Source organism: Nomascus leucogenys, chromosome 20 (genome assembly GCF_006542625.1).
Source record: "Nomascus leucogenys isolate Asia chromosome 20, Asia_NLE_v1, whole genome shotgun sequence".
Lineage (NCBI taxonomy): Eukaryota > Metazoa > Chordata > Mammalia > Primates > Hylobatidae > Nomascus > Nomascus leucogenys.
The window spans coordinates 73326759-73398847 of NC_044400.1; the positions used below are offsets into that span (position 1 = coordinate 73326759).

At 37.2% G+C, this 72089-nt stretch overlaps 1 long non-coding RNA gene across 1 annotated transcript; it reads left to right on the forward strand.

Annotated features, from left to right (window-relative positions):
* Positions 1-21848: 21848 nt before the first annotated feature.
* LOC115831916 lies at positions 21849-50498 on the forward strand. Its single transcript, XR_004027409.1, has 4 exons — positions 21849-22014; positions 44333-44399; positions 48210-48345; positions 50216-50498. It is a non-coding gene; the product is annotated as an uncharacterized LOC115831916 (long non-coding RNA).
* The last annotated feature ends 21591 nt before the right edge of the window (positions 50499-72089 follow it).

Genomic DNA, 72089 nt, shown 5'->3' on the forward strand with positions numbered 1-72089 from the left:
ATAATCTAACAAAGTTACCTATTCCTTCTCTTGCCCTGTGAAATACTAACCAAGAGTAAATCTTTGAATTGGCCATTGGGGGCTTTTAAAAAAATCTGTCGTGCAAGACTAATAAAACACGGGCCAATTCTTGTAACTAAATTTTCTGAAAAGTTTTCTTTAATATATGCAGGAGAAAATTATAGTTGCTTCAAAGCAACCAAATGCAAATCTGGAGCCCAGATATTGCTAGCAGCTAGAATTACAAAACATGTTTTGGAAAACAAAACATTACATATATACATACATACACATAAAAATAATAGATAATACTGTGAGGTTTGGGGAAATATATCTTAGAATTCCCTGTTGGATTATATTATCTACCTGCACTGTATGACATAATAGCTACTAGGCATATGTGGCTATTTAACACTGGAAGTGTTACTTATACTAATTGATATTTTCTGTAACACTTATACCCTTACCTTTTGCAGATATAAGTGTTGTATATTTTGCTGTAAGTATGAAGTACATTTGATTTTAAAAACTGTTACTAAAGCAGAATTCAAAGCATCTAACAGTGTTTATTTTGATTACATGGCGAAATAATATTTTTAATAAATTAAATTAAATACATTAATCAGTAAAATTCATTTTAGCTTTTTCCTGTTTTTTCATGTGACTACAAGAAAACTGAATAATATGCAGGTAGCTTGCATTTGTAGTACACATTATATTTCTGTTGGACAGTACTATTACAGATGATAAGATGTTTTCCCACTTTGAGTTTTTATTTCATTTATTTTTACATTTCCTCTTATCTTTAAGAGGACTTGCTAAAAATTGGGGAGAAAGTTTTAACTCAAGTTGGTATCAGTTGGTAGTAAATGAAGCCTTCTATCTCTTGGCAAACTAACAAAGAAAAAATTTACTGGAATTAAAGCACTGCAATATTTTTTTTGATTCCAGTTGTTCAGCAAATGTTTGCCAAATTTCTAATATATATTGAGCACAGTGCTCCATCCTGGGGATACAGTGAGTAAGCATGCAGGTGTGTTTTTCTCCCCTATTTGCAGAGTAAGTGCATGACAGTAAGTGCATGACACTTATGAACATCAGCATGGAGCAATATCATACAAAGGGGTCCTGGGTGATGCTATTGGTAAATATCCAGTAATCATTGGTGAATATCCCAGAGAAATAACTAGATTGGGGAGTTTTGAAATGGACTCTCTGATATAGTAGTTTTTATCCTGATACCTGGGGGTTAATTTATATATAAGCCAAGGAAAGAGGAATTCCAGGTAAGAATTCTCTTTAGTTAAGGGTCATTCCTAGAGAGAAATTCAGCCAAAAGTCATCAGTAGCCAAACTTTGCAAGTATGAGTCAGAGAAGAAGCAAACTTTGACTCACTGCCCACTGAGAACATTTGAGCTTGAATCAGATCCTGGGCTTTAATTTGACTAAGAGTCTTGAATATTCATATGGCCTTAACTTGAATTGGAGTTATTTGGTTATTACCTGGATTTTTAATGTCCAAAACAGATGAGGAGATGGAATCTTTTTTTTAATTTTATTTTATTATTATTATACTTTAAGCTTTAGGGTACATGTGCACAATGTGCAGGTTTGTTACATATGTATACATGTGCCATGTTGGTGTGCTGCACCCATGAACTCGTCATTTAACATTAGGCATATCTCCTAATGCTATCCCTCCCCTCTCCCCCAACCCCACAACAGTCCCCGGAGTGTGATGTTCCCCTTCCTGTGTCCAAGTGTGCTCATTGTTCAGTTCCCACCTATGAGTGAGAACATGCGGTGTTTGGTTTTTTGTCGTTGCGATAGTTTACTGAGAATGATGATTTCCAGTTTCATCCATGTCCCTACAAAGGGCATGAACTCATCATTTTTTATGGCTGCATAGTATTCCATGGTGTATATGTGCCACATTTTCTTAATCCAGTCTATTGTTGTTGGACATTTGGGTTGGTTCCAAGTCTTTGCTATTGTGAATAGTGCCGCAATAAACATACATGTGCATGTGTCTTATGTGTCTTTATAGCAGCATGATTTATAGTCCTTTGGGTATATACCCAGTAATGGGATGGCTGGGTTAAATGGTATTTCTAGTTCTAGATCCCTGAGGAATCGCCACACTGACTTCCACAATGGTTGAACTAGTTGACAGTCCCACCAACAGTGTAAAAGTGTTCCTATTTCTCCACATCCTCTCCAGCACCTGTTGTTTCCTGACTTTTTAATGATGGCCATTCTAACTGGTGTGAGATGGTATCTCATTGTGGTTTTGATTTGCATTTCTCTGATGGCCAGTGATGATGAACATGTTTTCATGTGTTTTTTGGCTGCATAAGTGTCTTCTTTTGAGAAGTGTCTCTTCATGTCCTTCACCCACTTTTTGATGGGGTTGTTTGTTTTGTTCTTGTAAATTTGTTTGAGTTCATTTTAGATTCTGGATATTGGCCCTTTGTCAGATGAGTAGGTTGCAAAAATTTTCTCCCATTCTGTAGGTTGCCTGTTCACTCTGATGGTAGTTTCTTTTGCTGTGCAGAAGCTCTTTAGTTTAATTGGATCCCATTTGTCAATTTTGGCTTTTGTTGCCATTGCTTTTGGTGTTTTACACATGAAGTCCTTGCCCACGCCTATGTCCTGAATGGTAATACCTAGGTTTTCTTCTAGGGTTTTTATGGTTTTAGGTCTAACATGTAAGTCTTTAATCCATCTTGAATTAATTTTTGTATAAGGTGTAAGGAAGGGATCCAGTTTCAGCTTTCTACATATGGCAAGCCAGTTTTCCCAGCACCATTTATTAAATAGGGAATCCTTTCCCCATTGCTTGTTTTTGTCAGGTTTGTCAAAGATCAGATAGTTGTAGATATGTGGCGTTATTTCTAAGGGCTCTGTTCTGTTCCATTGATCTATATCTCTGTTGTGGTACCAGTACCATGCTGTTTTGGTTACTGTAGCCTTGTAGTATAGTTTGAAGTCAGGTAGCATGATGCCTCCAGCTTTGTTCTTTTGGCTTAGGATTGACTTGGCGATGCGGGCTCTTTTTTGGTTCCATATGAACTTTAAAGTAGTTTTTTCCAATTCTGTGAAGAAAGTCATTGGTAGCTTGATGGGGATGGCATTGAATCTATAAATTACCTTGGGCAGTATGGCCATTTTCACAATATTGATTCTTCCAACCCATGAGCATGGAATGTTCTTCCATTTGTTTGTATCCTCTTTTATTGAGCAGTGGTTTGTAGTTCTCCTTGAAGAGGTCCTTCACATCCCTTGTAAGTTGGATTCCTAGGTATTTTATTCTCTTTGAAGCAATTGTGAATGGGAGTTCACTCATGATTTGGCTCTCTGTTTGTCTGTTATTGGTGTATAAGAATGCTTGTGATTTCTGTACATTGATTTTGTATCCTGAGACATTGCTGAAGTTGCTTATCAGCTTAAGGAGATTTTGGGCTGAGACAATGGGGATTTCTAGATATACAATCATGTCATCTGCAAACAGGGACAATTTGACTTCCTCTTTTCCTAATTGAATACCCTTTATTTCCTTCTCCTGCATAATTGCCCTGGATAGAACTTCCAACACTATGTTGAATAGGAGTGGTGAGAGAGGGCATCCCTGTCTTGTGCCAGTTTTCAAAGGGAATGCTTCCAGTTTTTGCCCATTCAGTATGATATTGGCTGTGGGTTTGTCAATTAGCTCTTATTATTTTGAGATACGTGTCATCAATACCTAATTTGTTGAGAGTTTTTAGCATGAAGCATTGTTGAATTTTGTCAAAGGCCTTTTCTGCATCTATTGAGATAATCATGTGGTTTTTGTCTTTGGTTCTGTTTATATGCTGGATTACATTTATTGATTTGCATATATTGAACCAGCCTTGCATCCCAGGGATGAAGCCCACTTGATCATGGTGGATAAGCTTTTTGATGTGCTGCTGGATTCAGTTTGCCAGTGTTTTATTGAGGATTCTTGCATCAATGTTCATCAAGGATATTGGTCTAAAATTCTCTTTTTTGGTTGTGTCTCTGCCCGGCTTTGGTATCAGGATGATGCTGGCCTCATAAAATGAGTTAGAGAGGATTCTCTCTTTTTCTATTGATTAGAATAGTTTCAGAAGGAATGGTACCAGTTCGTCCTTGTACCTCTAGTAGAATTCGACTGTGAATCCTTCTGGTCCTGGACTCTTTTTGGTTGGTAAGCTATTGATTATTGCCACAATTTCAGAGCCTGTTATTGGTCTATTCAGATATTCAAGTTCTTCTTGGTTTAGTCTTGGGAGGGTGTATGTGTCGAGGAATTTATCTATTTCTTCTAGATTTTCTAGTTTATTTGCATAGAGGTGCTTGTAGTATTCTCTGATGGTAGTTTGTATTTCTGTGGGATTGGTGATGATATCCCCTTTATCATTTTTTATTGCATCTATTTGATTCTTCTCTTTTCTTCTTTATTAGTCTTGCTAGTGGTCTATAGATTTTGTTGTTCTTTTCGGAAAACCAGCTCCTGGATTCATTAAATTTTTGAAGGGTTTTTTTGTGTCTCTATTTCCTTCAGTTCTGCTCTGATTTTAGTTATTTCTTGCCTTCTACTAGCGTTTGAATGTGTTTGCTTTTGCTTTTCTAGTTCTTTTAATTGTAATGTTAGGGTGTCAATTTTGGATCTTTCCTGCTTTCTCTTGTGGGCATTTAGTGCTATAAATTTCCCTCTACACACTGCTTTGAATGTGTCCCAGAGATTCTGGTATGTTGTGTCTTTGTTCTCGTTGGTTTCAAAGAACATCTTTATTTCTGCCTTCATTTCATTATGTACCCAATAGTCATTCAGGAGCAGGTTGTTCAGTTTCCATGTAGTTGAGTGGTTTTGAGTGAGTTTCTTAATCCTGAGTTCTAGTTTGATTGCACTGTGGTCTGAGAGACAGTTTGTTATAATTTCTGTTCTTTTACATTTGCTGAGGAGAGCTTTACTTCCAACTATGTGGTCAATTTTGGAATAGGTGTGGTGTGGTGCTGAAAAAAATGTGTATTCTGTTGAATTGGGGTGGAGAGTTCTGTAGATGTCTATTAGGTCTACTTGGTTCAGAGCTGAGTTCAATTCCTGGGTATCCTTGTTAACTTTCTGTCTCGTTGATCTGTCTAATGTTGACAGTGGGGTGTTAAAGTCTCCGATTATTATTGTGTGGGAGTCTAAGTCTCTTTGTAGGTCACTCAGGACTTGCTTTATAAACCTGGATGCTCCTGTATTGGGTGCATATATATTTAGGATAGTTAGCTCTTCTTGTTGAATTGATCCCTTTACCATTATATAATGGCCTTCTTTGTCTCTTTTGATCTTTGTTGGTTTAAAGTCTGTTTTATCAGAGACTAGGATTGCAACCCCTGCCTTTTTTTGTTTTCCGTTTGCTTGGTAGATCTTCCTCCATCCTTTTATTTTAAGCCAAGTGTGTCTCTGCACGTGAGATGGGTTTCCTGAATACAGCACACTGATGATTCTTGACTCTTTATCCAATTTGCCAGTGTGTGTCTTTTAATGGGAGCATTTAGTCCATTTACACTTAAAGTTAATATTGTTATGTGTGAATTTGATCCTGTCATTATGATGTTACCTGGTTATTTTGCTTGTTAGTTGATGCAGTTTCTTCCTAGCCTCAATGGTCTTTACAATTTGGCATGATTTTGCAGTGGCTGGTACCGGCTGTTCCTTTCCATGTTTAGTGCTTCCTTCAGGAGCTCTTTTAGGGCAGGCCTGGTGGTGACAAAATCTCTCAGCATTTGCTTGTCTGTAAAGTATTTTATTTCTCCTTCACTTATGAAGCTTAGTTTGGCTGGGTATGAAATTCTGGGTTGAAAATTCTTTAAGAATATTGAATATTGGCCCCCACTCTCTTCTGGCTTGTAGAGTTTCTGCTGAGAGATCAGTTGTTAGTCTGATGGGCTTCCCTTTGTGGGTAACCTGACCTTTCTCTCTGGCTGCTCTTAAGATTTTTTCCTTCATTTCAACTTTGGTGAATCTGACAATTATGTGTCTTGGAGTTGCTCTTCTCGAGGAGTATCTTTGTGGTGTTCTCTGTATTTCCTGAATCTGAATGTTGGCCTGCCTTGCTAGATTGGGGAAGTTCTCCTAGATAATATCCTGCAGAGTGTTTTTCAACTTGGTTCCATTCTGCCCGTCACTTTCAGGTACACCAGTCAGACGTAGATTTGGTCTTTTCACATAGTCCCATATTTCTTGGAGGCTTTGTTCATTTCTTTATATTCTTTTTTCTCTGAACTTCCCTTCTCACTTCATTTCATTCATTTCATCTTCCATCACTGATACCCTTTCTTCCAGTTGATTGCATCGGCTCCTGACGCTTCTGCATTTTTCACATAGTTCTCCAGCCTTGGCTTTCAGCTCCATCAGTTCCTTTAAGCACTTCTCTGTATTGGTTATTCTAGTTATACATTCATCTAATTTTTTTTCAAAGTTTTTAACTTCTTTGCCTTTGGTTTGAATTTCCTCCTGTAGCTCGGAGTAGTTTGAATGTCTGAAGCCTTCTTCTCTCAGCTCGTCAAAGTCATTCTCCGTCCAGCTTTGTTCCGTTGCTGGTGAGGAACTGCATTCCTTTGGAGGAGGAGAGGCGCTCTGCTTTTTAGAGTTTCCAGTTTTTCTGCTCTGTTTTTTCCCCATCTTTGTGGTTTTATCTACTTTTGGTCTTCGATGATGGTGATGTACAGATGGTTTTTTGGTGTGGATGTCCTTTCTGCTTGTTAGTTTTCCTTCTACCAGACAGGACCCTCAGCTGCAGGTCTGTTGGAGTTTACTAGAGGTCCACTCCAGACCCTGTTTGCCTGGCTATCAGCAGCAGAGGCTGCAGAACAGCGGATTTTCATTAACTGCGAATGCTGCTGCCTGATTGTTCCTCTGGAAGTTTTGTCTCAGAGCAGTACCTGGCTGTGTGAGGTGTCAGTCTGCCCCTACTTGGGGGTGCCTCCCAGTTAGGCTGCTCGGGGGTCAGGGGTCGGGGATCCACTTGAGGAGGCAGTCTGCCCATTCTCAGATCTCTAGCTGCGTGCTGGGAGAACGACTACTCTCTTCAAATCTGTCAGACAGGGACATTTAAGTCTGCAGAGGTTACTGCTGTCTGTTTGTTTGTCTGTGCCCTGCCCCCAGAGGTGGAGCCTACAGAGGCAGGCAGGCCTCTTTGAGCTCTGGTGGGATCCACCCAGTTCGAGCTTCCTGGCTGCTTTGTTTACCTAAGCAAGCCTGGGCAATAGTGGGCGCCCCTCCCCCAGCCTCACTGCTGCCTTGCAGTTTGATCTCAGACTGCTGTGCTAGCAATCAGTGAGACTCTGTGGGCATAGGACCCTCCGATCCAGGTGTGGGATATAATCTCCTGGTGTGCTGTTTTCCAGGCCCGTTGGAAAAGCGCAGTATTAGGGTGGGAGTGACCTGATTTTCCAGGTGCCATCTGTCACCCCTTTCTTTGACTAGGAAAGGGAACTCCCTGACCCCTTGCGCTTCCCGAGTGAGGCAATGCCTCGCCCTGCTTCGGCTCATGCATGGTGCAGTGCACCCACTGTCCTGTGCCCAGTGTCTGGCACTCCCTAGTGAGATGGACCTGGTACCTCAGATGGAATTGCAGAAATCACCCGTCTTCTGCGTTGCTCACGCTGGGAGCTGTCGACCGGAGCTCTTCCTATTCGGCCATCTTGGCTCCCTCGAGATGGGATCTTATCTAACACTAGTCAGGAAAGTCGTGGAATTGTTCTGTAGTTTTAAACAAGAAAAAGTACCATTCTAGAGAGTAAATTTGAAGTAGCAATGGAAGAAAGAATCAAGCTAGCTTTTGTATTTACCTTTGAAAGCCTGGTTTGGTCAATGAAAGCAGTTTCACATTTGGTATTATACTAAAATTACTTGGTCACAGGCATGGTTCTCTGCTCACATTTTAAATTCATTCAGACCTTAATGTTTCCAGGTTTGTGTACTGAAAAATGATTCAATGTTGGGTATGTACTAGCCATGCAATACATATATTTAATAAATGAATAAATACTTTTAAAGTGTGTTTGTGTGTGTAATGTTTGTGGAAAAGATACCATTTAATAAAAATTTTAGACCTCTGAACTCTCTGTGGGATTAGCAGCAATGAACTGCTAATCCCACAGAGAGTTCAGAGGTCTAAGGGAATGAAGTTTCTTATGTCCTTATCAACGGTTATGAGTGGATATTTAGCAACTAAGCTAATTAGAAAGAGCTTACATCATCAGAATTAATGAGGATTTAAGACACTTGATTGAGTCAAGGGAAATTTTTCAAAGTTCTCTGCCATGTGCTATTGATCTCTCAGCAGTTCATTAAACACCTGAAGCAAACACAGCTGTGAGCCAGCAGGGCAGTGGATGGAAGTGCTAAAGATTTACAGCTCCAGTGGATCTCATCCATCAGGTACCTTCTTTGTCTCTTGTTGTCCAGCCCCAGCTTCGTCCCATAACTTTTTTATTTTAACTTCTATTTTAGGTTCATGGATACATGTGCAGGTTAGTTATATAGGCAAACTTATGCCATGGGGGTTTAGTGTGTGTATTGTTTAGTCACCCACGTACTAAGCCTACTACCCAACAGTTATTTTATCTGATACTTACCCTTCTCCCACCTTTCTTCCTCAAGTAGGCCCCTGTGTCTGTTCCCTTCTTTGTGTCCATGTGTTCTCATCATATAGCTCCCACTTATAGGTGAGAATATGCCATATTTGGTTTTCTGTTCTGGCATTAGTTAGCTAAGTATGATAGCCTCCAGCTACATCCATGTTCCTGCAGGGGACATGATCTCATTCTTTTGTATGGCTGCATAATATTCCATAGTGTATATGTACCACATATTCTTTATCCAGTCTACTGTTGATGAGCATTTAGCTTGATTTCCTGCAAGGGATAGGATATCATTCTTTTATATGGTTGCATAGTATTCCATGGTGTATGTGTACCACATTTTCTTTATCCAGCCTACTGTTTATGGACATTTAGATTGATTCTATGTCTTTGCTATTGCGACTAATGCTGCAATGAACATACACGTGCATGTCTCCTTATGAAAGAATAATTTATATTTTGGGGAGTATATACCCAGTAATGGAATTTCTGGGTTGAATAGTAACTTTGCTTTTAGTTCTTTGAGAAATTGCCACACTGCTTTCCACAATGGCTGAACTAATTTACACTCCCTCCAACAGTGTCTCAGCATTCCCTTTTCTCTACAACCTCACCAACATCTGTTATTTTTTGACTTTTTTTTTTTTTCAGTCTCGCTCTGTCACCCAGGCTGGAGTGCAGTGGTGCAATCTCAGCTCACTGCAGCCTCCACCTCCTAGGTTCAAGTGATTCTCCTGCTTCAAACTCCCGAGTATCTGAGGCTACAGGTGCCTGTCCCCACACCCAGCTAATTTTTGTATTTGTAGTAGAGATGGGGTTTCACCCTGTTGGCCAGGATGGTCTCAATCCCCTGGCCTCATGATACACCCTCCTCAGCCTCCCAAAGTGCTGAGATTACAGGCGTGAGCCACTGGGCCCAGCCTTGACTTTTTAGTACTAGCCATCCTATTGCAGACCTCTTGTCCCACTGTTTGTTGCTATTTCCTAGTCCTTTCTGTATCCTCAGAAGGTCTCTTAGTGACTAATGAAAAGTCAGGTAAATAGAAGGATGTCCAGTACAAAGGTTGAGAAACTCATGCAACATGATGGCCTTTTTTCATAAAGCATATTTGACCAGAAGAGAATTCTGGATGGGAGGTCAAACAGTGTTTTCCATATTCTTTTCATATTCTTTTGCTAGTTCACCTATTTTCATCCCACACCACTCCCCACCTTTGCAAGTCCAAGATAAATCATGCCTCTTATGGAAAATCATCCACAGCCACCATGTCACATAGCCATATGCTAACTGCTGCTAATTGCATAATATAGGTGCATCCTTTAAGATACCAGGAAATACAAAAATTAAAAAAAATTATACTTAAGCACGAATAAAAGTTAAGTGTGATCTTGAAAGTTGGTGAAGAAATTAAAATTACTTAATTTTTCTTTTTAGTAGAAACTTATAGACATATCCAATCTCCTAATTAAATAATGGCAGTTAAGTAGTACATGGAAGAAAGACAGAAGATAGATAAAAAGATAGACAAATTCATAATTATGTTTAATAACTACATTTCCATTAACAGGATCCTCTTTTTCTGGATCATTTACCAATTTACCAATTAGCCACCTACACTGCCAACAAATTTGCTACCTAATTGAGGAGAGGAGACTAACAGGAGCCAGGCCACGACTTAAGAGATCACAGCCTACGGTAGGTGACGTCTGAACACATAATCATGACACAGCTGAGCCCACCTCCGAGGGAGGCACTTGTTAGTTGCCAGGAATATCAGCATAAGGGACTCTTTTGGAGTTAATGCCTGTGACAGGCTGAATTGTGTCTCCTTTATATTCATACATTGAAATCCTAATCCCAAGTATCTCAAACTGTGACTGTTTTCAGAGACACGGTCTTTTAAGAGATAATTAAAATGAGGCTTTAGGGTGGGCACTAATTCAGTATAACTGGTGTCTTTATAAGAAGAGATTTGGACACAGAAACAGAAGAAAGACCATGTGAAGATACAGGCAGAAGATTGCCGTCCATAATCCAAGGAGAGGGGCCTTAAAAGAAACGAAATCTGTCGACTCCTTGACTTTGGACTTTTAGCTTCCAGAATTGTGAGAAATTTCTGCTGTTTAAGCTACTCAGTCTGTGGCAGTTTGTTACAGTAAAACTAACAAACTGATACAGAGGGGAAGTGCCTGTGAAGGTAGCCTACATATATGATACATTAACAGGATCTGAGATTATCAAGTGAAACAAAGTAGGGGGAAAGAAACTTTTCCAGAGAGAGCAGCACATGCAAAATCACAGCAAAGATACAGGGTGCAGGGCATTCAGACGTCTCTAAGTGCATTTAACTGGAGGCCAGGATGGGTACAGGATGGCAAGATGAACCTGGGGCTCTAAGCAGAGTTCAGATCTCAGAGGGCATCAAGTGATTGCTTAACAGGAACCACTGACTTTCTGCTCAAAGGAGAAAAAGAGTTCTTTGCTGTTGAGGATGACACACTGGTCAAGTTGAATTTCACCCTCTCTGCCTACCCTAGACCATTGTTATTATTCTCTGATTCCTGGCTCACCACTACTCTCACCTATACTGGGGGAAGCCCCATGGAAGAACTCAAGAAGAAAGCCATCTTACAAAGGGGCATTAATTAATTGGCAGGGAGTCTGAAGGAGTGCTAGAATAGATTGATCACAACAGATAGAGATAAGTCGCTTGAGGAAGTGAACAGCTGGATAGGTCTATGTTTATTTTCCACAGTTGCAAATTTATAACAAAATTAATACAACTTATCACCAGAGATTGATGGCATTTCAGAAGCAGTGGGCAACCACACAGGTGAAACATTTTATTATGTATATATATGAACACAGTCATTCATTAAAACAAGTGGGTCTGGTGCGGTGGCTCATGCCTGTAATCCCAGCACTTTGGGAGGTTGAGGCGGGGGGTGGGGATCACGGGGCCAGGAGATCGAGACCATCCTGGCTAACACGGTGAAACCCCGTCTCTACTAAAAATGCAAAAAAAATTAGCCGGGCATGGTGGTGGGTGCCTGCAGTCCCAGCTACTCGGGAGGCTGAGGCGGGAGAATGGTGTGAACCCAGGAGGCGGAGCTTGCAGTGAGCCGAGATCACACCACTGCACTCCAGCCTGGGTGACAGAGCAAGACTCCATCTAAAAATAATAATAATAATAATGCTCTTACCACTATGGAATGGATGACTGGATACGTCCATAGAATGCAGCTATAGACAAATATTATTTGATATATACAACTGAGAGTTCCATATTTTGTAAAGTAAGTTTTGTTAACAAAGAAGACTAAGGAGTCATACATTTTGGAAGATAAAGTATTTAATAGGGATTAAATTCATGCATTCAAGAACCATACTTCCCTGGTTCAAATTCTACTTCTACCATTTTTCAGTTCTTTAATCCTCAGAAAGTCACACAGACTCTCAGAGCTTCAGTTTTCAGTTTTTAATGTTAAGATAAGTCTCAGTATAGTAATGACAAGCATTATGGGATTTGTCAATAATTATAATTAGTATTTTACATATTTTGCCCCATTTAGTCCTCAGAAAAACTTTATTCTATAATAGTTATCAATAGTGCAAACCTGGTGGTTTATGCCTGTAATCTCAGCACTTTAGGAGACTGAGGCAGGCAGATCACTTGAGGTCAGGAGTTCAAGACCACCCTGGCCAACATGGTGAAACCTCATCTCTACTAAAAATACAAATATATATACAATATATAATATATATATTATATTATTTATATATATATATTTATATTAGCTGGGTATGGTGGTGCATGTTTGTAATCCTGGTTACTGGGGAGGCTGAGGCAGGAGAATCGCTTGAAACAGGGATGTGGAGGCTGCAGTGAGCCGAGATCGCACCACTGCACTCCAGCCTGAGTGAAAGAGTGAGACTCCATCTTGAAAAAAACAAAAAGAATGATTAACTCATTTTGCTGATCAGGAAATTGAGGCAGAGAGTGGTTAAATAACTAGCCCAAGGTCATTGAACTATTATAGTAAATGACAAAGCTGAGATGCCAACCCACGCAATTTCTCTCCAGTGTGTATATTTTCATTATACGCTACAATTCCATGTGATTATTAGCACCCTTATTATTATTGTAAATTCATGGCATAGGCACACACTATCTGTTCATTAACCTACTTGAATTCCAGGTCTTTGTATGAATCCAGTCTCACCTCACTCTGCCTTAAGCAGGTTGTCTCTTAAATGAGGTCCTGGTTCTTGCTCTCCTCTCCAGGATTCTGGCTGGCACTTTTTGCCTTCAGTCTCAGTTCCTCTTCATAATACCTCCATCTGGATGCTCACTTGTAGCTGAATTTTGGTTTCTGATAAATGCTTCTCTTGCTCAGTTCTTTGGTCTTGCTTTGGGGACATCTCTGACTTGATTCAGTCCCTTCCCTTAAAGCTCCTTTTTGGGGGACCCAGTTCACCCATGACTCTGTAGCTACTTTCTCCTGATTGGGACTAGTCGACTCCTCCCAGTACAAATGTCCTTCTTCTCTCTTCTCCAGTGATGTGAAACTTCCTGCTTTCAGGCAAGATGAGGGAGCTTTACTTAAAAATACAGGAGGAGTGAAGGTTGAGCGCCTGGGCTTTGGAGTGGGGAGCTTTCCATTTGAACCTTGGTCCTACCATTTATCATCCACTCTGCCACGTGGACAACACTCCTCCCTCCCTCAGGGTTGCTTTAGATATTAAAAGAGATAACATATGAAAAGGCCTTAGCAAAGGTCATAGTATACAGTAAGTGCTTAGTGAACGTTATTTTTACAATTATAATTTTAATTGTGCTAAAAGCATTATAATTTATGTTTTCAGAAATACAGTATATAAAAGCAGCAAATAGCAAGCCGTGTTTGATCATGAATTTCTGCTGCTTCCAACCTTTGGAACCTCCTAATTGCCTCCTAAATGGGTTTCATAAGTTGGCACCTTTTAATCTCTTTAAACATGTAGCCTTCCACCTCTCCCTTTATGCTTTATACTCTAATAATGATAAATGACTTACTCTTTCTCAAAAAACACCATGTATCTTTGCTTAACATAGTGTGCCACTTATTCCTAGAATCTCCACCCACTCATGTTCTCATCTAGAATGTTCCTACTAAACCTTGTAAACCACTGCAACAAGAATCTTCCTTCCAGCCTTTTCTGAGGGCCCAACACTATCTTTCCCAATCCAAGAAGAGATTGATCTGTGTGCAACCAATGTGCCTTGAAAGTTTGTCTCATAGCAGATGCAATTATCACATGTTGTTCCTTCATTCTGTAACTTTTACTAGGTCTGTTTCCACGCAGAATGATCTATGGTTGGATCAGTAAGTGTGTCTAATTCAGAAGCTAGTGTCAGTATGTCCAATTGCTCATAAAGGTTAAGTTTTGTACTGCAATCTACCCTTATTATTAATAATGGGTATATTTTGGCTTTTATTTGCTTGAAACGTTATTTTTCAGTTAGTTTGTAATCCAGGTCATGGCAAAAGGAATGTTATTCATTTAGCTTCTCTCAAATAACTCTGATGTGTGGGCTATGCACCTTGAGAAATGAGCAAGGTGTAAAATTTTGGAAATGAGTTATGCATGGAATGATTTTGGCTTTTGGCAGAGCTGGAACAGATGCTTGTAAACTGTGCTTTTCTAAGCACAGGCCATGCTGGCTCTTTTTTTTTTTCTTTTTTTTAATTTTAGTGACTTGCAACCTGCATTACACAGTGCAGCTGGTTTTTCATTGTGGAGTTGGCTTTATGTATGTGTGACATGGTCTAGGGACTTTGAATCTTTGAATCTTTGGACTGTTTTGCCCATGGTAGGTTACTGCAGGTTATTGTGACACTGGCCAGAGTTCTGTGATAGCTTATATAGAAGGACGCCCCAACAAATGTGAAGAGGGCTTCTGGAGTCCCAACAAATTTGTAGACTGCCTGTGGGTACAGGTCCCAGCACCATGATCTTGACCTGTACTTAGTTTATGTGCATGAAGAACAGGGAGCATGCAAATAGTGGTGGCCTCAGAGGCATCAGTTAAAAGGTTCAGCTGAGGCAAGAGTTTGATTAGAGACAACATATCATCACTAAAGAACTTTTAGGCCTCAGTGGTTGAGGAATATGTGCTGTGCTTAGTTGGAAAGAAAGTGAATTATGAGCGTGTTACAGGGCACAAGGGTAGTTCTAGGTTGAAATTGTTAACACCAGGCCTAGGGAAGAGGCTAAATTGGCTGCCGAATTTTAGTTACGATTCAAGTTGAGGAAGGAAATTGCAGGTCTAGAGCCAGCACCAGGGTATAAGTCTGTTCTCACACTCCTATATAGAATGTCACTGAGACTGGGTAATTTATAAAGGAAGGAGGTTTAATTGACTTACAGTTCTGCATGGCTGGGGAGGCCTCAGAAAACTTATTATCATGGCTGAAGGTGACACAGGCACATCTTACATGGCAGCAGGTGAGAGAGAGAACTGAAGGAAGCAAAACCATCAGATCTTATGAGAACTCACTATCACAAGAACAGCATGGGGGAAACTGCTCCTATGATCCAATCACCTCCCACCAGGTTCATCCCTCAATATGTGAGAATTATGGGGAATACAATTCAAGATGAGATTTGGGTAAGGACACAGCCAACCATATCAACCAGCTTTTCCATGGGGTCGAGTATCAACTAACTCACCCTCCCACTATCAACACTATCTTGTGATAAATTAATTCTGTATCTCTTAATTACTTACAAGAAGGGGAAACTCTCTCAAAGAAGAGATATTTTTATGTCTTAAAATTTTGAAAGATAAATGAAGGAGAAGCAGCCTTAGTATTTCAGAACTGAAAAATGCTTTATCATAAGAAAGTGTGGGGAACTCCATTTACTTCGTAGAACCCCCATTCAGCAGACATGGAAGGCAGGAGCTTTTCAATGTTATGAGTGGAAAAGTAAGCAAATCCATTCTGACTTATCAGGCAGTATTTATAAGTAAATTTTATTGATATAGTAAAAAATTCCAGAATTAATATCTTGGTGAGAAGGCTTTCCAATTGAGTTAAAATTTCAATTATTAGATTTTTAAAAAATAGCACGAACTGAATGATATGCCAGCAAGGTCTCCACCAAGATATCCATCTTCTTTTAGCACAATACTAACTTTCTGCTGCAGTATTTGGCAATACAAATGATCAGGTTGAAAATATTTTTCTCTGCGAAAACTCTTTTAGAAACCATGATGAATTGCTCTGTTTATCCAGTTCTCAGAATAAATGCCATTGCTATGATAATCTTTTCTTTAATAGTAACTTCTTGGAATTTTTTAAATAGTGAAGAACTTCAGAGACTCAGTGTTACACAAATACAACTTCTGAGACCATGAAGAAGAAAATGCACCCCTTCCAATGAGAAAGAGCTCAATTTTCGAATGCTTAGAGATCACTGTCTTGTCCAATGTATTGAGAACTCTTCCAACTGACACCAAGTGGTCAAAAAATTAAGTGAGTGGGGACTTTAAAATCTGTTAAATTTTAACTCACAAGTATCAGGAAAAAAAAATGATTTGGACCTTAATTCTTTGGAAGCATTATATTTATACTTTAAGTTGCAAAATGATTTAATCTATTTTAATATAGGCCCAGTAATGTTATAGTAGCAAAAAAAAAAAGTTATTTAAATGTGGGTCATCTCATTATTGACATTTTGTGATTCGAGTATAATTGTTATCACTCAAGTTCAAAATGGATCTCCTGCTAGGCTATTTTGGCAATGTTACTGAGAAAATAATTGTGAGCCAGAAAATCAAACCGAGATTAAATTTTCAGCCTTAGAGTTGTTTTAACCAATGTGCTCTTCTGACCCATTTTAGAGTCTACAGGGGTTGGGGAAGGTCAGCTCAGTTCATTGATAGTTCTAAAGGCTATGCATTCCAAGAAGCAGTGTTAGCATTAGATGTGGGGCCTCAACTGGGAATGGGAAGAACTGGCTTGTTAAACTTGTGTTCTTTTCCCTGGGCAAGTAAAGCACAGTTCTAAGAGAACACAATGTGGAGGAAGGAAGGAGGAAATACTCCCCCTTTCTTGTGGATTGAGATCAATTAGTGGAACACTCTGCTTCTCTCTGTCTCATTACTCATTACATCATGGAAAAGTTACTGACTAATCTTAGAGTCAATTGGGAAGTAATCAACTACATTCTTGACACAATTTCGTTTTCTTTTTGGAGAGTCTGAAGCCTCTATTGCTTTTTGTCATATGTTGCACAGTTTTTGTCATATGTTGCACAGTTTTCTTTCCCTGGGAGCAGAGGCTTGTAAAGGGATAGCAATACCTGCAGATGGAAGAGTAAGGCTTTCTAATTTAAAGGCAGGAGCCAATAGCAGAGGGTCTATCTGCATGAGGAATGCACTATGTCCTCCAAACTCTGATTTCTCATTAATAAAGGTGCCACCTTGCTTCCATCTAATGATAAACTAGTTTATTTTTGAGAATTGTTTCTTCTGCACCATCAAACACACAGGGTAGGGAAAATTTCAGGATCTTGTGCAAAAGGAAAAGGGCCTAAAGGATGTACCCACCTATGGGACAGTAAGGAGAGGGAATACAGGGTGGCCAGGATTATGTGGGGTGTGATAATTCAGGACACTCTTTCCATCTTGAAATAACTCTGAGTCAGCATCAATTGTCTTTGTGTGCCAAGCTTAAATGAGGCAATGCTGAAAATGGGGCTGACTTGTTCCATTTTTGTGTGTGTGTGTGTGACATCACCCCAAACTGCTGTTTAGTGAGAAACGCATCCTGAATTCATTAATGCTTTTTATTCTTGCATGCATTTCCCTATGGATCAAGTCCTGGAGAAGTTAGATATGAGACAGTCCCCATGAGGCAGTTAATGGTGGGATAGCCTGGGACTATACAATTTTGTGAATCATGCCAGTGAAAACTCAAAAATGTATCCACCACCCTTATCAATCAAGGCCTTTTTGCCTCGGTTTTAAACTTACTTAGAGCAACAAGAAACTTTGTCTACCTTTGAACATGTTGAACTTCAGCTGATTGAGGTGTCCCATATTTTTCTACTGGTCTCACCAATACAAAGACAAGCAACACTATCACCTCTTTCATTGTAAACATATTTCTCTTCTCAACCAAGCATCCCACTAAAACCTTTCTGTGTGTCACAGTACTGATGTGTTCTCTATGTGAAGCAGAAGGAGCACTGGCGTTCTCCTGGACTGGAGTCCTAGTCTGGCCAGGGATACATACTACAATATCTTTAAATTAATTTCCTGGCATCTTTAAGCCTCAGGACTCTGTTATGTAAACTGAAACATCACTGTAGCTTCATTTTGGTGATTACAAACAGCCAGACTACAACTCCAAAGCCACCCTACCCATGCTCAAGTCCTGGTTCTTCCTCTTATTAGCGCTGAAGACCTTACTCAAGTTAAATAACTACTCTATGTCTGAATCTTCTCATCAGTAAAATGGACATATCAAGCGTATTCTGATATCACAATGTTGTTCTAATAATAGGTGAGTGAATAAATTTTAAGTTATTAGTGTAGTGCCTGACATATAATTAGTGAAACACAAGTGTTGTTATTAGTTATAACAGATAAAACCCTCAAATCTTTTGTTTGGCATTGAAGACTCTGCATTAATGAATTAATCTGTTTCTCAACATCCACTGCATATGTACTCTAGGACAGGGGTCTCCAACCCCCCCCGGGCCACAGACTCATACCTATCCATGGCCTGTTAGGAACCAGGACACACACCAGGAGGTGAGAGGCAGGTGAGCAAGTGAAGTTTCATCTGTATTTCTGGCCGCTTCCTCTTACATTATCGCCTGAGCTCCACCTTCTGTTAGATCTGCCAGCCATGACACTAGATTCTCATAGGAACGTGAATCCTATTGTGGACTGTGCATGAGAGGGATGTAGGTTGAGGGCTCCTCACATAAGAATCTAATGCCTGATGATCTGTCATTGTTTCCCATCAGCCCCAGAGGGAACCATCTAGTTGCAGGAAAGCAAGCTCAGGGCTTCCAATGATGCCACATTATGGTGAGTTGTATACTTATTTCATTATGTATTACAATGTAGTAATAATAGAAATAAAGTGCAACATAAATGTAATGTGCTTGATTTATCCTGAAAACGGTCCCCCTATCCCAGTCTGTGGAAAAATTGTCTTCCATGTAACTGGTCCCTAGTACCAAAAAGGTTGGGAACCGCTGCCTTAGGGAACACAGTATTTGCTAAACATTATGAGGTTGGGCCCATGTCTAATCCATTGTTTTATTTCTAGTATCTATTCATGCTATCTATGTAAATATATATATATTAAATAAGTTAGTGAATTAATCCATGCCACACTAAAATTTACCCTTGATCTCTATCTTTGTCAGAGACATTTATATTCTGTGACTTTATGTTCATAAATGTTATTTTCTGGGTGTTCCTCTCCTACTTCTTTCCCAATATAACTCTGACCTGTTCTTCAAGGTCTAGTTCAAATGTCATCTGTTTAATTAAGATGCTTTATCTGGAAAGGGCATCATTGTTCTGAAGTGAGAAAGAAATGAGGAGCAGAACTGTAGAAACACTTTCCAAAATTTTGCTGGAATAGAGCCCAGCAACATGGAACAGTGGCAACAGGAAAATATGGGGTTTGTGTTCATCCTTAGCCTTGCCCCTCAAATCTCCTTTTGTCCATCCAGAAATTTTTGTTTTTGGTGCACTTATTCTTTGATAGAAAAACCTAACAGTTTCCTTATTGCAAGTAGAGATCATAAAAATGTTTAGAATATTTTTCTAACTTTCATGTTTGTTCTATAATTCACATTCTAAGTTACAATGATGTATTTCACATGCACATGGAGCAACATGACAAGTTCTCCAAATCCCGGTCCAATCCAAATGCTTACTCTTCACTCCTCCTATAAGGAAATTCTAGAAACAAACACCATTGCTTGATGATGAGGAAAAAAATAATATAACACAGGAGAACTAGCACTATGTTTATATATGCATTAAAACAAGAAAATGTATTTGCTTTCACATCACCCCTTTGACTTTTGTCAGAAAAGCATTAAAATCATCACTGTATAAATAAATTGAGAACGGAGGCACAGAGGTTGCAACAATTAAAAATAAAATTTAAAAAATGTAACGAGTTGAGTGCAGGGCAAAATTCTGAAACCTACTCTAATTATTATAAACTTGGTCTTTTATTCATGGTATCTTAATGGAAAGTAATCTGTATATTTTAATTCCATGGCCAAGATAATTTAGATGAAAGTGTTGCAAGTCCTCATTATTAATAACCACTCACGAATATTATGACAAGATTTAGTTTTTTGCCCTGTAGTTATAGTTGAGCTTCCACATTCAAGCTGGCCTTTAATTTCTTAAACACCATTTTGGCTATGGAAAAAAATACAGCCTTAAGGGAAAAAAGTATAATAATTATAGTATTAACTCACAAGAAAGCTTTGTGCTATTAATCTGGAATCTGGGCCTTTAGCCCACATATCCTTAACATAAATACCCTTTTACACAGATGAAAAGTGCGGAAAACTGAAATCTGAAAAAGTCATTATTCCTAAGCATTCTCCAAAAGGGAGAAAAGCCAGTGCTTTACACCAACTGGCAACTTATATGAGTCTAAAATTGAAACTTTTTCACTGTTTAAGTTCTAGATCAGTGGACCCCAACCTTTTTGGCACCAGGGACCAGTTTCATGGAAGACAATCTTTCCACAGACTTGTGGGTGCAGGAGGATGGTTTTGGGATTAAACTGTTCCACTTCAGATCATCAGGCATTAGATTCTCATAAGCAGTGTGCAACTTATATCCCTCACATGCACAGTACACAGTGGGGTTCACATTCCTATGAGAATCTAGTGCCCTGCTGCCATTGATGTGATGGGAGGCGGAGCTCAGGTGGTAATGCTCTCTTGCCTGCCACTTACCTCCTCCTGTGCAGCCCAGTTCCTAACAGACCATAGATCCATATCAGTCCATGTCTCAGGGGTTGGGGACTCCTGATCTAGAAGGTATCAGCATGATAATATCCTTTTGAATTCATTCATATACTGAAAGCATATTATATGGCAGCTACTGTTTCAAATACATGGCATAGGATCCCCCACATCCATGTCTTTTCTATATGATTCTAAACTCACTGAACAGACTTTTTGGCAGAGGGGTGGAGGCCTGATCATCTGACTCCAAGGACTTCCCAGGGATTTTCAAAGCGGGCACAAGGCCTTTTCCAACAGTGGCAGCTACAGGGCAAGTGACTCAAGGGATGGCAGTCATCATATGTCCCAGTTTTTCTGGAAAGGGAGAGCATAAAATGGACATGCAAAGTCAGCAAATACAAGAAATATGAAGACAACTCTCTGGTAGTTATGAAAGTACTGGGATCCTTCCAATTTTTTTTCTTTTTAAATAAAATATTTCAATTTGTGTTTATGCCTCTTTAGATCAAAACATGCCTTATTTATGCAAGAGTCTGGTAGTAGGAAAGAAAAAGCACTGTATCATGTAGTAAGTGCAATAACAGAGAAAAATCTAGGGCACTGTGGGAGTTTAGAAAATAATAATTCTCTACACCAGCATTGAGGAAAACAATATTTACTAGAGAGGTGTGCTAAGTTATTATTTTTTGTTTTGTTTCTATGTGTATTTATTTGTTTCAACATTTTGTAGAGAAAATCTGGAGTTGTGGGTGGGAAAGTATACAAGATAGGCATGCTAAGGGCTTTAGGAAGAAGAGGAAATTATCAAGCCAGAATCAAGAAAATATGAAACACAAGAAAATTCATAGTGATTGACAATGGTTAGAGTAGAGGCTCATGTTGAAGAGTAAGAGGAAACAAGCCTTTAAGACACTGTATCTGAGTTCTTAGTTGTAAGCACTGTAGAAAAGTATGTATTGGATCAAGCAAAATGGCTCACTTCCTTGAAATATGGGGGAATAAATCTGTGTAAGTATGGCTGATCCAGCTGGTTTCCTGCCAGTTCTTGGATGGGTCATCCTAGTCCAGAGTATCATGGAAAACTGTCCACACAGCTTGAGTGATTGATTTAAGGGTTTACACTTGTCTCAACTCAGCAATCCAAGCTCTCCCCAGGACTGTTCTAACGGCAGTTCTAAAAGCCTCTTGCATTGGAGGCCAGGTAGATGTGAAGCTTGGCAGTGCTTGGACACAGACTCAACCATACGGAGAATATCAGCCTGTAGCAGGTAAACAAGAGCCCAGCACAGAAGAAAAGGCAGAGCTACAAGAAGACAGTGCCACATTATTTTCATTGGAATCTATGTACCCATCTATGCCTGAGGTAAGATCCACCTCACCCTTCTAAAATACCATATTTTGATCAATTTGGCTCCATGGGGCTTCTGTTACTTGCAGTGTAAAATATACCAATTACACTCAAGCTAGAACATGTTTCTCCTATTGGATAAATGCAATTCATGTTGTAAAATTGATTTAAGAGCTAGGAGATAACACAGATAACATGTGCACCAGCTTACGTTGTGTCATAGATGAGAAAATTGAGAAATAAAGCAGGCAAGTAGCTTTCCCCATACAAGTTGAATTGGTATCAGAGAAATCCCTTCATTAGCAATTGGTAGATATTCTATTTCACAAGTGTATACGTGTGCCATTAACTATGCATGATTGCATATATATGCACACATGCAAGCATATATATAAAAGGCAAAATCATGTACTGTATATGTTTGTTATATAGTATATTCAGACACACATATATAAAACCTAATGCAATTAGTACTATCTATCGACAACGACTTACTTGACTTCAGAGTGGTTACTTTGCACAATGAGAACAGAATAAATATACGTGGACTTTGGAATCACTGGGTATAGCTCATTGGCCTGAAATGACACCAGGGCAGGGAGGGGCTTATTTCGGGGTAGAAGATCCAAATATATTCTTCATATCATTTTATCTATTGCTCTTTTCAATAATTTAAATATTATTTGTTTCTTTAGGTATGTTTCCATTTTACTTTTAGGATGACACATCAAGGTCTAGGTGATTGCTTAAGCTCGTTACTCAGGATGCCATGTCACTGCTGGCTAGAATATTTCTTTGGCAAGTGTTGTTACCATGTCCACCAACTTTATATAGCATACTTGGTTCAGATTTGGAAGCACTGTTTTTTTTCCCTCATTTAAGCGGCTTATGATTAGGGAGGCTGACAAGAATTTAACATGAGTAAGCCTCTGGCAGTGAGAACAGAACTTCTTAATGCTCAGCAGTTAGCACTAAAGACATCAGCACTTGACAATGGAATTAAACTGTCCTTTGACAACAAGAGTTTATGATGACAGTCTAATTGTTCTTTCTCCCAGAAATATCAAAGAGAAAACTGTCCTGTCCTAGCTGCATAAGGAAGGAATAAAGAATAAAAATCTTATTATGCTTCATGCCCCTGTTAGAAAACATTTTAAAAAATTAAAAAATTAAAAATGAAGCTCAAGTAAAATTTAAAACACTCCAAATCCAATTGAAAAATATTTAGAGAGGTTGAATTTTTCAAAAGCTATAGAGACTTGATCATATAGCAGAGGAAAGAACAATAATTTTAGAATGAAATAATAAATCCTGGTTTTATGATGTTTTTATAATTTATCAACATAATTTTCTAAGCATCAGTCCTACCTCACATGTCTTAGATTAGGATTCAAAATTTTGAGGCATAGCAATTATAACATAAAAACATACAATATCAGAGAAACATATGTATTGAAAAGGAATAGAGGTAAGGAAAGAGGGGATGTTATCAAGTTGGTCAGTATTTGGTGTCAAGCTCAACATATAACTCAAAAGCATTCTCAGGCTCTTCCAGATGCATATGACAACCTCTTAGAATTGAAAGATGGTTCAGGCATCATCTACTATAGTGTTTCTACAAAATCCATGTCTAATGGGTATTATTGCTGGGCAGCGACAGATCAAATTCAATAATTTTATCTTCTATGTGAAGAAACGAAAAAATGGTAAAATAAATTGTTCAAGGTCACATGAAGTTATACATTGTTCAAGGTCACATGAAGTTTTTTGTCAGAACTGGTTCTAAATTAGGTCACTCTCCAATCTAAAGCCATTTTTCCTTTTTTTTTTGTCTGAAGCAACATCTTGTTCTTCTTGGACTCCACATAGTATTCTAAAGAGCAAGAATGGCTCATCTCTTATATTTATATTTATTAGAGGACCCAGTCTAGTGCCCATCATAGAGTAAAACATAAAGTGACTGTTGTAGGTTGAAATGTTTCCCTAAAAAGCCCTATGTTGAAGGTCCCTAATACTTCAAAATGTGCCTTTATTAGGAAGTAAGGTCATTGAAGATATAATTAGGTAGGTTAAGAAGAGGCCATTCTAGAGTACAATGGGACCCTAATCTAATGTGACTGGTATTCTCATGTAAAAAGGAAATTGGGACATGAAGGTGCACATACACACACACAGAACACCATGTGAAGGTAAAGGCAGAAATAAGAATGATGCTTCTAAACAACCAGGAATACCTAAGATGTTTAGACAATTACCAAAAACTATGCAAAGCCCATGGAATGGAATGTTATTGTGCCATATAAAACAGAACATTATAGAATATGTGACCACATGATGAACCTTGAGGAAATCAAGCTAACTGAAATAATATAGTCACCGAATAAGTGCTGTATGATCTCACAAGTGGAATATAACAACATCAAATTCATACAGGCAGATAGTAGAATGGTGGTTACCAGGCAGGGATGGGGAGCAGGGGAAATGAGGAGTTGTAGGTCTGAGGATACAAACTAGCACTTACTTATGTAAAGTGAATAAGTCTAGAGGTCTAATGCATAGCAGAAGAATTATAGTTAATAATATTGTATTGCATATTAGAAATTTACTAACAGTAGATTTCAGATACATATCACACATACACACAAAAAGAGTAACTATGTAAACAGATGGATATGTTAGTATGATTCACTGTGGTAATCATTTCAGTATGTATATGTATATTAAAACATATACAGCTGAAACATATACAACTAAACAGCAGCATAAGAAAAATAAGCATAGTTATATCTGTATATTTTTTTATACAAAGACGCCATTGGGCATGAAACCACATAGAAATCATGACAATAAGAGCACAATACACATAGATTAGTTGACCCTAGTTTTCTCATCTCTAAATTTGTATAATAAAATTTTACTTTCAAATTTGTTTTAATGGTTAAAAAAACGTACACATGCAACATGCTTGACACTAGGAGAGTTATCAGAAATGGATAGCCTCTCAAATTCTGTCAGTTTTGAAATGGAAAGGTGGTTCTGATCTTACTTGTGTGAATCCGGAAGCATTAAAATACTTCACATTCAATTTTTTTAGTTAGTTACTCCCAATTTGATAACATGAGTTCATGGCATTTTGAGGAATGAGCTTACAGCCTTGACCACAGAGCGTCCAAGAAGAAATGCCCTCTAGTGGACGTTTTATCCCCACTCGGAGGATGCTTGGGAGGATCTCTTAAGTGTCTCATTTTTTTCTCTAACATATTTTACAAGTTAAAAAATATATATATTTTCAGAACAGTCATTAATACATTAATTTACTTCTTGAAATTTACTATCTTCAGATACATAGTGTTTTGATGAAATTATCTAAAACAAATTCTGGTAAAATACAGACTAGTAACTTATACATCTGGATTTTATTACTGATTCTAAGGGTGACCTTCGGCAAAACCTGGTTTCTTCTATTTTTTTCCCCTACCTGAAACATCAGAGCTCAAAATACCTGACATCAAGTCATCTAGCTGGAGAAATATCAACTTTGTATCTAATCATATTACACTTGATTATAAAGGGAAAATAAGAAGTCCCTTCTGTAGTATTTACCTAGGTATATCATATACATGTAGTTTTAATAATCAGAATAAATATTGGATATATTAAATAGTCGTCTAATGCAAAAATCCTGATTTGAAAGCAAGACTCCTTTTGTATATGGTGTCATGTTTTATATTTCAGGAGAAAAAGAGTAAAGATTTGAGAATCGAATTTTACCGTGGGGAGTCCCTGATATAATTCCAGTTTTCCCACTTCAGAAGATTAATCTTGAAAAACTTAGGGAAAGAAAAAATGTGTAAAGATGGCTTTAAAAAGGAAAAGGTAGAAAAATATAAATGTAGTAAAATAAGAATTTAGCTACAAGGACTGGGCTACGATTTGTTATTCAGAGTGCAAAAGAAGATATGAGTTTAGAATATATTCCATATTTATAATATTTGTATATTTGTTTTATTATTTCTATTTTGATTTACTTTTATCTTATATATAATATATGGTACCTATATATAACTTATATATAATATTTGGTACCCATATATAACTTATAAGAGTGAAAAAATATATAATAAAATATTTTGGGATGCATGCTTTAAATCTGATAGTTAAACATGATCATTGAGTCTTTCAAGCCCAGAAATAAATTTCTGCATTATTCATACAGTCAATTGATCACCAGTAAGGATGCCAAAAACACAAAATACTGAAAGGAGAATATTTTCAACAAATTGTTTTGGAAAAACTAGGTACCCCCATACAAGAGAATGGATTTGGACCCTTTGCATATACTATACACAAAAACCTACTTAAAATGGATTAAAGACAAACATAAGACCTGAAATTATAAAACTACTGAAAAAACAATAGGGAAAAAACTATACGACATTGGTCTGGGCAATGCTTTTTTGGAATTGACCCCAAAAGCTCAACCAACAAAAAACAAAAATAGACAAATGGAAATTCATCAAACTAAAAAGCTTCTGCACAGCAAAGTAAACAACAGAGTTAAGAAGCAATCTATAGAATAGAAAAAAAAATTTGCAAGCCATACATCTGATAAGGGATTAGTATCCAAAATATCAGAGAACTCAATAGCAAGAAAACAACCTGATAAAAAAAACTGGACAGAGGATCTAAATAGGTATTTCTCAAAAGAAGACATAAAAATGGCAAACAATTATGTAAAAAATTTCTAAACCACTAATTAGGCAAATGCGAAGTGAAAGCACAATGAGATATTACTTCACACCCATCAGGATGGCTATTATATATATAAATAGACAATGTATTGGTGAGGACATGAAAAGAAAGAATTTAAACATTTTAATACTATTGGTGAGAATGCTGACTGGTAGAGCCACTTTGGAAAATAGTATGAAGGTTTCTCCAAATATTAAAAATAAAACTATCTTATGGTCCAGCAATTCCTTTTCTGTGTCTTTGTGTATATATACATATATACACACACACACATTCAATAAATGATTGAAATAATCTCAAAGAGCTATTAGAATGCCCATGTTCATTGCAGCACTATTCACAACAGTCAAGATATAGAAACAAATATTACTCAGTCATTAAAAAGAAATGAATTATACATTTGTTACAGGATGAATTGATCTGGAAGACACCATTCTAAATGAAATAGCCAGTCTTAGAAAGGCAAATACTGTATGATTCTACTTATATGAGGTATCTACAATTTTCAGACTCAAAGAATCAGAAAAGAGAGTGGTAGTTGCCAGGGTCTGGGTTAGCGGAAGGAGGAGTTGTTATTCAAGGGTATAAAGCTTCAATTACGCAAAATGAATAAGTTGTGCAGATTTTCTGTATAACATAGTGCCTATAGTTAACAGTACTGTATTGAGTACTTAAACATTTGTTAAAAGAGTAGGTCAGATGTTAAGCATTCTTACCACCCCCTCCCCCACCCACACACACACTCACACACGAAAGAGACATAAGAAAATTTTTGGTGGATGAATGCACTAGTACCTTGATTATACGGATAATATCATAGATGCATGTGCATGTCCAAACTCACCAAATTGTATAAATTAAACACGTGCAAAGTGTTTTGTTTGTTTGTTATCGATTATATCTTAAAGAAAGAACAGAAGGGAAAGGGAGGTGAGGGAAGGGAAAGGTGGAAAGAAGGAAGGAAAAGGAAACCACAATGGTAGCATTATGTGCAGGTGGAAGTTACCAGACTTTCCGAAGACAAGTCAGGTCTTCTCACTTGGAGATTTATAAAAAAAAAAAGAAAAAAAAAAATTGGAAATAAGTTTTAAGGAAATGTTAAGCAGAGTTGCACACTAACGTTACAGTTCAGTGAAACTGACAGCAAATCATCAGACATACAGTCATTTCCACAATACGCAGACTAAGATTTTTATCTGAATATTTTCTGCTTTCAGTTTATATTTTACTTGATTATCTGCAACTCCGAATTTGTCTAACGATATCTTAATCCTAATTCAACATTCTGTAGTGTAACAGCAACAACAACAACAGATTGTGGCTCAGAAATAATAAAATCCTAAACAAGTATGGTTAAAGTTATCCTTTATGCCTAATGGGTCATTGTAATGTAAGCCCAAGTAGGCAGATTTAACAGGTGTTGTTTGATTGGCAATAGTCTTGCTCCCCTGCCTCTTTCCCTTGAGAGTGAGTGAGACACTTTCTAGCTGCGTTGGTCTACATGCAGCATACTGGCTAAATTTTAGGGAAAAGTGTCCCTTCCTAGAAAAGAGAGCACAATTTGTCCTTCATGTGATACATCACCCATGATAAATATGTATGTGTGCATATATATATATATATATATTTCTTGCTTAGACACATCAGACAATGTCAAATAATCATGAGCCCTTTGATAAAATATTAAAATGTTAATCTTTAAAACTTTTATGGAAAATATGAAGGAAAGGGAGAGGAAATAACAGTATTCATTAACGTTTAGTTATGCATTTGTCCTTAATATTTTCTTTGGGTTATGTTTACAATTTGAAATTTCATGTTCCATGGACAAACTTTAACCACATCTGGCCTGTGTGTCTTCCGAATGAAAAGCAGTAGATGTTTGTTTCTTTTCTATCACACTAGAAGACACGAGATATTTGGAGATGAAATATCATTATGATTGTCTCTGAAAGCTAAATACATATCCAAAAATGTTGATTGTAAAAAGCATTTGGGTGGCCAATGTTCCAATAACTTGATTAGTCTGGAAATGCAAGCTAATGCTTATGAGCACTGTAAAATTAAATTCTAAATAGGTGTATTGTTATTCTTATGATAATATCACTACCAGTTTCCCTATGTGTACTGTTGTGGTGAGAAAATATATGATTTTTCTTAAAAAAGAATGTTCAGAGACTCTATTAGGTTAAATTAAACATTGCTGTAGAAAAACTGATGTTAAGTTCATTGATTTTTATTTCATGACAGAAATGATGTCAAGGTCCCATTTCAAGGCCCCCATACTTGCTATTCCAACTGTCTGGAATGTTCTCATTCCCAAACACATCTAACTCTTTGGCCCTCCAAGTCTCTTCAAATGTTACCTTTCTCATAAGTCTTCCCTGTATACCTTTCCTAAATTTACTACCTCGTACCCCAATATTACATGTGTCCTACTATTCTATGTTATCATTTATCACTACCTACCAACCTATTATCTATCTTGCTTGTTTACTATGCTTATGACAGGTTGTGTTCTGTCTGCCTCCTCCACAAGGAAGAAAGCTCATGAAAGAGAGACATTTGTTTATTGTGTTCACTGTTACATCTCCACATTCTAGACTAAGGCCTGGCATATAATTGGGGCTTAATAAATGCTTTTTGAATAGTACACATAATTTTATTTATTTCTCACAACCAAGAAAAGTAGATATTATCTGTGCCCTTAGCTAAATAAACGGAGGGCCCAAAGATAGATAGTAAATAACTTGCTCCAAACCTCAGAACAAGGAATAGTCTTTCTCTGAGAGATTAAATACGTAAAAGGAGAGCGAGGAAGCTGGATGACACAGCGAAGCTGGATGACACAGCTGAGGTGGGCTAGGAAGAGAGGTCGGACCTGTTACGTGGTTACTCAAGGAGTCAGGGAGACGTCAATGGAGAGAAAGCAGGAAAATGAATTTTAGATCTCAGCAGAGATGGACAGAATTACAATGCATCATCTATGGACAGAGGGAGTTCCTGGAAAATGGAGACGTTCAAGGAGGATGTGAATAATCAGAATTCAGGGCTGTTGCAGTGATGATTATATTCTGAGAAGGAACATAGATCAGATGTTTTTTAAGGACCCTGCACGATTTCCAAATATAAATTTTTAATAACACTTGGCTGCCAATGACGCCAATTACTAAGCTTCTCTGGAAAAAGAAAGGCTGGGATTTCCAATAGAAGTAACAAAAAAATCACGTCGTTCTATTTTGAAAAACTAAATTATAGCTCCAAGGAGAAAGCTTGGGGATGATGGAAATAGCCTTCACAGAGCAACTACTGTACCAAACACTGTGCAAGTCACTCCACTCACATTTTCTATTTTTCTGCGTATACCATTTCAAATGAGGATCCTAAGATTAGAAGTCGAATGACCCGCTCAAGGTGAACGCAGTGACAAAAGTGCAGATGTAAGACACAAGGAGACTTTCAACAAACTCACTCCCAGCTCTATACTTTGCCAACTATGTTCTAGCTAGACTTGTTAAAAATAGGAAATACATTAGTTCAAAAATATAGATAAACGAACAGAGAACAACTTAAGAGTATTTTTGTGGCTCAGATAAAGAAATCTGAATCTTTGTAAATTAGCTTTGCTTATCTTAGAAGAACAATTTAAAAGTATTTAAAACCACTTGTGATGATGAGTTCTGAACTTGAGCTAAGCAGAATTGAAACAAGCATGCAGCAGTCAACCTGCATTGGCCATTTTTTTCCACGTTAGAAACTGAAAAATGGTTATATGTTTCAGAATAAAACATTCCAGTATATTCATAACTTACTGTATATTTTTAAAAGATAGGTAACTTGGTTGATTGATTCATTTATTACTCATAATTTTGTTTTAATATATCACCATGTTTTATACAGCTTTGTCTTTTGAATTTTTTAATCATAAAAGAAGCAATGACTCTATGAACTCTAGAAATTAGAAAAAAAAATCCTAATTTACTATTCTTAAAATCTTTGCTCTCCAGGAATAAACTGTGTTTATCAGGCAACTTGGCATGGATTTATTAGTCAGCTAATAATGCAACAACAACAAACAGTTATATAGTATTTGTTCCATGGCTACACTTTCCTATATGATTAATTTAATCTTCACTTCAAATACAACATGCTATTGTATTTCCACTTAATAACAGTGGAAACTCTGGCAGAGATGTTAAATAATGTGCTGAAGGATACGCAACTAGTGTTACATTTAGCACTGGACTAGAAATTTTGGGGAATTAAAAATTTATATTTTAGATGTATCACCCATCCTTAAAAAATAAAAAAATCTGAACTATTTGATTATTGAGTCAATTAATACATAGGTAAATGAAAGGATCAATAAATTACATAATTAATAAAAGAGCCAAAGAACAATGTATATTATATGATCAAATGCTATCTTTGTGGTTATTAAATTGAATTTTTTGGAAATCTACAGACAAAGGAATACAGAGTAGAACTGGTGTTTAAGGGAAATGAAGTAATATCGAGCTTCAGAAAAGCAGAAGTAATCTAATTAATTTAACAAATACATATTATTCACATCATGCTGGAGAGTCATTGGACTACATTTTACAGCTATAGAAACGTGTGGTATGTCCTCAACATCTTTCTAGTGGGAGAGAAAGATTGTAAACAAATAATTGCAAGAAGGTTTGGTTTAGGTGATGGTAGAATACCCTAAGATGTAGAAGTTTACAGAAGAGAAAGGCAAGGCTGAGTGCTTTTTTAAATGTTGATAGAAGATGAATATTGATAACATGTGTAATTAAATTCAAATTACCATTCATGGCAAAGAGTTCTTGTGCCAGTGTCCCCATGCTTTAAATTTGCTTGAACTCATTTTTTAAACTTCAGTGAATGTTACAACTGAATGTTGTATACACCCCATAAATAGGAAATGGACCTTAGATTAGTTTTCTGTTTTTTGTGAAGCCAAATGGTGTCTCTGTCATTAGAGTAAATTAGTACTCTAAGATTATTTATTTAACTAGAAAAATATGCAGATGCCAAATTTTCACATGAACATTATCAACAAAGACTGCTGATCTAATTTCACATTTCAGAGAATCTATCTATACCAATGGCACAAAAAGGACTACCTTATTAAAATAAACATCTTTTGTAACTGAATTTCCCTTGCAGATCTGTTTTTATATATTTGTATATTATTCATCTTTTAAGAAAGTAGGCGATTATTCAGATATAGCATTTTAAGTGGAGATGTGTCTAGGAGACTCAGAACAAATGTCAAGAGTGACACCAGTCTAAGAGCACAATTACTTGCTTTAATGACTCATAATTTGTGTCCAGCAATGCATGCTGTGATGCTGTGATGGATGGAAGTGTCAAATACTTATAGTGAAGATTTCAGATGATACCACCACAACAAAGGGCATTTAGGTAAGTCCAGGAATCAAAGGACTTTTACTGTTCATCAAAAATTGAAACAGCAGTTGATGAAGATTCAAAAAGTGCAGAAATTAAAAAACCTCCAAAGATTATCAGACAATATAGCATCCAGGAATGGAATACAAGTAGCATAGAAAATAATTATCATGTCAAGTTCTATTGTGGGATTACATTTCTGTTATTAAACCAATTTGGTCCTTTGAATCCATAATGCTCATTTTGAAATCAATTATGTAGTTTTAGGGGAGGTAGAAATGAAGAAAGGGAATGACATTTTTTAGTTGCAACTAAATTTCAACAAAATTCTAGGCTTTTGCCAATGCAATGAGTTAAATGTGAACACTCTCCTCAAAAGAAAGAACACTTTTGAGGACATCTTTATTTGATACATATAGAGTATGCACAATATTATCTTACAACTTGTGTATCCTTCTTATATATGTTAACATGTTTATGTATGTGGACCATTTCCGAGTGAAACCAAACAATGAGTAATTATTTACTGAGGAACAAGTTCATAAAGTGGACCTTTTCTGTCCAGATTCACTGAATTCCTCCTTTGCATGCAAAACAACCCATAATCAGGTGCCAGAATAGTTAACTGAGAGTCTACCTATTAAGAGTGCAGCAAAACAACATGGCACATGGATACATATGTAACAAACCTGCACATTGTGCACATGTACCCTAAAACCTAAAGTATAATAATAAAAATAAAAAAAGTGCAGAACCAAATAGAAACTGTATTTCAAATCAAAAGGATATTGCTAATTGTCATATTGCTAACTGTGTGCACTTTTTCAATATGAATACTTAAGCCTCATTTTCCTTCTTTTTTTTCTTTTTTTTTTTTGAGACGGAGTCTCCCTCTGTCACCTAGGCTGGAGTGCAGTAGCTCGATCTCTGCTCACTGAAACCTCTGCCTCCTGGGTTCAAGTGATTCTACTGCCTCAGCCTCCCAAGTAGCTGGGATTACAGGCACGTGCCACCATGCCCAGCTAATTTTTTGTATTTTTAGTAGACACGGGGTTTCAGCATGTTGGTCAGGCTAGCCTCAAACTCCTGACCTCGTGATCCACCCGCCTCAAACTCCCAAAGTGCTGGGATTACAGGTGTGAGCCACTGTGCCCGGCCTCATTTTCTCTGGAGATAGCCTGAATAGCTATCTAGGATAGTTGAGATATAGCTAACTTATCCCATTTTGGAAAGAGCTCTTCTTCAATAATCTAGTTGGTGGCTTTCCTCAATTTACTTAATTTTGCTGCTTTCAGCATCATATTGTTAAAAATAGAGTTTCAGTATACCCACCTTTCAAAGTGATACCTAGTTCACTAATTAGCACAAAGTCCCTTTCCAGCTGTTCCTTTTCTGTTTTTGCTGAATCTAATACCAAAGCCCTTACAACTCACAACCAGTATAAGAAGCTGTCAGTTTCTAAGAGAGAGCAATCCAAAGATTCCCTGAAATGAATATAGAGCAATAAAAATGAACACAAGTATGGGATTCCAAACACGGCTTTGCTTATTGGCTCTTCTGAAGGAACTCTAGTTTATTTACAGCTAACTAAGACCTTGGAAAAACAAGTGGACTCAATCTCTGCTCACTGAATTCTCAGCATACTATCTATGTAGCCTCTCCATTCTGCTTTTACCCTCCACTTTGTAAAGTGTCCTTCATTAACAGGACATGTCCAATAGAAGCATCCTATGGAAACACATCCTATAGAAACATCTTTGTTTACTTGTTCCTCGCAGAGATTAAAAGGGAGGGAATCAATATACCTTCGTTCTAGCTTATCAAAACTAAACATGCACTAAATTGTACCTTTAGGAAATAGAAGAGGAGTCTTAGACTAACTCACGTTTTCCTTTGACATGTTTCTTCAAACATCCAGACCTTTTCCCGAGAGTGAAGAGGCAGCCTATTTGGATAATAATAGAATCATTACAGGCCAATATTTATAATGTGCCTGCACTTTACAGAAGAAGAACTTCTGAACGATCAGGGAAAGCAGCAGAATGCATTGTCAAACTGTGCACTAAAAAAAAAGTTTAACAGTAACTCAAAAGCCAAAGTGTTCTCATGTCTAAAGATGGATTTCCCTGTCAACTCAGTACCCTGGGCCCCTTAAGCAGTAGCAGTAAGTACAATTTATTCATCAATTGAAGGGTGAGAAAGGCCATTGCTAACAATGTATCTTAAAGGATAAGGTATATACATTTAGCTTCAAGTAAATTCTAATGTCTTTACATGTTATAATTCAACTTATGGAATCTTTACTGGTATCTCTGCAAAGAAAGAATCAAGTAAAAAATGTGGAAAGATATTCTCATGTTTCAAAGAATAAGAGCAAACACAGTGTGTGATTATCTGGGTATATGCAATACTGATAAATGAATTTTTAATGGTTGCATTTGCAGTATCATCTATGTATGTATGTATATTTCCACTTAAATACTTATGATTTTTGAGTGGAGAATCAAAGTGTATTAAAAGTCATTAAGAGGTCAGAAAATTCTGGTTCAAGATCTAACCCTGATAACAACCACAAACTTTTGAAAAAAGCAGTTAATCTCCCATTTGCTCACCTTCCACCTATGCCAGGCTTTCCTGGAACTTTCAGTAGTGTCCCTCAAAACAAGATCAGGTCACTCCTTGAAGTGCTAAGAACCTCCCTGCACTAGGAACCACCAAACATAAAATGTAACCCATTTCTTGAACTCTTTCCTATTTTTCCCTGTGACTATGAAAGTACTGTCCTTTGTATTATTTTCCCATCTCTACATAACAATTAGCACATAAATAAATGCTTAAAGCAGCACAACTCCTTATTGTCTCTAAATTTTCGTGTGTCGGAATTTCTGGGATGTCTAGCTGGGCCCTCTGCTTCAGTATCTCACTGGTCTTCCTCAAGTAAGATTGTTGCCTAGGGCTGACTTTTCACAGCCAGTTCCAAGCTCATTTGGTTTGTTGGTAAAATTAATTGCTAGTGGCTAAAATGACTGTGGGCCTGAGCTTCCTGCTGGCTGTTGACGTGACAGGCCACTTTCGGCTCCTAGAGAGTGGCTATAGTTCCTTGCCATGTGGCCCTCTTGATATGATGTCTACCTCAGAAAATCTTACTCTTTCAAAGCCGCCAATGTGTACAGACTCTTCACAGGAAGGTCTAGGTACCTCTTTAAGGACTTTCACCTGATTAAGCCAGGCCCACTCAGGAGGACCTCTCTGGATAAAATAAACTGATTGTCTGCAAATAAGAATAACTTTGTTGCTTTCTTCTTGTTTCCTATGTAGTTAATTTACATTTTTAACTCATTTTATTACATAGCAACTCAAATATAATTTTGAATACATTTGTGGTAGTACATTTTTAATTTTTGTTGTTTTTGTCTGGAAATAAAGTACAGTGTTTCTAAGCATCAAAATGTGTATGTTTGCTTTCGATGTTTAAATAACCATCATTACCTTTAGAATGTTTATCTTTCTGCTATTACTTTGTTGTGTGAATTTTTGAAAACACCAAGGAGTATAGATTTTTTTAGTATGTTACTTGCACCTATAAAATGACTTACTCTTTAATACCTAATGTGATATAATTAATAAATGTATTTTATGCTCTTGACCATATATATGTCCTTGTGATAAATGCCACCCCATATCTGGTGTATTTAGAAATTTCTAATATTTTTTCCTACATATGAATGAATTTTGCCCATAATTTCAGTTTCCATTTGTCGCTTATTCTATTTTGGTTTTAATAACTAAAATGAGTTGGAAATTTTCTTCTGTTTCTATTAATCTAAAATGGTTTTACATGATGAAGATTACCTAGTTTTTGAAATTTTATAAAAGCATCAGAACCTGGTATTAATATTAAAATTCTTTTAGGTCGTATATTTCTTCTAAAATCAATTTGTGTTGTTTTTTAGTTTGGTATTTCACTTAACTGGAATACAGTTGTTTATGTTTTAAAATTTTTTTAATCTTATTTTTTAAAGTCTTGTTTTTTCCTCTATTTATTTATACCTTTTCTTTTCTTTCTTTCTTTTTTTTTTTTTTTTTTTGAGACAGAGTCTCGCTCTGTCGCCCAGGCTGGAATGCGGTGGCATGATCTCGGCTCACTGCACGCTCCACCTCCCCGGTCCATGCCATTCTCCTGCCTCAGCCTCCCGAGTAGCTGGGACTACAGGCACCCGCCACCACGCCTGGCTAATTTTTTTTTTTTTGGATTTTTAGTAGAGACGGGGTTTCACTGTGTTAGCCAGGATGGTCTTGATCTCCTGACCTTGTGATCTGCCCGCCTCAGCCTCCCAAAGTGCTGGGATTACAGGCATCTGTTTTATTTGATTAGTCTTGAGAAAAAAAGTTACCTATTTTGCAGTTAGTCCAGAGTAGACTTTACGGTTTTTAACTTTCCTTGTTGTTTTATTTTCTATTTAGTTTATGTTTTTTCTCCTATTTCACGATTTTCTTCTTTTCAATATCATCATGTTTATTCCGTTTGTTCTTCTGAGCCTTTACAGCTGAAGTGCTACCTCCTCTTTTTCTTCTCTCATCTGCTTCAACTCCTCTTCTTCCTCCATAACTTTCTTCCTCCTCCTTTTCCTCCTCCTCCTTCTCCTGCTCTTCCTCCTTCTCTTTCTTCTTCTTCTTCTGCTTCTGCTTCATTTTTGGCTCAGAATATTTAGGGATATTCTCTTATTCTTTGACAGTATTTAACTACGTATTTCAGATTTTGATATGTAGTGTTTTTAATTGGAATTCAGATTAATGTATTTTCTAATTTCAATTGCTCTTTTCTATCTTATAAAATTTAAAATAATATAGTTTAGTGTTTTTCTAATTCAATTGAACTTTGCTCAGATGTGATTTATGAAATTTTAATTTTTAGAAAATAAATGAGCCTTACCTTATAATGTATTCTGTGACCACAATTTACAAATGTTTCTTTAAAAAAATACTTTTTTCCTTATGTGAACTTTCTCTCTTTTCTCCCTCTCTCTGTGTGTGTATTAGTCCATTTTTATTTCTATAAATAAATAACTGAGCCTGGGTAATTTATAAAGAAAAGAAGTTTAGTTGGCTCATAGTTCTGCAGGCTGTACAGGGAGCATGGTGCCAGCAACTACTCAGCTTATGGTGAGGCCTCAGGTAGCTTTTACTCATTGTGTAAAGTGAAGCAGGAGCAGGCAGTCATATGGCAGAAGTGGGAACATGGGAGATGGGGTTAAAGAGAGAAAGGAAAAGGGGAAGATCCCAGACTCCTTTAAACAATCAGATCTTGTGTAAACAAACTGAAGGAGAACTAACTCATTACCAAGAGGATGGCTTTAAGCTATTCATGAAGGATCCATCCCTATGACCCAAACAACTCCCACCAGGCCTCATGTTCAACATTTCTATTTTTAGTAGAGATGGGGTTTCACCGTGTTAGCGAGGATGGTCTCGATCTCCTGACCTCGTGATCCGCCCGCCTCAGCCTCCCAAACTGCTGGGATTACAGGGGTCTGTTCAACATTAAAGATCACATTTCAATATGAGATTTGGAGGGGACAAACATACAGATCATATCATTATCTCTCTCCCCACTTCTCTCTTTATCAATCCCTCCCTCTTTGTCAATCTTAGCCTTGGCCATCAGATATTACCACTTGATTTTTCACATTTTCTGTATTCTTAATGATCATTTTTGCCTGCTTGACCTAACCATTTCTAAAAAGGTTTTATTTACAAATGGTCAGGATTATGTTATGGTGATTCTTAAAAATATTCCTTTGTAGTTGATGTAGTACCAAAAAGAGAGGATTGTCCAAGGCTCATGGTTTCTAAAGTGAGAAAAGAGCACCACATCTAGTCTTTCTCATGTTTCAAGACACTTCTCAGGAAGCCAACTTTGGCCTCACTGTACAGGAAAAGAAGGGGTAACAGCATAGGCAGAATATCTGAGGCCAAGTGGAAACAAAGCAAGATGGTAGAGCCCATGGCAGTCAGCACACAGATCTTTGTGGTGGCCCTGTGTACCTGCCAGTGGTGGTGCTCAATCAGAATAACTAGTGAACAGCATAGCCCACCTGCAAAACTGAGCTGGTGGCTCCCATAATTTGTAGGATCTGGCTTGAATATCCCAGCAAAGAGGCCCAGCTACAAGCCCTACTCCAAGCCCCTGCCCAGCAAGAGTGATGCTCACCACAGCGCAATTTGGCAAAGAGCAGGGACTTTGCCAGACCCAGGAGTTTAAATGGTGCTCAGATCATCTTCAAAGCTCAACCCAAGTCCCCACCTAGGCAGGGAGGTAAACCTCAACCATGCATCTCTATCAAGCATAACAGCTGGTCTTATTTGTCCAAAGAGGGAACTCCATTTACCCTTGGGGCCCAACCTGTAACTCTGTCCAATTTCAGATCCTAAATACCAATACCATCTGTCAAGGGAATATACTCTGTCGCTTGGCCCAATCAGAGTCAACTACAATTCCCAGCCATCAGCTCTGCTTGATTGCAGAATTAAATCAGTCGTCTCACCTGACAAGGAAGCCCAGGGTTCAGTCCCACCTAGAATCACAGCCTATATTAAACAGTAAAGTCTATCTCTGCCAAGAAAATAGAAAACCTTGTAAAACCTGAAAGAAGTGGCTATCTTCTCAATTGTGGAGAATTCAAGGATTACAAACATCAAGGAAATCATGACACCTATGAAACAAAGTTCCAACATTGAGCCCTAAAAAATTGAGACCTATGAAATAACAAATAGTTCAGAATTAATCCTCTTGAATGAATTTAGTAAACTATAAAATATGTGGATATAAAATTAAAGGAAATATAAAAAAATCATACACAAATCATGAGTTTAAAAAATAAATAGAAATTTTAAAAAAAAAAAGGTCAGGTGCAGTGCTTCATGCCTGTAATTCCAGCACTTTCAGAGATGGAGGCAGGCAGATCACTTGAGATCAGGATTTCCAGACCAACCTGGCCAACATGGCAAAATCCTATTTCTACTAAAAATACAAAAATTAGCTGGGTATGGTGACATACGACTGTAGCCCCAGCTACTCAGGAGACTGAGGCACAAGAATCATTTGAACCCGGGAGGTGGAAGTTGCAGTGAATCGAGATTGTGCCGCTGCACTCCAGCCTGGGTGACAGAGTGAGACCGTCTCTGAAAAAGCAAAAAAAAAAAAAAAAAATAGAAATCCTAGGGAGGTAGAATACACTAAGTAAATGGAAAAACACAATAGAAAACTTCAACAGCAGGCACAATCAGGCAGGAGAAAGAATCAGTGAGCTCAAAGACAGAACATTTGAAATTATCCAGCCAGAGGAGAAAAAGAATGAAAAATAATAAAGAAAGTCTATGAGAATTATAGGACATCAACAAAAGATCTAATTTTTATATAATAGAATTTCCAGAGGAAAAGCAAGAAAAGGTCCAAAGGGGAATATTTAAAGAAATAAAAGCTAAAAACTTCCCAAATCTGATGCCAACATCCAAGTACAGAAAGCAAAGAAGTCTTCAATCCAAAGAGGAGTTTACTAAAGCACGTCATAATCAAACTACAAAATCTAGCGACAAAAAATTCTGAAAGCTGAAAGGGATTAAAAAAATCACAAAAAAGGGAGTCTCAGTAGGACTACAGACTTCTCGACAGAAACCCTGGAGGACAGAAAAAAAGTGGGATGATATATTCCAACACATCCTTAAGGAAAAAAAAAAATGCCATGCAAAAGTACTTTATTCAGCTAAGCTGTACTTCATAAATAAGGGAGAAATAAAAACATTCCCAGACAAACAAAAGCTAAGAGAATTCATCAACACTAGGCCTGCCTTACAGACACTACTAAAGGAAGTTATTTAAACTATGCAAAGGCCACTAATTAATAACATAAAACATATAAAAGTGCAAAATTCAATGGCGTAAGCAATACAGCATCCTATTCGGAACACCCTACACTGAAAATGGTAGTGTGTAAAGGAATTTCATCTCTACTGTGATGGTTAATAGACAAATCTATTAAAAGAACTATAGCTAAAATTAATTGCCAGAGAACAAAAATTACAAAATAATGTAAATTTTGACATTAAAAATATAAAATATAAGGGAGAATAAAAGTATAGTGTTGTCATATGAGATCAGAGTTAACTTACTATCAGCTTGAAATAGCCTGTTACATGTTTTATGTAAATCTTAAGGTAATCACAAAATAAAAATATATAATAAATATTAAAAACATAAGTAAAATGATTCAAAGCATATCACTACAGAGACCCATCAAACCACAAAGGGATACAACTAAAGAACAATAAGGATATATTACATATATACAAAATAACCAGAAAACAAATCACTAAATGACAATAATATGTTATTCTGTATGTGCTTGAAAGTAAATGGAATAAATTCCTTAATAAAAAAGACACAGGGTAGCCAAATACATAAAATAAATAAACAAAAATAAAAAAGACCAAATAGTCAACAATACGCTGTCTACAAGAAACTCACCTCATCTTTAAGGACATACGTTGACTGAAGGTGAAGCAATAAAAAAGGATACTTCATGCAATAGACATATTGACCAATGGAACAGAATAGAAAGCTCAAAAATGAACCCATACGTTTATGACCAATTGATTTTTTTACCAAGTTGCCAACAGTACACAATAAGAAAAACATGATCTCTTTTAAAAAGGATGTTGGGAAAATTAGCTGTTTACAGAGAGAATGAAATTGAACTGTTTCTGATACCATATACAAAATTCAACTCAAAATGAATTAAAACTTAAATATAAGATATAAAACTGTAAAACAAGTAGAAGAAAACAGGGAAAAAGCTATACAATATTGGTCTGGCAATGATTTTTTAGAATTAAGCCCTAAAAGTAAGATTACTTAAAACTAAAAAACATCTGCACAGCGAAGTAAACAATTAACAGAGTGAATAGGCAACCTACAGAATGGAAGAAAATATTCGTAAGCCATATATCTAATTAGAGGTTAATATACAAAATATATTAGAAACTCAAACAACTCAATAGTAAAAAAACATAACCTGATTTTTAAAGTGGGAAAATACCTGAGTAGACATTTCTCAAAGATAGATATGGAAATGGCCCATGGAAATGTAAAAAAAAAATGCTCAATATCACAAAATATTAGGAAGATGCAAATTAAACCTACAGGGAGTTAACACCTCACAACTGTCAGAATGGCTACTAGCAAAAAGCTGAATGATAACAAGTGTTGGCAAGAATGTGAAGGAAGGGGGAAACCCTAGTACACTGTTTGGCAGGAATGTAAGATAGTATAACCATAATGCAAAACAGTATAGAGGTTCCTTAAAACACTAAAAATAGAGTTCTCTTATGTTCTAGCAATTCCGCTTCTGAGTATATATGCAAAGAATTTGAAATTAGCTTATTGAAGAGATACCTGCATTCCCAAATTTATTGCAGCATTATTCATGATAGCCAGATGATGATGTCTATCAACCAATGAAGGGTTAAAGAAAATATGATATATATACACAACAGACTCCTATTCTGCCTTTAATAAGAGAGAAATTATGTCATTTGTGACAACATGGATGAACTTGGAAGGCATTATGCTAAGTGAAATAAGCTAGACACAGAAAAACAGACACCACATATTCTCACTTATATGTAGAACCTAAAAAAATCAGACACATACAAGCAGACAGCAGAATGATAGTTACTTGAGACTAGAGAGTAGTGGAAATGAGGAGCTGTTGGTCAAAGGGTACAATAGTTAGGAAAAATAAATGATAAGTATTTGAGGTGATAGGTATGTTAATTAGCTTGATTTAATCTTTCCAAATTGTATACATATATCATACATCACTTTGTACTTAATAAATATTCAATTATTATTTGTAAATATCCAATAAAAACAATAAAATTTAAAAGATTGCAAGAGGAGAAAAGATTTCTTTGTAAATAATGTGTTTATGCTTATTTAATTTTTTAGAATAAAACTGTTAAAGAGAAAACACCTTTTACATAATTATTTTTAAATTTAAACTTTAAAATATTGTAAGAGGCAATTAAAAAATGTAAAGTTTTACATTCAGTTTAAGTTCCATTTTGATTAAGATAAAGAACTTTGGAGTCTAATATTTCAGAGTTTCAACTCCAATTCATTTAGTAACAGTGAGACTTCGCCATATCACTTCAACATTAGACTTCTTAGATTTTTCCTCTGTAAGATGGAAGGAAAAATATTTACCTGATACATTAGTTATGAATTTTAGCTAAGTTAATTTATGCACAATGATCCGTATACTTCCGGGTCCACACTAAGTGTTATTTAAATTATAGCTTTTTTGGTGATTTTAGCAATAATTATAATCAGGGAAAAAGAAATTTGTGTTTTGTGTTCATAGCTAGTGTTCATTTTATTCACACAGGAAATGTAGGATGGTAGGAAGAGTAACAATTTTCATCTCAATTTCATAGATGAGAAATCTAAGACTTATCCTGGCAAAGTGTTTCATTTAAGGATATGTAGGTAATCAGCAATACAGTCAGACCTGGAATTGGTACCCAGTCGACTGCAAACTCAGTGTGTTTCAACTTCAATCTACTATATTTTAGTGCTTCTGAGTAATTTGTCTTTTGCATTAATACTCTAAAGATACTTGAGGGAAAAAAAGAGGTGTGTAAGATAATTTGAAAAGAAAGCAATTGAAAAACTGAAGTCAAGAGGGCAAGCTCTGAAGACAATACACTGATTCAGAAAAATGAAGGGGCTGTTCTAGTGACTCACTCATGGAAGCTGGCAGGGACGGACATAAAATGTAAGCACACGAGGTCAAGCTTAAAATAATAAATGCCTGCGAGGCGGATTCCTCATTATTATTGTCATTTAAACAAAGACCCACAGCTGTTAACTGGACCTTTGGCCTAAATCACGGGCTTCTTTATATGTTGTGAATTTCACTAAAAGGGCTGTTTTAAGTTCCATTTTAAAAGGAATAAATGTTAAACACACACACACACACATTGAATAGAGCTCAAATTTGTTCAAAGCTTCATGCTTTAAACACACACACATATTGAATGGAGCTCAAATTTGATCAAAGCTTCATGCTTTAAAAACTTAATATTCTCAGTTCTCTAACTTTGCCTCCCAAAGTAGTAAAATAACAAGGAAACAAAGGAAGAATTGCTACAGATATGAAATGTCAGCCAATGCATGCCATTTTGTAGGGGATCTCAATGTTCATTCAAGGAGAATTGGAGTAAGTTGGGAGAAAAACATTGAGAGAAAATGTAAGAAATTAGCTGTCATTTTTAACATCAGACCTTCTATCATGCACTTCATATATCTTGATTCACATAGCTTAGTCAATAACATTCTTAGAACAACTTTGTGCAGTAGATATTTTCCCCTTAAAGACAGTTGGCAAATGGCAAACTGTAGTCCAAAGACCAAACCCAGTCTGCTATCTGTTTTTATAAATAGTTTTATTAAATTATGGCCACCCTCATTCACTTATGTATGGCCTATGGCTGCTTTTGGGTTATAATGGCTGAGCTGGGTATACTTCTGTAACCAAATAGGTATGTCCAGCAAACAACATATCTACAATCTGGTCCTTCTCCGATAATTACTGTTGAGTCCTCGATAAGGAAACTGAAACTCAGTGAGAGGAAATATTTAGTTCAAGGTCAAATAACTTTTCGTTCTTCGGAGGTAAGGGTTGATCTCAGAGTTTCCTAGTTCAACTTGTGATGAAACTCAAAGACTTCTCCAGGTGCAGCAAGATGTACTTTCCCTTAAACCATTTCATACAATTTGAGAATATAATTTCATCTTAGAGAACCTGGTGTTGTAATGGGGAAAGTGTGTATTTCAGCATCTGACAGACTCAAGAGAGCATTAGATTCCCTCATACTTGCTGTCACTAACCCCCATTTTAGTTGGTGAAAATTAAATGAAGAAAAGTTAGTAGTTATGTTCTGCAAACCAAAAAGGAAATATTCACATGTGTGATAATAGTTTTCAGTGCCAGGTCAAAGTTTTGATTCTTTGCTAGAAAATCTGTTCACTTTCAAAGGATTTCCTTTTAAATATGATGCCTCCTGAGGATACATTAAAAAAAAAATTTCCTATTACCCTGCCCAGCCAGAAGAGGTGAAGCAAAGTTGCTGACTTCAGCCTCAAGCCGATAAGGAGGAAAAGAGCTTGGTAGGTAAGAGGAAACATCTGGCATGAAAATGTGAATTTGTGAACCAAGGGTGTGTCTCTTAAAATGTTCCTGTTAAAATTTGCCTCGTATCATCTATAACTTCCCACTGATCATGAGTTTTTGGATTTTTCCCCCATGAGATCATCCAGTCAAAAGGCGATGAGAGTGTCAAATTAATAAATGAATGTATAGTGAAAACAGCTCACAATTTTCTACTCAGAACACACTAATTCACACGCTGCTGCCTTACCAAAAACCTGTGCGACTGTGCAGTTACTGAAACATCAGTGTCCTTATTTTAAAATGGGGTTAACTTCTGTCCCCACCTGCCCACTTAGGTGTTGTGAGGGTCGAAACAGATAATGCAGCAAATGTTATTTAAAGCTGTTAGAGATCATGCAAAGTAAACATCATCTATATGACTAAGATGATGATGATGATGATGATGATGATGATGATGATGATGAAGACAATAATGGCGAAGGTGATCAATCCAGGACGTTTTTTTTTTTTTTTTTGAGAGAAAAGGGATGCTGTAAATAATTACTCTGGGACAACCCTCTTAAACCAGGATAGCCTCCAAAAAACTGGGGACAGGACCGCAGCCACTCTTTTTAAGCTGATCTTAACAACATGTTTAATTGCTGAACATCACACCACAGTCTGGGGCTGGAAAGGAAGAATTTATATCTCTTTCCAGCAACATGGTTGATCTAAGAAAGCCTAGCTTGAAAAGCGGATGGGAGAAGAAGGCAAGTGGAAGGATTGACCCTACAGCCCCACTGTTGCTAGTTACTTAGTACAAAGTCATTTCTGATTAGATAGATCTACCTGTGTATCCCTCAAGCCCCTCAAATTCAGTGTTCTCAAACCCAGGTCTTCTTTCCACAAACTTTTTTCTTTTTTCTTTTTTTCTTTTTTTTTTTTTTTTTGAGATAGAGTCTTGCTCTGTCGCCCAGGCTGGAGTGCAGTGGCGCGATCTCGGCTCACTGCAAGCTCCGTCTCCCGGGTTCACACCATTCTCCTGCCTCAGCCTCCTGAGTAGCTGAGACTACAGGCGCCCGCCACCATGCCCGGCTAATTTTTTTGTATTTTCAGTAGAAACGGGGTTTCACCGTGTTGGCTAGGATGGTCTCAATCTCCTGACCTCGTGATCCACCCGCCTTGGCCTCCCAACACAAACTTTTTTCTAAAGACTTCTTTATTTATGTAGTTATACTAAAATACCCTTTTCCATTGACTGACCCTTATTTTATCTGGCAGAAAGTTTGTTACTTTTGCCATCTAAAACTGATTTAAGTTTCCTTTTGCTTGTTCAAGCTGACTTCCACTGATTCTGTTCACATGGCTTATCACACTTTACCTTAGGTATTACGATACCCTTAATCTGGCTTTTCTGCTCGTAGCTCCCACTCTTCCAACTTGCCTGAATCCTCTGTCTGCTACTCTTAGAGCCATCATGCTTAATGATTTCTCATCATTTTCTCTTCCATACTTGTACACGATGCATCTCTCACAGCGCTTGAACTCTGTGCACTTACACTTAATGTTTGCCCAACATTCATATACTACCCTACATAAAAAAAAAGCTATTTGAGATTAGAGTGACAAATCACACAGGGCTTGAAATGGAATACAGACTACAAAACTCACCCTTGAACAGCAGATTGTGTATACACATTTCTGTAAACATCCACTATATGCCCAGTGATGATGCTAAATGCTTCGGACTCCTACACAAAGAAGAAGAACAAGGAGAAGCAGAGAGAGGGAGAGGGAGAAGAAGAGGGAGAGAGAGAGGAGGAAGAAGAGGAGGAGGATAAACTTTCTCAAGAGTTTTTTTTTTCCCCATAAAGTTTTGTCATGATAAAAGTCTTCTGGGTATCTTTATATTTTCATCCTCAATTTATACATATAAGGATGATCTTATCTGACTGATTTTCTAGGAAAGTCCTGATTTCAAAAAGCACATTGCATACTATAAACCTATAAACCACCACCACTGTAAGAGATATTTAATATCTAGTTCAGTGGATCAGAAACCCATTTATGTGATAACACTCCTGGAATTCAGAGTGTTTTTATAGAATTCTGTGATATAATGGTTTTATCATGTATTTAATTTCATCATGTAAAATAAGAAAGTATTTGCCATCAGAAAATGTGATTTGATGCCCACATGGTGTATAAAAGTCATCTTATTATGATGGGCACTAGAGAGAAGGTAGTTAGTAGACAGCTTTTCAACCAGAGAGAAGGTAGTTAGTAGACAGCTTTTCAACCAAACTGTCACTGCTTTTGTTTTTGTAGCTGTTGTTGATGTCTGCTTACTTACACTATGTGCATTCAGTTTTTTTCTGTTTGCACATAAGAGTAGCTAACATTATCAGAAAGAAATTAAGGAAAAATACCTCATGACTGACATAATTCTAAAAAAGTTAACTTAGCTTTTTCTCTGTATTTGCAAAACATTTATATGGCCAACCCACTTGCCCTTGTACTCTGCAGGCATATAATTTAGGATTTATTGGCTCAAAACCTTAAGTTTTAAAAAATCAGATTTATTTCATGATTATTACCCATTAAGAAACATAATTTACTTCTAGGTCACACTCTAAGTGAAATTCTTGCTTTTTTTTTTTTCTCTAAACTCGAAAGGACCAAAGATGACACTTAGTGATTTTGGAAAAATGAATAGCAGAAATACGAACCAGCCACATGGATGAAACTTATTCCATGGCTGAGCCCTGAAAACAGAGTTAGTTAAGTCATTGGCTCAAAGCAATATGACTAAGGTTACTAGAGGATATGGCAGGAAGGGGTTCTATATTTATGGCATATTTAGTGTGAACAGGAAAACTGAGGAGAAAGGTCATTGACTGGGTTACTTTGTACTGTAGTGAAATCTTGATATGCTGTAAAACAGGCAGCACCAAGAATTTCGAAGAACTCGGGATTTGGGGTCAGAGAAGCAGGGTGGAATTCCAGCTTTGTTGTATTTGGCAAGTCAATTAACTACTGCCAGTCTCTATTATCGTTGCTTAAGTGACAATAATAATAATTGCATAGGAATATGAGTGTGTGTATACATATACATATATATATATATATAAAATCGCCTAACCGAATTTTATCAGGATTAAATGTGTAATAATTATTGTATGCAAAAATTGTTGACAACCACTTAAATACTAACACCAACAAACAGAAACTATAAAAATGATGAGTCATATATGGTTATTTCATTTTATTGTTATGTTGACGTTTTACCCATAGAAGTTCTATTTTTTAAAAAAAGATTAGTGCTTACACATATGGTAAATGTATTGAAGAGATCAGACTTTGGTGATATGAGCTAGGTCAGATCCAAGCAATAAATCTCCAGGTTTTCTCTTGGATATGGAAAAGCGACACCAATGATACTGTTTTCATCAGCACTGCAGCTTATTTTCATTATATACTACAATGTTTTCTTCCGGGAGTCTGAAAACCCTTTTATTGGAAAATTAGGTCATTACAGCAATTGTGTTATCTCCCTCCACCTTCCTCCAATGTGCTGATCAAATCGCCCCCAGTTCAGGAAATCATCAAACGAATGAGAACGCTTACTCCACACACTTGCATGTCCACAGCTGCCCTTTAGTGATTTTATATCTATTACCATTGTGGTTTCAAGTAACATTTTTCTCCTTTCACTTTGGATGATGTCCTCCAACAAACATTTGCATATAAACAGTAAAAAGAAAAATATATTTTTCTGTATTTTTCTGATCTAATTATATGATGCTTTTATTTTGTTTTCTCCTCCTCAAGTTGAAAGATGCTCAATGACCGTAGGAAGAAGATACTGGATTTTCAAAATAATATTTGATGAAAGCAATTGCCATGCAGTGATGAGAACAGGTTTGGAAGGCTCAAGACCTGGTGTGACATCCTGACTCCAATTGGTGTAAGCTCATTGCTCTGCTCAAATGATTCAAACACTATAAACTGCAGTGGCACATTGGTAATACCTACTTCATTGGTATGTAAGATTTGAAAATGTTCATAAACCACCAAGCACTATGTAAGCATTAGTTATTCTTATTATGACTTTTTTATTCCTTCTATAGAGAAAAGAGTGCTGGAAGTTATAGCTAGGAATTCTAGTTATTATACAATTCCATAAACAATGTTGTGAAAAAGCTTAAATTCTAAGATCAAAGATAATACTTATTCAGTAGAGTTTATATGTATATTTATATATACATATATTTTTACTCAGAGCAAATAATATGGTCAGTAAAATGGGTTACAGTTATAAACACAATGACCATTAGTGTTGTAAAGTACATGTCGGCCTAGGATGTAAAATAACTTTATTGAATAAAACCTTTCTAGCTACATAATATCTAAAGGTTACTGTGTTAATATACACACACACAAACACACATGGAAATAGCATTGAAAATAAAATAAATGAAGATGCTATTAAGTTCAAATGATGATGAAATTGCCCCCCAGACATGGGAGTAGGTAAGCAGTAGAGAGCCAGTGGTCTTCTGAAGCCTGTAGCCCTGGAGCCTGGCCCAGTCTCAGATAGTCCCTTCAATTCAAGAGAAATTTAAATGCAATAGATTATAATCCAGGTCTACATATTTCCAGATCAAGCTATTTTCCCTTCTCCTTGCCAAGTGCAATAACAAAGTTTGGTTCTGAAATTCCCCAACAGACTGTTTAGCCTGGCTTTGGGCCCCCACATAGAGTGTGACAGCAGCCATGCAGTGAGGGCTTTCACCCCAGGGAAAGTGATGGTAAGTGTTCAGAAGATGTGTGCATGAGATAAGACAAGTCTTTGCTTCATAAAGTGTTGTGTGTATTGTGAGTTGTTTCACTTCTCTTTCTCCTCACATCAAATTATAGTAAGATCTAAAAGTGAATAATAAAAAACAGAATTCACAACACATTTCTAAATGATTCCCGGGAGGAATTCCCACCCAAATTGAGAACCTTGGAGTTTTAAGACGGTTGTTGCTGAGGTCAGACTCTTAAGAGAAATCTGAGAACCCCTTTCTTTCATCTGAACTCAGACTATACTCTTAGACCTAGAAAAAAAGGGGTTTCAGTGTCCAAAAGCTGAAAGGCTATGTTGTAGACATATAAAGTTTCACGGACTGCAAAGCACCTGAAGCCTGTGCCTACATACAGACAAATCGTGTCCCTAATTACAGGTTGATAGAGACCAAGATTTAACCTTCCAATCCCTCAGAAAAATATAAAGGGCTGCGACCTTGCCTACCAGCTAAGGAACGTGTCTGGTCTTAGGGATAGAAAAGACCTAGGAATGGAGACTTTTATGTTCTTGTGGGCAGGAGGCGCAGTAGGAGAATCAGCTACCAGGGATGGCCCACAGCACAGTGGAGATCTCATGTGCAGTGTTGGAAGCAGTGGCAACAGCATTCAGGCCTTCACTAGATTAAGTCTGCAGCTTCATTTGTGCCATGGTTCTGGCTTAGGAGCCTCTCCTTATTTCTATTCTTTTGAACCTGATTCTCCAATCTTCCTGGAAATCTATGAATCACTCCCTATCTTCTCAGTAAGGAGTTTTTTTTTCTGCCTAAAGAAGCATTCACTTGGTTGTGGTATGGACTGCATGATTATGTCCCCTTCCAACTCAAAAAAATACCTATATGTTGAAACCATAATGCTCAATGGGATGGTATTAGAAGGTAGGGCCTTTGGGAGATGATTAGATCATACAGGTGGAGTCCTTATAAATGGGATTAATGCCCTTGTAAGGAGAATTATAAAGAAATTGCTTCCTCTTTCTCTGCTCTTAGTCATACGAGGAGACAAGGAGAAGATGTCCATCTGGAAACCTTCAGGAAGTGGATCTTAACCAGACACCAGATCTGCTGGTACTTTGCTCTGGACTTCTCAGTCTCCAGAACTGTGAGAAATGTGTCTGTTGTTTAAGCCACTCAATCAATAGCATTTTGTCATAGCATCCTAAACTGTCTAGTGGAGTTTGTATTGTTTCAGCCTAAAGCCCTGAATGATGTGAATGGTTAACCATTTATAAACCACTGAAGGTGACTCAGCACATTATCTTGTACATGGTGGACCACTCATACCAGAGGTTAGTAGGTTTTTCCGGTTAAACCTTCTAATCATGCAGTAAATATTGTCTGTGCACCAATAAGTGCCAGGTACTCTTCTCAGTGCTGCGGATGCAAAATGACACAAACACAGGTCTCGCCCAGGAGCTCATCATCTCCTAAAAACAAACAAGCAAAAAAGCAACTCTATATATTTATGTGTTAGTACTAAAATAGAGGTATGGTCCAGGATTTATGTAAACTGATGATGTTAGTTCTTTGTTGGTTGTACACATTGAAAATATATTCTTACAGTTTATGATCTTTTGTTTCACTTTTTAAGGTGTCTTTTATGTAGAGTTCATTATGTTGTATGTATTTATAATCCAGGATTATTAAAATGCTTGCCTATATGTTTTTTGCCTAAATGTTTTAGGTTTTCTATTAAAAAATTAATTTAGCAAATGTTTTCTTGAATCTATTGAAGTGATTTTATGGTTCTTCTCCTTTAATGGACTAATGAAGATAATTACTTTAAAATATTTTTTAATATTAAACTATACCAGCATTCCTGGCATACACCCAAATGAGTCCTGAATCTTTCATATATTACTGGAATCAATTTGTTAATATTTTGTTTAAAATTTTTACAACTATGTCCATGACTTGAATTGTTATATAATTTTCATTTATCATCTGTCTTGGCTTGGTTTGATCCCAAGATTATCTCAGCTTCATAAAATAAGTTCAAGTGAATCATCTGTTTCCAAGTTCTCTGGAACAGTTTGTATAAGTTTGGAATAGTTCTTATCTTATTTCCTGAAACTTGACTCTAAAACCTTCTGAGTAAGTTGCCATTTTTGTGAGTAGATTTAGCCATTTCTCTAAGAATCGTTGTGTCACTGCTATAATTACATATTGAATATAAAAAGCATTAATTGCACCACTTATTATACACCTCCCCACTGCTCTTATTCTTCATTCTAGTTCTTCTCTCAGCAATTCACCTTCTTTATGTGTTTTTCAGAAATAGCCATTTTCAGGAGAATGGCGTGAACCTGGGAGGCAGAGCTTGCAGTGAGCCAAGATCGGGCCGCTGCACTCCAGCCTGGGCGACAGAGCAAGACTCCATCTCAAAAACAAAACAAAATAAAAACAAAACAAAAACAAACAAACAAAAACAGAAATAGCCATTTTATGTACTGTCTGAAGTGATCTCATCCAAACTTGTTTTTTTCTATACAACTAAAGAAACTGAGAGAATGGAGCATATCTGGGTTCAGGAAATGACCCTTCAATATATCAGGGCACTGATGGTTCCCATCTTACAGAACACATGCACTATCCAATTCCTGAGTGTCCATTGAAAGAATATAAGGTCTTTTCTGCAAAATCATTTGCCAATATTCAACGAGCACTTCTTATATACAGGCTCAGAGCCAGGATCTGGGATGAGTAAAGAAGGTACATGATCCTCCTCCACCATCAGCCTTCAGTGTTTCATAGTGTGTTAGTTCATTCTCACATTGCTATAAAGATACTATCTGAGACTGGGTAATTTACAAATAAAAGAGACTTAATTGACTCACAGTTCTGCATGGCTGGGGAGGCCTCAGGAAACTTACAATCATGGCATAGCGCAAAGGAGAAGCAAGGAGTTACTTCACAAGGCAGCAGGAGAAAGAGTGAGTGCACAGAGGAAACTGCCATTTTTAAAACCATCAGATCTCACAAGAACTTCTTCACTATCATAAGAACGGCATGGGGGAACCACCCTTATCATCCAATCACCTACCACTAGGTTCCTCCATTGACACATGGAGATTACAATTTGCGATGAGATTTGAGTGGGGACAGGGATCCAAACCATATCATTCTGCCCTTGGACCCTCCAAAATCTCATTTTTTTTTTTCACATTTGAAAACCAATCATGCCTTCCCAACAATCCCTCAAGATCTTAACTTAACCCAGGATTAACTCAAAAGTCTAAGTCCAAAGTCTCATCTGAGACAAGAAGAGTCCTTTCCACCTAAGGGCCTGTAAAATCAAAAGCAAGTTAGTTACTTCCAAGATACAAAGGGGGTACAGGCATAGGGTAAATGTTCCCTTCCCAAATGGGAGAAATTGGCCAAAACAAAGGAGCCACAGGCCCCGTGCAAGTCTGAAACTCAGCCAGGCAGTCATTATATCTTAAAGCTCCCAAATCTCCTTTGATTTCATGTCTCACATCCAGGGCACACTGATGCAAGGGGTGGACTCCCATGACCTTGGGAAGCTCTGCCTCCGTGGCTCTGGAGGGTACAGCCCCTGCAGCTGCCTTCATGGTCTGGTATTGAATGCCTGTGGCTTTTCCAAGCACATGGTGCATGCTGTTGGTGGATCTACCATTCTGGGGTCTGGAGTATGGCAGCCTTCTCACAGCTCCACCAGGCAGTGCCCCCATGCAAACTCGATGTTGGGGCTTCAACCCCACATTTCCCCTTTGTAATGCCCTAGCAGAGGTTCTCCATAAGGGCTCCACCCCTCTGGCAGACTTTTGCCTGAACATCCGGGCATTTTTATACATCCTCTGAAATCTAGGCAGAAGTTTCCAAAGCTCAACTCTTCTATGCACCCACAGACGCAACATTACGTGGAAGCCACCAAGGCTTGGGGCTTACACCCTCTGAAGCAATGGCCTGAGCTGTATCTTGGCCCCTTTTAGCCATGGCTGCAGCTGGAGTGGCTGGGGTACAGGGCACCAAGCTCCAAAGCTGCACAGAGAGGAAGGGCCCTGGGCCCAACCCACAAAGCCATTTTTCCCTGCTAAGTCTCTGGGCCTGTAATAAGAGGGGCTTCTGTTATGATCTCTGACGTGCTCTGGAGACATTTTCCCCATTGACTTGGCTATTAACATTTGGCTCCTCATTACTTATGCAAATTTCTGCAACCAGCTTGAATTCCTCCCCAGAAAATGAGTTTTTTCTTTATAGTCAGGCTGCAAATTTCCCAAACCTTTATACTCTGCTTTGCTTTTAAACATAAGTTCCAATTTGAAACCATCTTTTTGTAAATGCATATAACTGAAAGCATTCAGAACACTACAGCTCACTTCTTGAATGCTTTGCTGCTTAGAAATTTCTTTTGCCAGATACCCTAAATTATCTATCTCAAGTTCAAATTTCCACAGATCTGTAGGGCCGGGGCAAAATGCTGCCATTCTCTTTGGTAAAGCATAACAAGAATTACCTTTATTCCATTTCTCAACAACTTCCTCATCTCCATCTGACACCACCTCAGCCTTGACTTCATTGTCCATATCACTATTAGCAGTTTGGTCAAAACCATTCAACAAGTCTCAAGAAGTTCCATACTTTCCTATACCTTCCTGTCTTCTTCTCAGCCCTCCAAACTGTTCGAACCTCTGCCTGTCACTTGGTTCCAAATTCGCTTCCACATTTTCAGGTTGTCTTTATAGCAGTACCCTATTCCTGTTACCAATTCTCTGTATTAGTTCATTTTCACACTGCTATAAAGATACTACCTGAGAATAGGTAATTTACAAATACAAGAGACTTAATTGACTCACAGTTCTGCATGGCTGGGGAAGCCTCAGAAAACTTGCAATCATGGCAGAAGGCAAAGGAGAAGCAAGAACCTTCTTCACAAGGCAACAGGAGAGAGAGAGAAAGCACAGGGAAAACTGCTATTTTTTAAACCATCAGATCTCATGAGAGCATTCATATTATCATGAGAACAGCATGAGGGAAACCGCCACCATGATTCAATCACCTCCCATAATGACCCTCCCTAGACACATGGGAATTTTACTTCAAGATGAGATTTGGGTGGGGATACAGAGCCAAACCAAACCATATCACACAGTTTTTTGGGAGGTGGACAGTTGATACACCAAAAATTGAAGCAATAAGATAAATGCAGAGACAGGAACCAGGCAACCCAGAGGAGGCAATATCCAAATGCCTAGGGATGAGAGGATGAAATTGAGGAGTCAATTTGTCCTCTAGATATTGTATACCAACTTTTTGCCTAGGACTATTATACTTTTGGCACTATACATTCTTTAACCCAGAAGCTCCCTCAGTTCCTGGCAAACCAGGTCAATTGGTCACTCTATCTAGACCTTCAGTGCCTAGCACGAACTTGTCCAACTTGCAGCCCGTGTGCTGCATGTGGCCCAGGATGGCTTTGGGTGTGGCCCAACACAAATTCATAAACTTTCTTAAAAGTTGATGAGGTCTTTTTTGTAATTTTTTAAACTCACTAGCTATCTTTAGTGTTAGTGTATGTTATGTGTAGCCCAAGACAGCTCTTCTTCTTCCAATGTGGCCCATGGAAACCAAAAGATTGAATGCCCCTGGCCTACCACTATATATGGCACAAAGATGGAATCCAAAGGGTATACTTAATTAGTTGACAAATGATCTGAGTAATCATGAACAGTAAGTTTTAACCAAGCATATGGAAAAGGGATTGCAAGGCTGTCTGGAGGAACAATGCAGGAAGAATTACTAGAGAACATGGACATAGTTTGAAATTATAAGTCATCCTGTGTGATGGAAGGAGCAGTGAGTACAGGAAAAGAGTTGATGATAAGACTGCAGAAATAGACGAGGTTCAGATGGTAAAAGTCAGGTTGAGGAGTAAGGGCTTTATTTTATCCTATAGTCAATAAGAGGATTAATAGAGTGGCATTAACAGAGTCAGCCAGCTCTGAGATAATATGAGCATAGTAGTGAAGAATCCGAATTTCTTTACATGTTTGTATATATAGGCATCTTTGTATATATTTGCATTTTGTATATTCAGGCATTGGAAGAATTGTCTGCCTGTTTTTGTTTTTAATCAGGACCCCCTGTGTGACAGAAGAAAAAGTCTCAAGTTGGAGTTAAAATTCTCCTGCATTCTGATCAGATTCTGCTGCATTCTTCATGTGACCTCGGGCAAGTATCTATATTTCTCCAGCCTTAGGAATTCTAAAAGAGAATTCTTAAATTTTAAAAAGGAAACAGTGATATCTATTTCTAAGTCTTTTGTAGAAGACTGTGAGAAAATACCTACAGACAAGCTCTGAAAAATGTCAGGCAACACGGAAATCTAGGTTTGGAATTTGTAGTTGGAATGACTAATAGATTGGATGGCTAATGGTGTAAGAGAAAAATGACTGAAAAAAAGGAACTACATTCATTAGCAATTGAAGCTACTCTTGAATTGGCTGTGCAACTTCAGCAAAGCTATATAATAGTCCTATAACTTGAGATAACTCAACAGCACAGCTTGTCACAATTAATGTTAACTATAGATAACTGATACATGATATGGATTGGCCTATGATCCCAATACAAAAAAGAGCCACATTTTACCTGACATGGAAGTTGAACTAACTTACAAAAGAGTTAACAGTCCATGGGTCTGATATAATAATACTTAATTAAATGGTGCCTATCTAAACCTCTGCTACTGAATTCCAGTAAGGTTCTCCCCTGCTCACTGAGTCAGCCTTTATCGCCCTGGCTCTCAGCACTGTGAACATTCCATTGTTTCTATTTGCTTTGAGATACAAACTTCTGGGCACATGGGGGCTGCAAGTGTTATTTTCAGCTACGTATCTCCAAATACTGCAATCACCTTACATCTGGCCCATTTCCATGACGTCTGCTCTAAGAACCGAGTGGCACAATGGTCATGGCTTGTTTGTTATGACATTCTGGGTCACTTTGGTTTATCTTTTTATTAAGGTAAAGTTAGGAATTATACCATGTCTGTCTCAATGAACAGAATGTTTGTATCCTCGCCACCAAATTCATATATGTTGAATCCTTAATCCCAATGTGATGATATTCAGAGGTGGGGCCTTTGGCTGGTAATTAGGTCACAAGGGTAGAGCCCTCATCAATGGGATTAGTACTCTTATAAGGAGAGGCTGAGGAGTTAGATAGCTCTCTTTCCTTCCTTCCATGCGGGGCTACAAGAAGGTGGCCATCTGCGATCTGAAAGAGGGCCCTCATGACAATCTGACCATGCTGGTATGCTGACCTTGGATTTCCTGCCTGTAGAGCTGTGAGAAACAGATACCTGTTGTTTATAAGCCATTCAATCTATGAGACATTGTTATAGCAGCCCACACTGGTCAAGACATCTGTAAACATAGCTCACTCAAATAGCAAAACTCAAAATAAGCACGTGGACCACAGAGGTCATATGAGTTGAGGATCCTTGCATCTTGGGTGTCTTGGGTTTTGGTCTCAGGTCTGCTGCTAACTGCCGGTATAACCCCAGGTGAGCCTCTTGAATACTCTGAGCCTGAAACCCAGTTTTTAATCTGTGAACTGAAGAAAGGTAATTTTATTTGTTTCACCCATCTGTTGTTCTATAAATAAATGAATTATGGTAAATGTGCTTTGTAAATGAAAATGTTTAGCAGGGATATGACACTTTAAAAAAGGATGAGAAAAGTTACAAATTTTAAGTCAGAAGTTTGATCTTCCACCTACAGGTTGGGAAATGATGGATGAAGCATCACTAGTATCTTGGAGTAGTTCAGAGTTTCGCTCTGGAGTCAGAGTGCCAAGGTCAAATCACAGTACCATATTTTACCAGCTATGTGTGTGGCCTGAGGCAGGTTACTGAATACACTATGTTTCAGTTTCCTCATCAGATAAATGTGGGTGATATTAATTGGTTATGATACTAACATAAGACCGTGAATATATATCAATAGAGTCTATATTACTTAGTTGATATGAGTGTTAGCTGAGTTAAAAATCTGCAAAGCCCTGTGATCAGAGCCTGGCACTCTGATATTTCTGAATCCATGGTAGTCATTATATTTGTTTTGGTTACCTTTTCTGAAATGAACAAGATTAGAATACCTCTGCCTAGCACAAAATATAATGAATTTTAAAATACTTTGTCAACTTCAAAAGACAGTTCAAATTTCAGTAGTATGTATGAATAAATACTGATGAAATGCATTTTGCTCAGCAGGGTGGAATTCCTGGATTTTGGGTCACACACACACGCACACATACACACATATGGCCAAACCCACTCACACACATTGTTACATACTCAGAGACACACAGACACATGCACACACACACACCCACTCTCATAAACATGTACAAATGCACTAGAGTTCTGATCTGTCTCAGTACAAAATCCACTTCCATTTTTGAATGTGAAACCTGGAGGAAGAAGAACTAGGGTCTTCCAGAACATCTACATTTAATTTGTTTTCAGGGAGTCCCCTATTCCCCAGAGATCATTAAGCTACAATTCAGAGTTATTAATCTTTTTTTTTTTTTTTTTTTTTTTTTTTTTTTGAGGCGGAGTCTCGCTCTGTGGCCCAGGCTGGAGTGCAGTGGCGCGATCTCGGCTCACTGCAAGCTCCGCCTCCCGGGTTCACGCCATTCTCCTGCCTCAGCCTCTCCGAGTAGCTGGGACTACAGGCGCCCGCCACCACGCCCGGCTTATTTTTTTATATTTTTAGTAGAGACAGGGTTTCACCGTGGTCTCGATCTCCTGACCTCGTGATCCGCCCGCCTCGGCCTCCCAAAGTGCTGGGATTACAAGCGTGAGCCACCGCGCCCGGCCCAGAGTTATTAATCTTGAACAAGGCAAGTCTTTTTCCTTTTTAGGTACTCAGTTATTTCAATTGTAAAATGAAAAACTTGGTACATAAGAGTCACTCTATATTTGTGGAATGAAATAAATGGTCAAAAAATAAAATTATGCACAATTATTATTGCTATGATGTGTTTATTATGACAAAATCTTTCAAGGGTGCATTTTTTAGAAAAATTCTGTTATGCAATGATTCCCGAAGTCAACCCAGCCACAATTACCTTTTTTTCTGTAGATTACTAAAATATTCATAAAACTCAACAGTCAAGAGTGAATGTGTGTGAAAAAGTTTGTCCACGAGACTCCAAGTCCTCTCTCTTGGGAATCTCAGACCTCTCATTCATACACTCATTCAACAACTCTTTGCAGAATACCTCCTTCGTATCAAACATTGGCTGGCGGACAATGATAGAAAAATGAAATCAACAGGTTCCTGATTTTAAGGAGCACTCAGTCTAAAGGGAGAGTGGGAAGATACACAGTGGGTATGGCAAAGACTTTCCGCAGGAGGTAACATTTCAACTGATGGGAAAAGTAAGCAGGAATCCATCAAGGTTTTAGGGTGTTCTGCCAGTGGGGGGCAGACTGGCAGAGGCTTTGTTAAGAAATGCTCTATGTGTGCACCCAAACTGCAGGAGAATTCCTGCCATGGACCATGGCAGAAACTCAAGGACACTGAGCCACAAAATGCAATAACATTTAAAGCACTGTCTCTGACAAGAAAAATATGTGCTCACACCTAATTGACCAAAGTATGTCATATGTCCAAGGTCAGTGTCACAGGGTAAGTCACATGTCAGTCAGGCGACCCAGTTGTTTAATCTTATTGCAGAAAAGGAGTAAAAAATTGAGAACAAAAATATAGTCTTCCATACTAATTTTATTAACAAGCTGATAATTTAGTAGGACCAATGAGCTTTGAATAATAATAGGAGGTGAGATTAAAGCCTAAAGTAGGGACCACACCTTGTGCATAAACACAGTTCACACAGGTAAAAACCTGGGAGTTCTTTAACACTCTATTTTCTCTTTTCCCCAAAAGTTAGCCATTTTCTAATTCATGTGAATTCCATTTATAACACACAGTGCTTAGCAAAGTATCTGACACAGAGTTGGTATTTATTGTACGTTTGGTAAATGAATGCATGTATGCTTGAATAAATACATGACCATGCTGCCAGCCTTTTCTTGCAAAGTCTGTTTTAGATTGGATTCAAGGTTCTATAGCACCTGTGCTTATCCACTGCGTCACACTATTACAGTTCACAATAATTGTTTGTTCATCCGCTTCTCATTACACCATACTCATGGTGAGGTCAGAGAATGTGTCACCTCTCCCTAACCAAGGGCCTGGCACAGTGTTTGGCATATAATAAGAGCTCAGCAATGTTATTTGATTCCTAATTATCACTAGCAGCATAAATTTTTGACCACTTAACATACAACTTAAGTCAAGAGGTGCTGAATAACCACAGGTCACACATCGAATAAGTGTCAACACTAAAATTTATGACACAGTTTTTCTCCAAACTAGTCTTTATACAGTACATCATATTTATTTCAGAGATCAGCTAGAAGCTGAGAGAAAGCATATTTAATATACACAACAAAGACCATATAAAGAACTTGTATAAGTTTAAAAGAAAAACACAAACCCCAGGGAAATATGGACAGTTTAAATAAGTTTGTGATAAAATATAAAAATATGTATGGCTTGTAGAATATGAGGGTATATCCAGCTCCATTAGTGTTGAGAAAGATGCAGTTTAAGACCATGATATGCTACTATATTTTACAGTCAGTTGATTAGTGAAATTTCAAAAGTCTGATAATATCAAATGCTAGAAAGATACAAATTTATAGCATCTCTTACCTATTACTGGTTGATATGTAAACTTGGCTGGATCTCTTAAGAATATAGTTGAGTATTGTAAACTTGTATATTCAAATACCGAGAAAAGTACATATTTTACTTCTACATGTAGAACCAAGGGAACCTTTTAAACAGGCTCACCAGATATGTGTCCACTATTATGCACAAAACCTTTGAAACTAGCAAAAACCTGTAAACAACCTAATGCCAACAGAGAAGATATGAGATGAATAAACTGTTGTATATTTACTATTATGGCCCTAAAAATAAATGTAGTATAATAATAATGAACAGTATAGATGAATTATAAAAATATATTCAAATTTTAAAAATAAGTTGAAAAATATTATGTATACTGTAAATCCTTTTTAAAAATAAAGTTGAATACAATTATTAACAAACAAGTGCTTGTTTGAAATGCCACACACAAATGGGAAAACAAGGAAATGATGCACAGAGAATTTTGGATGGTGGTTACTTGAGATGGGGTTACGTAAGAAAAATAAAATGCAAGAGGACCCCATACAGTTATTGTTAATGTTCTTCCTTAACTGTGGGTTCATGGATGTCTATATATTTCAAATTAATTGTAATCAATTTTTGAAAATTTAAAAAAATGTAATCCGCAGTCCAATGATACATTGCATAGCCAAGGATTATAAATAATACAATTGCACTTGAGATCCATTAACAAAAGAAGAAGACCTGATTGAGTCCAAGTACCTAGGCTTAGAGTTAAAACAAAATATTGATCTCGAGGAGAAATTCTCTGCCCCTTGAAAATTTTCTTCAAGTAGGTCAAGTCCAGGTGTAAGAAGGAGACAGTCCAATGGAGCACAAGATAGGCCCAAGGATTTGGGATGCTCAAGTTGTGGGTCAGGGGCTGATCATACAAACAGGAATCGGGAAGACACAAAATACAATGGAGCAGGGCTGGGCAGCAGTGTAGCTCTAGAAGACTGAGAGTCACCAGCACACCCATGGGAAAGGAGAGGTCAGAGAGGGCCAATGGACCTGCTGGGTAAACAATCAGGATTTGAAGATTCAAAACAAATAAAGAAGATGATTGTAAATGCTGAACTAGAGTTCACAGAGAAGCTGTGCAGTGCACTGGAATAAATACTACATTCGGGCTTCAACTCTGTTCCTGACTACTCTTAGGCTGTTATGCAAATATTTCCTCTGTATAAGCCCCAGTTTCTTCCTAGGATAACTTCCTGCATTACAGAGGCTTTTGCGAAGCTCAAGTGAGAAAATGTATATGGACATGCTTTGGAAATTACAAAATGCCTAATAAAGGTGAGAAGTTGGTATTATTTTGCTCACTGAAGACATTGGAAATAGAGTGATTGTGAAAAAATATCAAGATGCCACTGATATTTTTAAGTACTCATTCACCTGTCTGCCTCCACTAATGGGTTATATGCTCTTAGATTATTGAGATGTCAATGTGTTCTCTATATACTCCTTGTAACTATCTCATTAGCTGATTCCATGTGGTCTACTAAGTATTAAAGCAATCAATAAAATAATTGGAAACAACCTTAGTGCTGGCCTCTATGTAATCCAGTTTCCCAATGACAGTGGTTTTATAGCTAGATCCCTTCCCCCCACCCTCCTTATAGTTGGGACTCCAGCCTTTCAGAGAGAAAAATCTAGTGATAAAATTCAGTTTAAAAATTCTCTTAAGCTCACTAAAGTCTAGAAGAATGAAAGCATTATATTTGACACTGTTCAACACATTCTGTCTTCTCCCTACCTTTCCCATCTCATCTTCCACAAAGGCACACAGAGCCACCAAATTCTAGAAATGCTCCATGCTCTTTTCAAGTCTTAAAAGCTTCACTGCTATTCCTTGTACCTGGGATTTTCTTGCCGTTTCTCACTCTACCTCTACCAAGTAAACTGCAGTTTACTCGGTCAAAGTTCACACTTCTGTTTTCCTCATTAGCCCAAGACAGAGTTTCACAATCTTGTCTCTGCTGGAAACCACCACATCTCAGAGAATGATGGGTGTGTGAGTGTTCTCATGGCTAAAATTACTTGTGTTTATTTCTTATGACCAGCACCCACTGCGGTGCTTAGAAAGAGAAAACATGCTTAATATACATTTAATGCAAAGATAGAAGAAAGAATATTACTTTTTCCAGTTGTAGCACAGGAGATATTCCTGGGAGGACATCTGGGAAAGCATTTCCTATGGGTCTTTACACAATGATTCCCATGGAGTAGAAGGAAAAAAACATATAATAATATTTCAAGCTTCTCAATTTTGCCCAGCATTCAAGAGCTTATTTCCTATGGAACATTGACTGCATGGAGTTAAATTAGATTTTATCAAATAGTAATTTGTCACATATGTAATACATGAAGGTGTGTGATTGATGTGGAATCTTGAAAAATCATTCTAATATGTCAGAATGACAAATGGATTAGTGAGAGGTATAATTTATGGTGGTAGATGCGGCTCTGTATTAAGTTGGCAAAATCAAAGCCTCACTTAAAGGTAAACTACCTCACTCCTTTCTTAACTAAAGTGTCATTGCCAGTAAGACCAGCATAGTGGAAACAGCTCAACTGTGTTGAATTCAAGCTATTTAATTGGCTTCCTTTGACTGATTCTTCAGAGCATTTGTTACTATACTTGTTGATAAATATGTGACCCTGGATGTTTTATCACTTTAATTTTTATATCACTAGAAATGAAATGTATTTTAATATTTAATATTTAGGGCCAGGCTCATGTGTGTAATCCCAGCACTTTGGGAGGCCAAGGCAGGTGGATCACTTAAGGTCAGGAATTTGAGACCAGCCTGGCTAACATGGTGAAATCCTGTCTCTACCAAAAAATACAAAAATTAGCTAGGTGTGGTGGTGCATGCCTATAGTCCCAGCTACTAGGGAAGTTGAGGTGGGAGAATTGCTTGAACCCAGGAGGAGGAGGCTGCAGTGAGCCTAGATCGCACTAGTGTACATCAGCCTGGGCGACAGTGTGAGATACTGTCTCAAATAATAATAATAATAATGTTTAGTTTTAATATAACTAGAAATGAAACTTCCCTTAGAACATAAATGTATCTTTTCCCTGCCTTTTTTTTCCATTTTGAGTCCATAAGTTTCTGTCATAAACTAAATTGTGTCTCTCCCAAATTCATATGTTGAACCTTTAGCTCTCTGTGTGACTTTTTTGAAGATAAAGTTTTTTTCTTTTTCTTTTTGGATTTTTGTAGGTACAGTCTTTAAGAAGGTAAGGTAAAATGAGGTCATAAAAGTAGGTCCCTAACTGAGTAGAACTGGTGTCCTTAGAAGAAGAAGAAGAGATACTAGAGCTCTCTCTCTCCCTAGTGTGCACAAAGCAAAGGTCAGACAGAGTGGCCTCATCAGACACCAACTCTGAAGGCACCTTGTTCTTGAACTTCTGACTTCCAGAACCGTGAGAAAATAAATTTCTGTTGTTTAACCCACTCAGTCTATGGTATTCTGTTATGACAGAGTAAGTACACCAATATAGTTACATAGAGTGGAACACATAGAATTTAAATTTACATTGCAATATGTTTTAACATATGCATATACTCATATAACCTCTCCCCAGTCAGAAGAGAACATTTGCAACATCTTGGAAAGCCTGGACTCTCTGCCACCTCCCAAGGCAGTCTGGCTTCAAACTCCCACCCAGGGGCAACTGCTACTCTGATTTCTATCTCCATAAATTAAGCTTTGCCTATAATAGAATTTCAAATAAACGAAATCTTACAATACACACTGTTTTGGTCAGAATGTATTAGCTCAACATCATGTTTTTAAGATTCGCCCATGTCATTTCATTCATACAAATATTGATATTCCTGAATGGTATTTCATTTTATAAATATATCATCCTTTATTTATTCCTTGTCTTGTTAATAGATATTTGAATTATTTTTAGTTTTATTTGTATATTATTAATAAAGCTGCTCTGAACGTTCTCATAATAGTCTTATTGTGGCATTTGTTTTGATTTCTCTTGTTTAAATAACTAGTAGTGGAATAGTTTGATCACTGAATATTTACCTTTGTAAGAAACTACCAGAGTACTGCAAAATGCTTGTAATGTTTTACATTCTCAAAAAAAAAAAAACAAAACAGTTTTTATAGCTCCACATTCTCACCAACATTTTGGTGTAGTGGCTTTAGCTATTCCTGTGGATTTGTATGATATCATAATTTGATTTGAATTTGCATTTCTCTTTTGACTAATAATGCTGAGCACATTAAAAAATGTAATGTGCTTATTGGCCTTTAGGTATCATTCCCCTTTTTTTAAATTGCTGGAGTTCTTTTTTTCTGGAAAACGTCCTTTCTCAGATATCTGTGCTGATGATACATTTTAATTTTATTAAGAGTCATTTGATGAACTGAGGAACTTAATTTTTATAAAGTTCAATTCATCACTTTTTAATGTTTTATGGAACTGTGCTTTCAAAAAAGTCTTTTTCTACTTTGTCTCGATCACAAAGATGTCTTTCCTGTTTTCCTCTAGGAACCATAATTTCAACCTTAAAATTCATGCGTCAGATCCATTCAAATTTACTCTTGCACGTAGGATGAACCAAGGGTTGGGAATAGTTTTTCCCTAGGGCTATCGATTTGATTCTACATAACTTATTTAAAATGTTAATTTTCTTCATCGAATTGGTTTGTTGCCTTTTGTTGAGAATCAACTTGATAATTATAGGTATATTTGTAGAAACTATAATCTGTTACATTAATCTATTTGTTTATCTTTATGCAAAATTCACACTCCCTTGATCACTGAAGCTTTATATTAAATTCAATTTTGTTCCTTTTTAAAACAGTTTTGGCAATTATAACTTTTGAAATTAATACATGACTTTTACAATGAACATATGACTTTTAAATCACTGTGGCAAAACTCTACTGTAATTTTATGAGTGTTGTATAAAATCTATTTATCAATCTGAAAACAACCAACCCAGGAACAATATTCAATCTTCAAAACTGTGAATATGGTATATTTTTGCATTTATTTGAATTTTTAAATTTATTTCAGCAATGCTTTTTATTAAGTTCTTATAAATCTATCCCTCAGCTTATTTTTCAACCTTTATCATCTTTATGTTATTGCAAAAACTACACATACTTATTTGTTTGCTTGCTTGTTTTCTTATTGCACTGGCCAGGTGCTCCAACACAATGGGGAAAGCAATATCCCTCTTAATGGATGGATATTATTGTCCTGTTTTTTATTATGGTTTCACTATTAAATAAGATCTTAGCTGAAGATTATTTATACATGTCTTTATCAGGCTGAGGAAGTCCCCATTTATTCTAAGTTTGCTGAGAATTTGTATTAAATAATATTTCTGCATTTATCGAAATGACTAAATACATTATTTTCTTAATCTGTTCATATGGTAATGTATATTGATTCACTTTGCAATGTTAAACCAACCTTGCATGCCTTGAATAAATGTGACTTGATTACAGTCTATTATCAGATATAATTTGTTAATATTTATTTTGTTAAGAACTTTTGCATCTGCTCCTGAGAGAGATCCGTCTTGAGATTTCCTTCATTGTAATACCTGTCTGGTTTTGTTGTCACAGTAATGATAGTTCAAAAAATGAATTGGAAAGTGTTTCCTTCTGTAGGTTCTTAAAAACAGATGTGCAGTACTTTAAATATTTGCCTGAATATAACAAGGAAGCTATGTATGCCTAGAGTTTCCTTGACTAAAATATGTTTAACTAGAAACTAGCTTTCTTTAATAGATACACAGCTTTTTCTATTTTGTCTTGAGACAGTTTTGGGAATATGGCTTCAGGGAATTTTTCTATTTAATTTAAGTTGAAGAGTTTATTGGCACAAAAGATTTCGTAATTATCTTTTGAGATTCTTGTAATATTGTTAGAATTCTTGGCGATGTTTTCTCCTTCATTCCTGATATTGATAATTTGTGTTTTCTCTCTTTCTTTTCTTGATCATTTAATCTAGAGGTGTATTAATCTTATTGGTCCTTTCAATGAATGACGTTTTGTTTTTGTTGACTGTTTGCTATTCTTGTTTATGTGTTTTTATTTTTATCCTTATTATTTCCTTCCTTTTATTTAATATCAATTTACCTTTCTTTTCCTTACATTATTATCTTAAACCTATCTTATTTTTAATCAAGTCATTCGAAGTTGTAGATTTTTCTCCAAGCAATATTTCAGCTTAATTCCACAAATTTTATCTAAATATTATAGTCATTTTATACTATTAGAAATTATATGTAATTATTATTTTATCTTGCATTATTTAGTATTTAATATTGATTTAATTATAAATAATACTATTACGGATTATTACTTTGTTCCAGTTTATTACTAAATATTTTGGGTATTTTTTAGAAATATTTAATTGGCTTCTAATGCAATTTTATTATAGTCACTGTATTTGCTTTAATTTTAAAGATTATTGTAACATTTTATTTTCCAATATAAGGGCCATCGTGATGAATGTTTCTGACATTTAAAAACAACATGCATTCTGGGATCTCTGTTGCCAAGACCTAAAACTAGTTCCATTTATTTTTTCCATTTTTCATGCCATTGTTGTTTGTACAAGCAAAGAATAACTCCAAAATCCATTATCCATCATAACCAAAATGGAAGTGTCTTTTTGTTTGTCTTGAAATTTAATACTAAACCATAGACATTTCCATGACTAAGTAGCTCATAATCTTTGGGCTCTTATTCCAGAAAAAGATGTACTTTACATCCTGAAATATTTGTTATATGAGTGGATGTGGAAAAAACAACAACCAATACAGATTATGGACTAACTCTAGAGGAAAGGGCTCTGACGGAATATGGGTTAGAGCCGCAGGCCACTTTCCACACAATCACTATTACCAGGTTGTCAGTCTGAAAAAATAAAAAAAAGAAAAAATAAATAAAATAAAATCTCTTGCAAGAGAGACACAGCTATTTAGCATCTCAGAAATAAAGCAGAAAATTCTGAAAAGAGAGAGAACATTCCCTGGCGAGTTAGATGCAAAGGTTAAGGAGAAGAGAAACTAGGGAATGCATAAGATCAATAATATCAAAATAACCAAACAAGGTTTAGTTATATTCTGTTAGTAATTCTTATAGTATGCTCTAATGGCAACTTGTGTTGTAACTGCTAGAGTTGCTTATTAAAAATGGGCATCCGAAGGCACCACCTGTGCCTTTTAATAGCAAACAATACTATCATTTGCTATTTGTCTTGAAGCATACCAAGAGCTTCCCATGGATTATCTCATTTCATTTTTAAAGCCACATTATAGGGTAGTTCTTATTAAGAATCACCACTACAAAAAGAACCTGAGGCTTAGATAAGAACTTCGTCTTCTCCAAGTTCATAGAAGCAAGAAGTAGTGAAGTAGGTGAATCTTATGCACACTAAAGTTTAGAACAACTGGTTTAGGGGTTTAATGCGATGAAAATGACCCCAAGATGATAAAGGGATAATGAATACAGAGTGTGGAATAGAATTAAACAAAAGCTGCAGTCAGTGACAATATTACAATTGTGTCTATTTGTACCTGATCTGCTCTTCTTTGTTCATTCTTGGAAATAAATCAAGGGGGAAAGGTGTCTGGAAGCCAAGGTCAGTACCCACCCAGGAAAAGGACTTGGCCACATAGCTTGTCAGAGTTTTAAATTAGGTGATTGGGACGTGGAAGACTTCCATCCTAGCAGGGGAACAGAGTCCCTACTGTAAAGTTGAGGAAGAAGCTGCACATGGATAAACTTTGGTAGACGGGTATCATAGTGATATACTAGAATAGGCCCAGGAGGAGCATCTACTGGGAAAGTGTCATGCAAAACAATTCCAGACCCCACCTGCCAGTGGCATGAATAATAGTAACGTTTTCCTTGCTGTGGTCAGGTTTGTCATTGTGTCCGGAGTTGGTTCCTTCCAGTGGGTTCTTGGTCTCGCTGACTTCAAGAATGAAGCCGCAGACCCAGCGGCAACCCGCTCCGGTCCCCTTCCACGCTGTGGAAGCTTTGTTCTTTCACTCTTCACAATAAATCTCACTGCTGCTCACTCTTTGGGTCCGTCCCACCTTTAAGAGATGTAACACTCACTGCGAAGGTCCTCAGCTTCATTCTTGAAGTCAGAGAGACCAAGAACCCACTGGAAGGAACCAACTCCAGACACATCATGATCACTGAAAAGGAATGAATATACAGGTGAAAGGTTCTCAGGGAAGCAGCTAAGGGGGCTGTCAGAAAGATGTTTTCCCCCTTGGCTTACCACAAAGAACTATTTGTTAGGGAGACCATGCATTATTTGGGTTAAGTACATGCGTATATGAGTCAAATATGTACAAGTTGCAAATATGGGTTTGCATTTAACAACTCCATACTCCAGGACATTTTTTTAACCTTTTCTGAACCTTCAATGTTTGTCTATAACATGAAAATACTTCTTTTCAGAGCATTTTGAATAATTAAATTAAGTCATATCTAAAACACTGACAGTCAATAAATGCTCCCCCCACTTGCACTGTTTTAGAGAAATGGTTCTTACAAATGTGTACTGTGGTATCACTGGCCCAAGGAAGATGTCCAGGTAGTACATGGGTCTCTGCCCAGAAAATTCAGGAAGTACCAACTAAATGCAAGAACAGTCAGGACTCAGAGATCAGAACAAGCAGTGCATCTGGAATCCCTATTTCAGGCAAGATTTCAACCTAAAAACAACTGTCATGTGTCTTTGAAATATCCGACTTAGATACTAAGTGCCAAGAACAAGAACCATGATTGATATTAAAGGAAAAAAAAGCACCACATAACAGCTGATTCAAGGAATCTTTTTATCAGTGCAGAAGCAAGTGAGCCTGGCATGGAAGGAAAGGCTGGCTGAGATTAGTGTTCCTTAGCTACTTGTTCCTGAGACAGAACTCCTCAAATAAGTTTAAAACTGTATTGGTTATCCATTGGTTTGTAATAGATTTTGCCAAAATTTACCAGCATGTGGCAACAAACATCTATTATCCCACATCATCTTGTGGGTCACAAATCTGGGAGTGGCTTACCTAGGTGGTTCTGGTTCAGGGTCTCTCATGAGGTTACATCAAACTGTTGGCTGGGGCTGCAGTCTTCTGAATTGTTGACGGGACTCAGCTTCTCCCAGCTGTTGGCTGAAGGCCTCCGTTTCTCACCCTATGTATCTCTTCATAGTCTGTCTAAGTGGTTTTTTGCCATGACAACTAAAGTGATAGAGAGATTCCAGGTGATGTCATACTACTTTTATGACCTAGTTTCTATTTTACCATGTGATTTCTGTTTAATTCTATTGACTGAAGATAGTCACCAAGTCCAGCTCACATGAGATGGGACAGGTTTGCACAAAGGTATTAAATCAGAGGACAGGGCCATTTGGCACCTTAAGACTGGCATCACAGGAATTGTGGTGCTACATTTAGGGTCTACTGTTTTTTCTTGGTGGTGTTGGGGAGGTAGTTACAAGAAATGGAGCTACAGGAAGGCTTAGATACTGCCGGTAGAAAGAGCTCTAATTGTGTGTAGGTTCTGACTATTTAGCTTTCGTATATCAATGCCTATTCTCATCATCTGTGCATAAGTATTTCAACCTCTGAATTATAGTTTAAGAGAAATTCCTTTTGTAATTTCATGTAAATTGTATGTTTTATATTTTTTAAAAGGAGACATATTTATTGTTTAAAAAATAGAAAAAGGAAATAAAAGTCCTCTGCAATCACCCCACCCAGAGATAATCACTATTAATATGTGGATGAACACTTTAGACATTTCTAAACCATATAAACACACACAACTATATATTATGTAATTGTACATAAATTTACAATAATACTGCACCTGCTTGTCAGCAATAGCTTTTTTCACTTGATGGTATGCTATGAGCTATTTTCCATGTCAATAAATACAACTTCATGCCATCATTTTTAGTGGCTGCAATATGTTGCATTGTATGGATGCTGTATAATTACTCCTCCACTTACTTGTTATTTGATATTGAAGTTATTTCATATGTGCGTTTTTATCGAAATAAAATGTGCGGCTGTAGGAATGCCCAGCTTAACCCAAACCCAAATTATGATGCATTCATTATCATTGCTTTCTGTCCTTTTCCATACCTTTTTATAATATAGTGGAAATGTCAATGTTTCTCAGTTATTTGTGAAAGATTTTAAATGTTTTTAAGGATTTCAAGAGGCCAGAAAATGCAGAGAAATGTGTAATACAAGAGGGTTTTCCTGCTTTCTGGGTAGTTTTAACTTTATTAGTTTGATAAGATCCGGAGCTTATACTCTCTCCAGTCTCTCATCTTTACATAACACATTGAAGATACAAAGAGACATTTAACAATCATTGGTGAAATTAGTTCCACAGACAAAACCTTAGTTTAAAAATGCACTGAGTACCAAGCACTTGACTCCTGGCTGTACCTCAATTGCTCCATGCTTAATCGTTTCTCCCCATGAAAGTATATAAAAAGTACCCTTGGATCACATAACTAGGGTGACCATATCATTCATCACCCAAATGGGACATTAGAGAGTAAAATCAGAATTATTAATAATTATATGGGACAATTGGCATAATCAAAACTGTCCCAGGCAAGCTGGGACATACGATTAATCCAAATAGATCAGTTAAGGAAACTGAGGCATAGATTGCTTATGTGAACTATCAGAATTCACAGCTAGTAAATTACACATCGCCTGTTCCAGATCCATTCCCTTATCATTGATTTCTGGGTCCCTGAATATCTTTGCAAGTTTATTCTCTACAGGGGCCACTTCTTCCTATTAGGTGGGATCTCATGGAAATGAGATTTCTTTATTGGAAATGCTTAGTTCATTGGAAATTACTTTCTTTATTGGAAATGCATATATATATATGCATGATATATGCACACACACATATCCAATATATTGCATATATTATATAAATACAAATATATTTGTATGAATATATAATATCTATATATGCGTGGATTTTTATACATATGAATACATCTATATTTTATATATGGATATGCACATAATATGGATGTATTTCTCTTTCCCCAGATGTAATAAACAACTATTAAATAATGGATGTCTTCTGCATTTTCATGGAATTGAGAAAAGTGCAGAGGGGTAGTTCATAGGTCCACCACTAGAGAGAGTGCTGGCCAAGAGTTTGTGTCTATAGACTGGAAGTTCCGTGCTTTATGAAAAAGGCACAAGAGTGGAATTTGTTCCCTTTTGTCTCCAAGAGAATGAGAAACTTTCTTATATAGCAACAATATCTTTCTCCCTGCTTCTATGTCAAACTTTGTTTGGTTTGTTTTTTCAGTTCCTGACTGAATTCTAACATCTGTCAGTAACTTTTGCTGCTCCATCTGTGTCTTTTTTTCCTAGAACCCTCTACTGTTTCCTCCTTTCATTCAGGAGGGTCTCCCATTCCTCACAGGCCTCCAATCCAGTTTGGAGAGTATTCGAGAGGCTTCGTGGCTGCATTGTCTTAGAAAAGGAGCCCACATAGAGCACCCTTTGCCTCCACACTTAAGCTGATCTGGCACAGCGCCATCTTGAAACTAGACAAACTACTAAAGCGTATCCTGCTCTGGGAACCAGGGGCCACTGACTGTTTTCAGCTTTGAGTGCCTGCTGTCATTCCATCACATTTCCGTGAATGTCTGGAACACCATGCTCTTGGCTGCCTACAGCTTGGATCTGACAGAATTATTGAGATCCTAGCATCTAAATCTACACAATACCTCCACAGCCTTTCCACAGGAAACTGGTGGATCTGCATAGAATGGAAGCTGTTGAACAGTCAACCATGCCACCACACTTGCCCTGATTTTCTGGAAAGACTAACACACAACTAGCCAGCCTGCTTGTATATACATAGCTTGACAGTCAGTCCATTGGTGACCCAGCCCCACAAAGAGAGCTCACCAGATAGCCTGTTGGCCCTCCACGCCCACTTACACTGGGCTAGAAATCCAACCTGGTGCCCTCATCCCCAGCAAAAACATGTCACCACTATCACGAACTTCTGTAGCTTAAGTCATTGAGGCAATCCCAGACATCACCAAAGAGGAT